General features: G+C 37.8%; 1 non-coding gene and 1 pseudogene across 1 annotated transcript; both read right to left on the bottom strand.

The window, feature by feature from the left end:
• Positions 1–34,666: 34,666 nt before the first annotated feature.
• LOC124514027 (40S ribosomal protein S24-like) lies at positions 34,667–35,060 on the bottom strand (annotated as a pseudogene).
• Positions 35,061–55,141: 20,081 nt separating this feature from the next.
• On the bottom strand, positions 55,142–55,268 carry LOC124514095 (U6atac minor spliceosomal RNA). Its single transcript, XR_006962586.1, has one exon. It is a non-coding gene; the product is annotated as a U6atac minor spliceosomal RNA (small nuclear RNA).
• Between the last annotated feature and the right edge of the window lie 16,821 nt (positions 55,269–72,089).

Genomic DNA, 72,089 nt, shown 5'->3' with positions numbered 1-72,089 from the left:
TCAAACTTTTATTCAATTCATTATTGAAGGAACCAGAGAAGTAATAGGCCTAGCTCCAGAAGGATTTGAGAAAACTTGGACTTGTAGAATTATTGAGGACAGACATATTGAAATACACTTGCTGGCTTAGATGCAAAAATTGTTACTATCCTATTTCTGGGAATAAAGCTATAACCTTTGGTACTATATTCTCTGTCGGCTGGGGGAAAAACCCACATCATTTCACTTTTTCAGTGCTCTACAGTTTCAGGCACCATGGAACATCTGGGCCGTGGTGATCAGATAGAGGTGCATTTACTGAGAGAGGGCTGACTTCCAATGGACTCAATAGGAAATACTCTAATGTAATATTAAAAGGTCCTACAATTATATTTTTTTGCTTTGTTTTTAAGTTTGGGATCTTCCCCCCACCCCCCCCAGAAGCAGACAATAAACAATTTCTGTGGAATGGTATGGAAAGAATAGAGGCAGTTCTCAAATACAGTGTAACACGACATCCAAAATCTGAAACACTAAATCACGAGGAATGGGGAAGTGCCCACTATTAACAATTGGAAGGATTTGCAGATCTAGTTCTAATTATATCACACTCGTCGGCATTGTTCATTTTAATTTTTTTTTTTACCATTTATTTCTTTGAGAGACAGACTGAGACAGAGCTGGGATGGGGGAGGGGCACAGAGAGGGGGACACAGAATCCGAAGCAGGCTCCAGACTCTGAGCTGTCGACACAGAGCCCGATGCGGGGCTCGGACTCAGGGACAGGGAGATCATGACCTGAGCGGAAGTTGAAACATTTGACTGACTGAGCCACCCAGGCACGCCTCGTCTGCATTCTAATATTCATTCTTTTGTGGAAGAGAGTACTTGAATGGGAATCTCTGGGAGGAAAAGCCAGCATTGATTGTAATAGCTCTGCCAATGATTCTGATGTGCAGCCAGGATTATGAAGTCCTGATGGAGAGGGCACCTTCCGTGGCTCAGTGGATAAAGCGTCAGACTCTTGGTTTCAGCTCTTGGTCATGATCTCACAGTTCATGAATTGGAGCCCTGCGTTGGGCTCCTAGCTAACAGTGTGGAGCCTGCTTGGGATTCTCTCTCTCCCTCTCTCTGCCCCTCCCCGCACGTGCACACACACACACACACACGCATGCATTCTCTCTCTCTCTCTCTCTCTCTCTCTCTCTCTCTCTCTCTCAAAATAAATAAACTTAAAAAAAAGCTTAACAAAAATAAAGAAGTCCTGAACTAGAATGAACTCTTAGGTAGAAGCTAGATATGAGCAGTTGAAAGGAACACCCAGAGGCAGACCCCGAAGTCCTTGAGAGGGGAACGATGGAGACAGGAGCTGGAGGCAAGGACAGTGATAACTAGGTTACACGTTAGAAGCCAGTGTGGCACAGCGTTGTGACCTTGTGGCTTCCAAGACCCTGCGGCTGACAGACCAAGAGTCACAGGTGCAGCGCATGTGTTCTCCTCTTCCACCTCTGCCCCAGAGTAACCCCTGGACTCCTTATAATGCATTTGCATTTTAGTCATAGCCCCCCACATGGGGAGGGGCTGCCATGACAGTTCCAGTACAAACTTTGTAGGGTCCAAACCTTCCCCTTCCTGACTGGTGGGAGGAGTCCCCCAATGATTGGAATGGTCTCCATTAGAGACCACCCTATCCGTGATGCAAGACTGTTCACATAAAAGGAAAGGATCCCGGTAGCCTCAGAGCAATGGAGAGTGTATCGTTGCTTTACTAAACCGTCCTGTGCTCGCCAGTCTCCTTCTGGCTGTCGCGATTCATGCAGATCCTCGCCTAAATCTCCTCACGGGGAGTCCGAGAACCGAGGCCTCCATCCGCACAATGCAGACTCTGGCAGGGTGGCCGTCCCCGAGTCCGCTCAGTCTGAAGCGAGACTGGCCAACAAAAAGTACCACCCAAAGCGTAATGTTCTTAGGTAGCTTATCTATTGCATATTTACTGCCTCCTTCTTTTCTTTGTTTTATTTATATATTGAGAGAGCGAGAGTGTGTGCTACCAGGGGAGGAGCAGAGAGAGGGACGGAGAGAATCCCAAACAGGCCCCACACCCAGCGTGGAGCCCCATGCGGGACTCAAACTCACGAACGGTGAGATCATGACCTGGGCCAAAATCAAGAGTTGGACACTTCACCAACGGAGCCATGCTGGCACCCCTGTTGCCTCATTCTGAAATAAGAATTTGTGATCAAAATTAGCCAGGTAGTGAAGGAAACTCTTCAGACTTTAAGAGTGAAACCAACATAAATGAACAGGAGGGAAATGTCCCCACAAAAGCAGAAGCTTTCAAGCATGGGTCTTTTAAAACAATTGAATTAGACACTTCAGTATCGTAGGCAATATGTTAAGAAAAAAAAAAAAACGCTACAGGAATCTGAACCTACCGTGTCCCACCACGTGAAAGTTTTTCTTCATGTGGAATTCATACATTTCTTGTTCCGGAGCCGAACGTGGCCCAAGCTGTTGCTCGCTTTAAATCCACGGCACCACATCCATGCAGGTCCTCGCCGTGACACAGTCCACTCACCCCTCGCTCTCGCCTCACGTCCCCAGACCCCCTTCGCCCCCACGCTCGTCTAACAACACTGCTGCCTCTTTCACCGAGGAGACAGAAGGGATCCAAACTGAGTTTCCTCATATGCTTCCCACGTCTACCACCTCCTGGCGTGTTTACCCCTGTGCCCCACCTTCTTGCCAGCTGTGAATTTCTCATGTTCCCATCTGGGGGGCAACAGCACCATCACTGTGTACCAACTCAAGTGCACGTCTCGACACACGACTCAATACACATCGCCAGCACGTCTCCCCTTTCTCACTTGCATCCATTTTCATTCTCTAGGGGAGAATTCCTGGTCAGTCAATATGTTCTTGTTTCTCCCGTTGTTCAACACACACACACACACACACACACACACACACACACACCTTCCCTTAACCCCTACAACCCCCTTAAGCTACTGCTTCATTTCTCTCCTCCACTTCAGTTATTTATTCCTTGAGATCTTTTTTTAAGTCATCTCTACATCCAATGTGGGACTCAAATTTATAATCCTGAGATCAAGAGTCATATGCTGTACCGTCTGAGCCAGTCAGACGCCGCCTCTCTCCTCCACTTTAGATCTCTTTGAAAGAGTTATCAACACTTCCTCCCTACTTCTCCTCCTATTCTTCCTTGAGCTTCCTCTATTCAGGCATTTGTTACCATCACTGCACTGAAACAGTGCCTGTCGAAGTCACTAGTGGGTACCACAATGCTAAGTTCAGTGGTTCGTTGTCAGGTTTCATTTTATGTGACACAATTACCCCTTCCTCCATGAATCACTTTGTTCACTTGACATCAGGGGTACAGCCTCCGACCTCATCGTTTACCTCTTCTTCTTTACTGATTTCTCCTCATTTATCTTACTAATAAACAAAGGAGAGCCTCTACACTCAAACCATTGGTCATTTTCTCTTCTCCATTTACCCTCACTCCTTGATGGTCTCAACTCTAAGGTTTTATATGTTATCTGAAAATTCCCATTTTTTCTATGCCATAGAAATGACTCCCGGTACGCCTGGGTGGCTCAATCTATTAAGCGTCCAACTTCAGCTCAGGTCATGATCTCACCGTCTGTGGGTTCGAGCCCCATGTCAGGCTCTGTGCTGACAGCTCGGAGCCTGGAGCCTGCTTCTGATTCTGTGTCTCCCTCTCTCTCTGCCCCTCCCCTGTACACGCTCTGTCTCTCTCTCTCTCTCTCTCTCTCTCTCTCTCAAAAGTAAATAAACATTAAAAAAAAAAATGACTCCTAAAAATACCTCTAGTCTGATCTTCCTTCAGAACTCCAAACACTTATTTTTAATAATTCACTAGACTTTTCTACTAGGATTTATTTTTTAACCATAACAAAAACTCAGGTTTAATATTTCTAATATATCAAACAGTATTAGGATGACCATATATCCTGGTTTATGACCTGTGATTATTTTTAGTGCTCCTTTTCACTATCAAAAATGTTCCTAAAAAAAAAGATATTCCTGTTTGGATGTTAAGTATATGGTTACCTAAAGGAACACAGCTCTGTGTTTAAGAGTACTAAATGGATGTCCTACTCTCAAGATAATTCAGTTTGCCATGATATTCCTTTTTTCTTTCTCACACAAAGAAAAAGAATCTTTAGTTTGTTTCATGACATTTAAGACCACTTTTATAATCCTGCTATATTTAAATGATTGTAATTACCTGATGAGTTGTATTAATATAAAGTTGTAATTTACTTTTTGATAGGGTGTTATTTCTTCTGACTCTGCAAGGATTTACAGTTTTCCTTCCTCTGCTGTAAAAATAGGAACTAGCAGATTGTTGTTCAATTGATTTTGAGAAGTTGGACTTTTAAAGAGCTTATACAGGAAAAGTTGAACATGCACAATGTGATGATTTGATATATGTAGATTTGGCAAAATAATTACCATAATAAGGTTAGTTAGCACAAATATCACCTCACCTAATTACTTCTTGTGGTGGTGGTGGTGAGAACCTTTAAAATCTACCCTCAGCAACTTTCAAGTGTACAATACACACTATTATTAACTACAGTTGGCCCTTGAACAACACAGGGGTTAGGGGTGCTGACCCCCTGCACAGTTGAAAATCCACACTTAACTTTTGACTTCTCCAAAACTTAACGACGGATAGCCTGCTGTGGACCAGAAGCCTTACTAATGACATAGGTGATTCACACATATTTTGTATATGGAGTATATACTGTATTATTGTAATGAAGTAAGCTAGAGAGAAGAAAACTTAAGAAAGTCATGAAGAGAAAACACATGTACAGTACCGTACTGTATTTGCTGTTAAAAATCCACCTGTAAGTGGACCCACACAGTTCAAACCTGTGTTGTTCAAGGGTCAACAATCGCCATCCTGTACATTAGATCCCCAGAGTTTATTCGTCTGAAAACTGGAAGTTTCTACCCTCTGACAAACATCTCATCTCGCCCCTCTTGCAGCCACTGGCAGGCACCAATCTCCTCACTGTTTCTACTGAGTTCGGCTTGTTTAGACTCTACATATAAAGAAGATCATACAGTATTTTTCTTTCTCTGGCTGGCTTATTTCACATAGCATAATGTCTCAAAGTTAATATAAAACCCCTGAAAATGCCAAATAGGAAGATGAGTAAAGATAGGAGCAGGAAATACGGATTTTTAAATTATATTTATTTATCTATTTATTTATTCATTTATTTTTTTTAATTGTCTATTTTTGAGAGAGAGAGAGAGACAGAACGTGAGCAGGGGAGAGGCAGAGAGAGAGGGAGACACAGAATCCGAAGCAGGCTCCAGGCTCTGAGCTGTCAACACAGAGCCTGGCGCGGGGCTCAAACCCACAAACGGTGAGATCATGACCTGAGCCGAAGTCCGGCGCTCAACCGACTGAGCTACCCAGGTGCTGCAATACAGATTTTTTTTTAAGTGCAAACAATATTATAACAATATGTTCCACCTTTCTTGTAAAGGCCTATTAATGGTGAGTTAAAAGTTTAATCATCCATAAAATTAAATACTACAAATCCACTTCAACAAGCACGTAGATTTCTATATACTGCACTTACATGGAAATATGTTCATGATGTAGCGATAGCTAAGAAAATCAGTGGCAGAACAATATGTGAATTATGAATTTATTTTAATAAATGTTAAGTGCGTATTCCTTTGTACATCATATTATGCTGTTCTGGGATGTCTTCTATGATGGTGTGAAATAGCAGGACTCTTTTGATGGAAGCACTTTGGGGCTAGATTGGGTTTTGTGCCCTTGGTAATCAGGCTTTGGGCCTACCATTTTGCTAGGAAGGCGATTTATCAATTTTTATTTATTTGAAATTTATACCCCCCCCCCAATTCTTCATAAAGAACTTGCGGAAGCTTATAATCAAGACATTTAAAGCAACTAAATAGTTTTTTAAATAAACAGTAAGGAAGAAAGGTCAGAATAATATATAAGTAAGAAATACAAAGTTGCACCTATTTTTACCCTTGATTATTCAATTTATCTCTAGGCTTTCTGAAGGCCAAGACAGAAAAGGAAATAAATTTTTAAAATGGGAACAAAATTTCCTGGAGAGCTTGTCTGCCCTAGTGGAATTGAAAGCCTCAATTGTAATAATGGGAAGAAAAATGCTTTATACAATGTAAAGTGCCATATAAGTTTAGGGGATTGATTTGACTGAGTCCGGAAATTCCTAACTCATCTTTCTTTGGGAAACTACTAAATGGGCCTTCCTTTGGCTATGAATTACCTTTTATGAACTTAATAGAGTAGTGAAAATCTTTCTAGAGTCTCTTGGGCTCATTCTTTTAGCTATTCACCATATTGCCTTTGCAGAAGGGCTCTTTTAATCAGTAGATGTATGTCCAATTTTATCAGGGGCTAATTTGCACATTAACTAACAATTTCTTAAGAAAGACGCCAGTTATTTGCATAGCCATTTAAATGCATCTAATCTGCGGGTGAAGTTTGTCAAGTTTAAAATTTAGTGATTATCCTTAAATCGTTGTTCTTGACACTTAAAATTCTTGCACCACACGGTGAATATCATCTGCTCGTGACTTCATTTGTGGTTGGCGTGCTTAGATACGTTGGAATCACTTGAGACTATCGATTATGAAATTCAATCAGTAGAAGAGGCAAGCCAGTTAGATCTTGACTTGATTATCAGTCATTTTCTTCTTTCAACATGAGGCTCCCAAGAGGTGTTCTACAGTATTGGAAGAATCGTATTAAGCGATGATTGAAGCAGTTAAGAGCTCTTCTTTAAACTGTGTACAAACTCCTTAGAGAAGTTTGCCTGAAGAGCATAGTTTCTAGGGAAAGCCTGGCAGTTTAGACTCCCTGTTCTCTCAAGAATCTGTGCAGGACCTTGAGCAAGGACATTAGTAATTCTGTGACTTAGTTTCCTTCTATACAAAACTGAGACCAGGATGGTTCCTACCTCAAAAGGTTGTTGTAGTATTCAATCAAGGTTAGCTAGTGGTAAGAGTACCACCACATAGGTCAGAACACCAGAGATCATGTTCCAGAAACTTTTTCTCTCTTAGGCCAGGTGGTTAGCAAATTCTAGTTTATCAGCTTTGTGTCAGAACAGTTTCTTCAAAAGAAGGTCACCAAAGAAACTGGTACCTGGAGTTGCTTTGCAGAATCCTACTGCAGAAAGAAAGAGAAGAGTTAGAGAGGTTTCTTAGAGATAGCCAGGGGTAAAATAAAAGCTTTTCAGTCCACAGGGCAGAAATAGGACTTAAAGTGGGAGAAAAGGCACAGGTTAAAAGCCAGGCAGAGATAGAGAAGGGGAAAATATGAGAATTATGGGATTGCCTTCACTATTACTTAAGAAGTGTTAAGCCTTCTACTATTACTTGGTACACGCAGGGCCTGAATGGGTTAGACTGGCTTAAAAGTATAGGGACCAGTCTATTTGTTCTGGTGGATGTCTCCCAAACTTCTGTTTAATGGAAAAACAAAATGGTAACTCAGAGTGTTAGGAAAGGCAAAGTCTATTTCAGGATCAGGAAGGGGCGACTGGGTGGCTCAGTCGGTGGAGCATCTGACTCCTGATTTCAGCTCAGGTCATGATCCCAGGGTCATGAGATAAAGCCCCATGTTGGGCTCTGCATTGAGCATGGAGACTGTTTGAGATTCTCTCTGTCTCCCTCTCTATCCCTCTCCCCTGCACTCTCTCTGTCTCTAAAATAAAAAAAAGGGGGGGTGGAGGGGGGATCAGGAAATCTTAGCATGCTTTTAAGAGAAAGAAAAGCAGCCAATGGCCAGAGACTGAAAATACCAGAACTGATAATTGATAAAGTAAGTTTCTAGAAGGGGCAAGAATAGATTCCATGTCACCAATGGGGAGATTAGTCGCAGAATGGAAGAGGAGCTGCTCTTGCTTTGAGATAGTCAAGAAAAATAATAAAAATGAGTGAACATATGGGGAGATTGTGAATTAAAGTAAGAAAATGAAGGAGCTTGCTCTGGATAGCGTCCCTCTAAGTAAAGTGGCAATGTCAGTTCCTTCTAGTAGCCTGGCAGGAGAGTGGAGAGGTTTAGAACAACAGCTGTGGAGAAGGTGGTACAAAGTCAACGTAAAATAAGAAATAGGATGAGGAATTGCTGAGCATCAGGAAAGACCTAGTTGAAATTAAATCACAAGTCAAATGTGGATGCAGTCAAGCTTCCAATGGAATTAATGTTTTCCTCCAACTTAATATTTGCAGTGGTTTGCACTTATTTGCAGTTTTTCATCTGGCTCATATAGAAATAAAAGTTGAATAAATTGCTGTAGGAGTTTAAACTCCCAAGGAGAGGATGAAGAAAAATTGAGAGGAAAAATAGAGAGTTCATGGGGGGGGGAGGGGAATTTAAGAATAAAAGTTAAGAAAGGAATTAAAAATCTTAATGACCTTTTTTTTTTGGTTTTCACTGATTATTTTATATTGCACTACTTTAGAAACTTAATTAGAATGCTTAAAAGGAAGAATTGAAAAAGGAATTAGCTGTTCAGATAGTTTATGTGCTGAGGTATAACTTTTCCTTTAAAAAGGCAAATGATTGAGATAGGCCATCTGGTTAAACTTATTTTTTTTTTTTATCAATTAAAGTAAGACTTAGTAAGTCGAATAATTGAGCCAACCTTAACAACAAATAATCATATATGAGAAAATGCCTGTGACCAGATTTTGGATAATGGGATTATTTAAACTAAAATAGATGCTTTGGAAATACATCAAACTAGTTTTGCTGAATTCTTTCAAAACTACATATAGGGCAACAATCTTTCCAAAAGTTTTTGTTGATTCTGTGTCCAGCTCTATTCTAATGGCTTCCAGTGACACAAAGGTATTATCAGACCTAAACTCTGCTGTTATGAGTTCACAATATAATTGGGAAGACAAAACTAATATGTAGGAAACGATCATGACCAACTGATATATGATTTTTTTGACTTATGATATATTATTTATTTATTAACAATAAATGTGGTAGATATTAAAGAATGACTTATATACTCACAATACTTAAAATTTAACAAACCTTGAGTTCCAATTCAAGATAGCAACATAAGAAGACTGTGAACTCACCTCCTCCACAGAACACACCAAATTACACCTATTAATAGGACAATTCCTCCTAAGGAAGAACTGAGGGCTGACTGAACAGCTGCTGAACAATCAAAGAGAGAATGGCAAGAGAACATGACATATGGAGATACCCCATGGTTTAAAACAGTAGCATATACAAGCACAGCTCCAGCCAGCCAGTAAAAGTCACCAAGTACACAAAGTCTGCATAGGGGACAACATACACAGGACCACTCCTTCAACTTTAGAAGCAGCCATTTTGCCTAATCCATAGAAACAAACGCAGAAAGTCAAGCAAACTGGGGAGACAGAGAAATATACTCTAAAAGAAAAAAAATAAGAAAAAAGCCTCGGTAAAAAAATTAAATGAAATCAAGATAGGCAACATGCTGATAAAGAATTTAAAGTAATGATCATAAACACACTCACCAGGCTGGAGAAAAGAATGGAAGAACACTGTGAGCCCTTCAACAAAGACATGAAAAATATTAAAAAGAATCAATCAGAGCTGAAGAATACAATACCTGAAATTTAAAAAACACACTAGAGGGAATCAACAGCAGATTAGAGGATAAAGAAGAATGTATCAGCAATCTAGAAGACAGGGTAATGGAAAGCACACAAGCTGAACAGCACAGTGTGAAAATAATTTTTTTTAATGAAGATAAGGGCACCTGCCGGCTCAGTCAGTGCACCATGCAGCTCTTCATCTGGGGGCCATGAGTTCGAGCCCCACATTGGGTATAAAGATTACTTAAATAAATAAACCTTAAGAAATGGGGATAGATTAAGGGATCTCCTCAACAACATCAAGCAAACATTTACTTTATAGGGGTCCCAGAAGAAGAAAAGGAGTGAAAGGTGTAGAAAACTTATTTGAAGAAATAATAACTGAAAACTGACCTAAGGAGGAAAATAGACAGCCAAGTTCAAGAAGCACAGAGAGTTCCAAACAAGATGAACCCAAGGAGTCCCACACCACAGCGTATAATAATTAAAATGTCAAAGTTTAAAGATAAAGAGAGAATCTTAAAAGCAGCAAAAGAGAAAAGTTACCTACAAGGGAAAACCAATAAAGCTATCAGTTGATTTTTAAGCAGAAAAATCATCAAATTTTGCTAGTCAGAAGGGAGGGGCATGATATATTCAAAGTACTGAAATGAAAAAAAAAAAAAAAAAACTACAGCCAAGAATACTCTACCAGCCAAGATTTTCATTCATATTTGAAGGAGAGATCAATAGTTTCCCAGACAAACAAAAGATAAAGGAGTTTATCACCACTAAAGCAGCCTTGCAAGAAATCTTAAAGGGACTTCTTTAAGTGGAAAAGAAATGACCATAATTGACATAAGAAAAATATGAATAAAAAGATGTAAAGTATGACAACATGTACATAAAATGTGGAAAAGAGAGTAAAAGAAATTTTTTAATGTGTTTGAACTTAAATGACCACCAAATTAATATGGACTGCTATTTACTTGGTATGTTATAAATGAGCCTCATGATAACCACAAACCCCAAATCTATGATAAACACACAAAAAATAAAGAAAGCCAACAAAACACTGTAGATACTCATTGATCACTAAGAAAGAGAACAAGAGAAGAAGAATAAAGGAATAAGAACTACAAAATAACCAGAAAACAAATTTTTAAAAAGACAATAAGTACATACCTATTAGTAATTACTTTAAATTTAAATGTCCTAAATGATCCAATCAAAAGACATAGAGTGGAAGAATGGATAAGAAAACCAAGACCCATCTTGGAGCACCTGGGTGGCTCAGTCGGTTAAGCACCCAACTCTTGATTTCGGCTCAAGTCATGATCTCATGGCTTCATGAGTTCAAGCCCCATGTCGGGTTCTGTGCTGAGAGTGCAGAGCCTGCTTGGGATTCTCTCTCTCCCTCTTTCTCTGCCCCCCACCCCAGCTCGTGCACTCTCTCTCTCAAAATAAATGAAAATAAACTAAAAAAAGAAAGAAAAACAAGACCCATCGATATGCTTCCTATAAGTGACACCTCACCTCAGACCTAAACGACACATATGACTGAAAGTGAAGGAATGGAAAAACATTCACCATGCAAATGGAAGCGAGAAAAGGGAAAAGCTGTGGTAGGAATGCTTCCATCAGATAAAATAGACTTTAAAACAAAGAATGCAAAAAGAGACAAAGAAGGGCATTACATAATGATAAAGGGATTAATCCAACAAGAGAATATAACAACTGAAAATATCTATGCACCCAAAACTGGACCACCTAAATACATAAAGCCAATACTAACAGACATAAAGAGAGAAACTGATGGCAATATAATAATAGTGGACTTTAGCACTCCACTCACATCAATGGATAGATTATCCAGGCAGAAAACCAATAAGGAAATAATGTCTTTGAATGACACATTGGACTAGGTGGACATAACAGATACATACAGAACATTCCATCCCCAAACAGCAGAATACACATTCTTTTTAAGTGCATATGGAAACATTCTCTAGAATAGATCACGTATTAGGCCATAAAACAAGCCTCAATAAATTGGAGAAGATTGAAGTCATACCATGCATCTTTTCCAAATACAGTATGAAACTAGAAATAAATGACAAGAAAAAAATGGGAAAAACACAGACATGTGGAGACTAAACGTGATGGTAAACAACCAATGAGTCATTGAAGCAATCAAAGAAAAAATAAAAAATTACATGGAGACAAGTGAAAACAAGAACACAATAGTCCAAGATCTCTAGGACACAGCAAAAGCAGTTTTTTAGAGGGAAGTATAGAGCAATACAGGCCTATATCAAGAAACAAGAAAAAAATCAAATAATCTAACCTTACACTTAAAGGAACTACAAAAAGGAGAACAAACAAAACACAAGGTGAGAAGAAAGGAAATGATGAGATCAAACTAGAAATAAATGACATAGAGATTTAAAAAAGCAAGCAAACAAACCAAAGCCTGGGGTGCAAGGGAGCACCAGGGGTGGGAGCTGACAGAAAAAAAAAAAAGAGGAAAAAAAATCAAAGAAACCAAAAGCTGGTTTATTGAAAAGATTAAAAAAAAATGGACAAACCCTTTGCCAGGACTCATCAGGAAAAAAGGGGTAGGAATCCAAATAAGTAAAATCAGAAATGAGAGAGGGGCACCTGGGTAGCTCAGTTGGTTAAGTATCTGCCTCTTGATTTCAGCTCAGGTCATGATCTCACAGTTCATGAGTTCAAGCCCCACATCCTGCTCCATGCTGACAATATGGATCCTGCTTGGGATTCTCTCTCTCCCTCTCTCTCTGCCCCTCCCCCACTCATTCTCTCTCTCTCTCTCTCTCTCTCTCTCTCTCTCTCTCTCTCTCTCTCTGCCTCCCTACACCTCCGAAAATAAATAAACTTAAAAAAAGAAATGAGTAAGAACCAATACCACACAGACACAAAGGATTGTAAGAGAATATTATGAAAAATTATATGCCAACAAAGTGGTCAGTCTTAAAGAAACGTATACATTCATAGAAACATACGATCTTCCAAAATGGAACCAGGAAGAAATAGAAAAGCAGAATAGACCAATTACAAGTAACAAAATTGAATCAGTAATCAAAAAACTACAAAAAAAGATACAAGTCCAGGACCAGATGAATTCACCAGACATTTAAAGAAGAGGTAATGGGACGACTAGGTGGCTCAGTCAGTTGAGCATCCAACTTCAGCTTTGGTCATGATCTCGTGGCTCAAGCCCCATATTGGGCTCTCTGCTGTCAGCATGGAGCCTACTTTTGGGTCCTCTGTCCCCCTCTCTCTCTGCACCTCATCTGCTCATGCTCTCTGTCTCGAAAATAAACATTAAAAAAACCCCACAAAATCTTCTATATGACTGCCATCTTGAGATAATTGCTATTGGTGTTAATGCATTGCTCTCTTTTAATGTACTTTTTAATGTTTATTTATTTTTGAGAAAGAGTGCATGCATGCAAGTGGGGGAGGGGCAGAGAGAGGGGGAGAGAGACACACACACACACACAATCTGAAGCAGTCTCCAGGCTCCGAGCTGTCAGCACAGAGCCCAACATGGGGCTCGAACCCACAAACCGTTAGATCATGACCTGAGCCAAAATCAGACACTCAACCAAGTGAGCTACCCAGGTGCCCCAATGTATTTTTTAAAATACAGTTATAGGGGCGCCTGGGTGGCTCAGTCGGTTAAGCGTCCGACTTTGGCTCAGGTCATGATATCACGGTTCATCAGTTCGAGCCCCGCATCAAGCTCTGTGCTGACAGCTCGGAGCCTGGAGCCTGCTTCAGATTCTGTGTCTCTTTCTCTCTCTGTCCCTCCCCTGCTCATGCTCTGTCTCTTTCTGTCTTTAAAAAATAAATAAATAAAATAATAAAATAAAATACAGTTTTATATATATATATATATATATATACACACACACACACAATTAAAAAAATGAAATCTTGCCATTTGCAATGATGTCACTGGAGCTAGAGAGTATTATGTAAGCAAAATAAGTCAGAGAAAGACAAATACCTTATGATTTCACCCATTTATGTAATTTAAGAAACAAAACAGATGAACACAGGGGAAAAAAGGGAGGCAAACCATAAAACGGACTCTTAACTATAGATAACAAACTGTGGGTTGGTGGAGGGGAACTGGCTAGGGGGATGGGTTAAATTGGTGATGGGTATTAAGGAGGGCACTTGTGATGAGCACCGGGTGTTGTATGTAAGTGATGAATAGCTAAAGTCTACACCTGAAACTAATATTACACTGTATGTTAACTAACTGGAATTTAAATAAAAACTTGAAAGAAAAAAATCATATGATCATTTCAGGAACAACATTTGACAAAATTCAACATCTATTTATGACCAAAACTTTAAACAAAATGGAGTTAGAGGGAACATATTTCAATATAACTAAGACCATATGTGAAAAACCCACAGCTAACATCATCCTCAATGGTGAAAAACTGAGAGCTTTCCCTCTAAGGCCAGGAACAAGACAAGGATGTTCACTCACACCACTTGTATTCAACATAGTACTAGAAGTCCTAGCCACAGCAATCAGACAAGAAAAAAAAGTAAGAGGCATCCATACTGGTAAAGAAGAAGTTAAACTGTCACTATTCTCAGATGTGACACTATACATAGAAAATCCTAAAGATTCCATCAAAAAACTACTAGAAGTAATAAATTCAGTAAAATGGCAGGATGCAAAATTAATACCCACAAATCTGCAGTGTTTCTATACATTAACAACAAAGTTACAGAGAAATTTAAAAAAACAACAACAACACCATTTGCAATTGCACAAAAAAAGAATAAAATACTTAGGAATAAACTTAACCAAAAAGGTGAAAGACCTGTACTCTGAAAACTATAAAAGTCTGATGAAAGAAATTAAAGATGATACAAGCAAATGGAAAAATATCTCATGCTCATGGATTGGAAGAATTAATGTTATCAAATGTCCATATTACCCAAAACAATCTAGTGGTTCAATGCCATTCCTATGAAAATACCAACAGTATTTTCACAGAACTAGAACAAATAATACTAAACCGTGTATTGAAACCACAGAAGATCCCATATAGCCAAAGCAATCCTGAGAAAGAAGAACAGATTAGAGGTACCACAATTCCATATTTCAAAATATACTACAAACCTATAGTAATCGTAACAATATGGTATTGGCTCAAAAACTGACACGTAGATCAATGGAACAGGATAGAGACCCCAGAAATAAAGCCATATATATGTTTATTTATTTTTGAGAGAGAGAACACGTGCATGGGTTGGGGAGGGCCAGAGAACTGACTGAGCCACCCAGGCACCTGACATCATCCATAGCAACATTTTCCTAGGTATGTCTCCTAGGACAAGGGAAACAAAAACAAAAATAAGTTATTCGGACTACATCAAAATCAAAAGCTTTTGCATAGGAAAGGAAACAATACACGAAACTAAAAGACAGCCCAGTGAATGGGAGAAGATATTTGCAAATTATTTATCCAGTAAGGGGTTAATATCCAAAAAACATAAAAACTCATACAACTCAACACCAAAAAGCAAATAATCCAATTAAAAAATGGGCAGAGGACCTGAATAGACATTTTTCCAAAGAAGACATACAAATGGCCAACAAACATGAAAAGATGCTCAACGTCACTTATTAGGGAAAATGCAAACCAAAACTACAGTGAGATATCGACCCATGCCTGTTAAAATGGCTAAAATCAAGAAGCGAAGAAACAAGTGTTGGCAAGGATGTAAAGAAAAAGGAATGCTCATGCACTGTTGGTGGGAGTTTAAATTGATACAGCCACTGTGGAAAACAGGATGGAGATTCCTCAAAAAATTAAAAAGAGCAATACCATATGCTAGAATAATTCCACTATTGGGTATTTATCCAGGAAAAAACCCCCACTAACTAACTTGAAAAGATATAAGGACTCCATGTTTATTGAAGCACTATTTATAATAATAGCCAAGACATGGAAGCGACCTTCATCCATCAATAGACAAATGGATAAGGAAAAGTGGTATATATACACAATGGAATATTGCACAACCATAAAAAGGATGAGATCATGCCATGGATGAATCTAGAGGGTATTATGCTAAGTTAAATAAATCAAACTGAGAAAGACAACTACCATTTGATTCCACTCATACATGGAATTTAAAAAAATGAGGGAGGGGGTGCCTAGGTTGGTCAGTCATTAAGCATCTGACTTTAGCTCAGGTCATGATCTCACTGTCCATGAGTTTGAGTCCCACATTGGGTGAATATAAGTCCTGCTTCAGGTGAACATGAGCCACTTTGGATGAGCCCCACTTTCTCTTTCTCTCCCTCTCTCTGTCTTCTCTGCTCCTCCTGGGATTCCCTCTCTCTTTCTCTCTGCCACTCACTCACTTGAACCCTCTCTCTCTGTCTAAAAAAAAAAAGAGTGGGCAAACAAAAATCAGAATCAGAACTATAAATACAGATAACAAACTGATGGTTGTCAGAGGAGAAGAGGATGGGGAGTTTGGCAATATGAGTGAAAGAGGAGAGGGAGATACAGGCCTTTGGATCTGGAATGAGCAAGTCACAAATAAAAAGCAGAGCATAAAGAATACTGTCAATAGTATTGTGATAGTGATATAATAAGACAGATGTTAGCTATACTTGTGGGGAACCCAGCATAATGTATGAACTTGTCAAATCACTAACTTGTACACCTGAAGCTAGTGTAGCATTGTGTATCAACTGTACTCAAGTAAGTAAGAAAGTTAGTAAGTAACTAAGTAAATAAATAAATAGGTGTTAATTCTCGCAACACCATTGGTTATTCAACTGGGAAGGATGCCAATTTCTAAGTGGCTCAAATTCTTTAATGCTATTTTGGACTTACATATTTTTGTTAATGTAAGAGAGCATGTGAACTCATAATAAAGGTCAATTTTCTGAAATAAATGTAAAAAGCTAACAAATCTCTTTTATATAACTGTCTCATTTCTCACAACAATCCTTAGAGGTAGTAATCCAGTTACTTTTGCTGAGCAATAAATTATCTCACATCTTACTGGCATTAAACAACCATTTTATAATGCTCAGGAATTCTGTGGGTCAGAATTGGACAGGGCTTGGCTGGCTATTTCTCATGCCTCATGGGGTTTTGTATGCAGTTGCTATCACATGTTGTCTGGTACTTCAGTCTTATCAAGGCTCTGTTGGGTTGGATGTCCAAGATGGCTCACTTGTATGGCTTGCAGTTTGATGTTGGCTATTGTTTGGGGTCTCATCTGGGAGGGTCTGGCAGTTAGAAAGACTACATGTGACTTCTGCATGTGGCTTGTCCTTCTTCACAATATAGTGGCCTCAGAGTAGTCAAAATTCTAATGTGGAAGCCCAGGGCTGAAGTTCAAGTAAAGCAACAGAGAAGGTTGAATCTGCATGGCCTTTTTTGACTTAGCTTTGGGTATCACACAGTACCCCTTTGGCTGTGCTCTTTGTTGAAGCAGTCACAAGCCTGCCCACGTTTAGGGGAGGGAGATAGACCATATCTCTTAAAGAGAAGAGTGTCAAAAAAATTTTGGGCCACTTAAAAAAAATAACAGCCTGAGGTAGTTTTTACTACCTCGACTCACAGATGGGGAAAATAATGTTCAAGAAGATCAATTATCTTTCTTTTGAACATTTTATTTTATTCTTGAGAGACAAAGAGATCATGAGCATGGGAGGGGCGGAGGAGGTGGGAGACCCAGAACCCAAAGCAGGGTCCAGGCTCTGAGCTGTCTGAAGTCAGCACAGAGCCTGATGTGGGGCTTGAACCCGCAAACCACGAGATTGTGACCTGAGCCAAAGTCGGTCACCCAACTGACTGAACCACCTAGGCGTCCCAAAAGGGTTAAATAACTTGCCTAGTGTCTCACAGCAGTAAATGTCAAATCCTAGACTCGAAGCTAGATTTTTTTTTATACTAAATCCATTATTTTTTCCATTACATTACTCTTTATTCTAAGAAGTCAGTGTTGGCAGTAGTGATAAGAAAAGGTTTTCTGAAGGAAATGGGGCTTTGCGTGTGACCTTAATAGATGAGGCCTATCTGATCAGCTAGGAGAAAGAATGCAAGGACTTTCAGAAGAGAAGACAGTGGGAATATGACAGTTCAACCACAAAACACCTAATATAAGTTATCACATTCCTTGTAAATCTACTCTTTCCAGTGTATTTACTTGCACAAGGGAGAAACTAGAAGTCTTACCTCTGTTCTCTCTTTATTTCCCACATCATGTCAACATCATGTCTTGGTAATTTCAACCTCTTAATAGTTATAAAACATGTCCTTGACTCTCTATCTCTTCCCTAATGGTCCTATAATATCTTTCATCTAGACCAGGGTTTAGCAAAGCATGGCCTATGGCCAAATCTGGCCCACCATCTGGTTTTCTATGTCTGTCAAGCTAAGGATAGTTTCTACACTTTCAGGTGGTTGAAAATATTAACAGAAGAATAGTATTTTTTGACAAATGAAGATTATATAAAATTCAAATGTAAGTGTCCATAAAGTTTTATTAGAACATAGTCATGCTCATTCATTTACATGTTATTTACAGTTGCTTTCCCCCTACATGGGCAGAATTGAGTAGCTGCAAAAGAAATTGTATGACCTGAAATGCCTAAAATATTTATTATCTGGCCCTTTACAGACATAGTTTGTCCTCTCTTACTCTAGACTACTCTAAGAGTATCCTAAATAGTTTACCTGACTGTGGTCTTCTCCTCTGGACCAATCTCTACACTGCAGTCTTAGTGATTTATATATAATAAAGTCACTCCTGTGCATTAAAGACTTCAATACCTTGACATTGCCTAAAGAATAAAGGATGAAATAGAACAGCTTTAGGAGAGCATATGAGGCCTTCCTTGATATCATGCCTGCTTACTGTTTCAGCCTTCTTTTTAGCTACATCCTTTCTTAAAATGTTACTTAGTATTAGTGAACAGCTGACATTTCCTACACATTCTATGAAGTTTCATGCCGTCACTCATGGAATTACTTCATCCTAGAGCACCTTTCCTTCTTCAGGTTAGTTCCTATTAGCCACTCAAGACTTAGTTCAAATCTTATCTCTTGGGGAAAGGCATTTCTAAACTGTATTGTCACCCCATACACATATAAGAAAGTGATTTCAGTTGCTGTAAATGTATTCAATAATTAAAGGCCTGAACAAATTCTCTAATGGACAGTATTAGGTAAATGCAAAGGAAATTTTGAGAGAATATATGGTAAGTCTTCTTAACACATACATAAAGAATAGAAGACAGAGGAGAGTGGGAAGATCCATCCAAGTTATCTAGCCTGGGGAACTAGAATGATAATGATACCTTAACAATGAAGGAACTTTCTATCCATCAGCCATAACACTGTGCCCAGAAAAAGAGGACTTCCCATATTGGCTGAATTCTTTTGATGAGCAAATGGTTGGAAAGGAAAAACCATTTTTAAGGATCAGATGAAATTCATTTTGGACATATCGAGAGGGTGTGAAAATGCGATATCCAAGAAGATATGTCTCATTGGTATCTAAAATCGTAAGTCTAAATCATGAATAGGAGGCTAAGAATACAAGCACAGTGGGGTCAGGAACTGTATTTGTCTGATCCAGAGCTGTTATTTTCAGTGCTTGGTACAAGAGTGGCACTTACTAGGCCAGTGGGTCCCAACTCCAGGAAGGGATGAGAAACACCTATGGAAGTTTTCTGTTTGTTCTGTTTCAACACAGTTGTCTAAGTCCCACAACAGACTGTGTTAAAATTTCAATGGTGAGGCTCAGGAATTTTTATTTCTTAAAAACTCCACAGCTGGGAGCCTGGGTGGCTCAGTCAGTTAAGCCTCCGACTCTTGATTTCAGCTCAGGTCATGATCTCAGGTTTCATGAGTTTGAGCCCCGCATTGGGCTCTGCTTGGGATTCTCTCTCTGCCCCTCCCCCACTTACACTTTTTTCTCTCTCTCTCAAACAAAAATAAATTTAAAAATTCTCTCCCTCTCCCTTTGCCTCTCTCTCTGTTTCTCAAAAAAAAAAAAAAAACAAAAAACAAAAAACAGAAAACAAAAAACTCCATAGATAATTATAATGCACAAAGCACAAAGAATCATTGTGGTAGGTGCTCAGTAAATATTTGTTGACTGAATAAATGATTAAATTCATTCATTCTTTTTGACTCTAGAATGAGAAAAGAGGAAAAGATACCTTTTTGATGTAACTATTAATGTGAGAAAGCGGATCTAGATGAAAAGAATGACAGAGACTGTGAAACGGGAATGAAAGAAAGAGAATAGAGAAGTTTTTAATAGAAGCCTCTTTCCTTATTTTTTATTTTTAGGAGAAAAGATGATAAAATAAAAGTTGGCTGTATTGCCCTCTCTTTTGACGCATAGCAGGCCAGGCCGTAAGGTGCCATTGCTATAGACTCCATTTAAAGTGCTCACCTTCTGTTCATGGGCCCATTTTAATCTATTCTTGAAAATCAGGCATTCAGCATAAAACACTACCCAGGAAACTCTTTCCCAATATTTTTTACTTAACATTTTATTTTTAATACTAAATTACTTTAAATAAATATGGATACCTTGATATTCAATTCCTAAATATGCCACCCTATGCTTCTTAAAAGTAAGAAAATTATATTATGGAGTCAGTTAATACTATAACACCCAAAACATTAATATAAACACTTTTCTAGTATCTAATAATTAGTCTGTCTTCAAATTTACCAATTTTTGCCAAAAGAAAGTTCTTTATAGCCAGGATCCTATTCAAGACTGCATATTTCACTGCATTCTGTGTTTTGTAGTCCCTTTTAATACAAGGCCAACCCCTTTTAAATGACATCAAATACTTGAAGGGATTAGGCTCTCACTGTGCATCCAACTCCTGAATTTTTTTGATTGTTTCCTTGAGGTGTTATTTCCTGTTTAACATCCTTGTTGTGGCAAAATTTATACACATTTAAGGGAACATTTTAAAGTGCACAATTTAATGAGTTTTGCCGTAAGTATATATCCATAAAGCATCAACACAATCAAGATAATGAAGGTATTCATTATCCTTCAGTCATTACTCATGTCCCTTTATTATCCTCTCTCTTACACATCTCTGACCCGGCCTGGTTTCCAAGCAATCGCTGATCAACGTGCTTTCTGTCACCATTGAGTAGTTTGCATTTGGTAGAGTTTTATAAATATTGAATCGTGTATTATATGCCATTTTTTGGTATAGCTCTCATCCAGCAGAATTACTGAGGGTCCATCCGTGTTGTGTACAACCGTAGTTCATTGCTTTTCATTGATGAGTAGTATAACAATGCATGGATACATCACAACATGTTTATTGGCTTGCTGATACAGAGTTGGGGTTTTTTCCCCAATTTTTGACTATCAAAGATAAAGCTGCTACGAACCTTCTTGTATGGCCTGTGAACACATGTTTTTAGTTTTCTTGGGTAGCTAGCAAGAAAAAAAGTTTGGGGTCATATGCTAGTTATGTGTTTAACGTTTTAGAAAACCGCTAACCTGTTTTGCAAAGAGGCTGTACCATGTTACATTGTTACCAGTAGTGGATGAGAGTGACCTTGACTCCACATCCTCTACCAACACCTGTGGTTCATGTGGTCAGTTGCAGTGCCCATGACCTGAGCCAAAATCAACAGTCCCATTGAGCTGCCCTGGTGCCACCCCCACCAGTCTTTTCCAATTTCACACATTCTAGTGGGCGTGTAAGAGTATCTCAATGTGTTTTTTTTCCCATTGTGTTTTTGTTTTACATGTCCCTAATGACAAATGATGTTGAATATACCTTTTCACATGCTTATTTAGTACGCGTATATTTTCTTTACTGAAGTATCTGTTCAGATGTTTTGCCCATTTTAATTGGGTTGTTCATATTCTAATAATTATTTGTGGAGTGGGATGTAAGTATTTTGTTGATAAATTTTTTTACACATCTTTTCTCCCATTGGGGGGCTTGCCTTTTAGTTTTCACAGGGTCTTGTGAAGATTAAAAGTATTTCTTATGTTATGAATTTCTAACATACTGATTTTTTAATAAAAGTTTATGTTTTGTGTTGTATTTAAGAAATCTTTGGCACATACAAATTTACTCTGATTTTCTCTTATATTTTCTACTGGATATTTTATTGTGTTAGGTTTTACTGACAGATATATAAATCATTTTGAGTTAGTTTTAGTACTTGATATGACGTAAGGATTGAGGTTCTTGTACTTTTCATATGGTCAATCAAATTATCCCGGCATCAAACAATATTTTTGGAAAATATTAACCTTTCCCAACTAAATTATCTTGGCATCTTTGTTGGAAATCAATTGACTATGTATGTGTGGGTCTACTGCTATACTCTCTATCTCTTTTTCCTTAAGAGTAGGCTCTACACCCAACATGGGGCTTGAACTCATGACCCTGAGACCAAGAGTCACATGCTCCACTGAATGAGTCAGCCAGATGCCCCTATACTCTCTTCTGTTTCATTTATCTACATGTCAATCTTAATGCCAATATTTCATTGCCTTATTAACGTAGCTTTATAATAGATATTACAATCAAGTAATGTGAGTTCTTTACATTTTTTCTTCCTTTTCAGAATTAATTTGGCTATTCTAGGTCCAGTGACTTTCCATAAAAATTCCAGAATTAGCTACCCAATTATGAAAACACACTTTAAGTTTAGATTTTGGTTGGGATTGTGTTAAATCTGCAGGTTGATTTGGGGATAACTGACATCCTAACATCGCTGAGTCATTTCATGAACACAGTCTATGTCTCCATTTATTTAGGTCTTTGTTTAAAAAAATTTTTTTTAATGTTTATTTATTTTTGAGATAGAACACAAGTGGGGGAGGGGCAGAGAGAGGGGGAGGCACAGAATCCGAAGCAGGCTCCAGGCTCTGAGCTGTCAGCACAGAGCCCGATGCAGGGCTCGGACCCACAAACTGTGAGATCATGACCTGATCTGAAGACAGATGCTTAACCGACTGAGCCACCCAGGTGCTCCTGCATTTATTTAGGTCTTACTTATTTCATCATAGTTTTGCAGTTTTCAGTGTTCAGGCCCTGCATATATCTTTTGTCAAATTCATCCCCAAGTATATAATATTTTTTGCCATTGTTCATGGTCTATTTTTTACTTTCAATTTTTGTTCATTCTTTTTTTTTTTTAATTTTTTTTAACGTTTATTTATTTTTGAGACAGAGAGAGACAGAGCATGAACAGGGGAGGGGCAGAGAGAGAGGGAGACACAGAATCGGAAACAGGCTCCAGGCTCTGAGCTGTCAGCACAGAGCCCGATGCGGGGCTCGAACTCACGGACCGTGAGATCATGACCTGAGCTGAAGTCGGACGCTCAACCGACCAAGCCACCCAGGCGCCCCTGATTGTTCATTCTTAGTACATAGAAATGCAATTGATTTTTGTATATTGGCCATTCATTCTGCAACCATGCTAAATTTATTTTTTTAGTAGCTTTGTTTTGAATATTTGTTGGGATTTACTATAAAGATGATCATGTTATCTGAAAATAAAGACGGTTTTACTTCTTCCTTTCTAGTCAATATGCCTTTTATTTCTTTTTCTAGCCTGATTTCTCAGCCAGTACTCCAGTACAACATTGAACAGAACTGGTAAGAGTAGATATTCATGTGTTTTATTTTTGTTTTTGTTTTTGTTTTTGTTTTTGTTTTTTTCTGATCGTACAGTTAAGTGTATCAGTCAGGTATTGCCAGAGAAACAGAACCAACAGGATGTGTATGAGTGTGTGTGTGTGTGTGTGTGTGTGTGTGTGTGTAGAGACAGAAAGAGAAAGAGAGATCTTGATTGATAGACAGATACACACATAGACATCTACATCTATAAAATAGATTTATTTTAAGAAATTATCTCATGTAATTGTAGGAGCAGACAAGTCCAAAATCTGCAGGGCAGGTCAGCAAGCTAAAATTTCTAGCAGAAATTGTTTCAGCTTGAGTTTGAAGGGAGTAGGGAGACAGAATTCCTCTTCCTTGGGGGACCTTAGCCTTTTTTTTAATCTTGAGGCTTTCAACTGTTTGGATGAAGTCCACCCACAATTGGGATGTAGTCTGCTCTTCTCAAAGTCTACTGATTTAAATGCTAATCTTATCTACCTTTACAACAACATACAGACTGGTGTTTGACTAAACAACTGGGCCCCATAGACTAGCCAAGTGGACGCATAAAATTAAGCTTTCAGTCTTTGGTCCTTAAATACAATATTAACTGTAGGTTTTTCATAGACACTGTTTATCTGGTTGAGGACGTTCTTCTAGTTCCTTCACGTTTGCTTAGAGTTTGTTCCAAGAATGTATGTTTGATTTTTTTATGTGGTTTTTACAAATCTTTTTATATAGTCATATGGTTTTTCTTCTTTAGTCTGTAAATATGGCGATTTACATAAACTGATTTATAAATATTATTAAGCAAAGTTACATAAACTGATTTATAAATATTATTAAGCAAACCTCATAATCCTGGGATAAACCCTGTTTGTTTATGATGTATTATCTTTTTTATATATTGATGGATTCTACTTGCTAAAACTTGTCAAGTATTTTTCTGTCTATGTTCCTAAGTGATATTTATCTTTACGTTTTTTTTCTTTTAATATCCTTTTTTCTGGTTTTGGTGACAGGTTAATGTTGGCATCTTTGGGCGCCTGGGTGGCTCAGTTGGTTAAGCATCAGACTTCAGCTCAGGTCATGATCTTGCGGTTTGTGGGTTCAAGCCCTGAGTCAGGCTGTGTGCTGACCGATCAGATTCGGTTCTTGATTTCAGCTCAGGTTGTGATCTCGTGGTTTATGGGATTGAGCCCCACGTTGGACTCTGTGCTGGCAGTGCAGAGCCTACTTGGGGTTCTCTCTTGCCCTCTCTTTCTCTCTCTCTCTGCCCTTCCCCCACTGTCTCACTCAAAGTAAATAAATAAACATTAAAAAAAAACGTCGGGAGTATTCTCTTTAACTGGCATTTTTTTCTTTTTAGAATTGGCATTATTTCTTCTTTAAATATATGGTAGAGTTCCCCAGTGAAGCCATTAGTGTGGGGTGTTTTATTTATTTCCATGTTTTTAAGCCCAGCAATTAGTTTTATAACTATTATTCTAAATTCTTGTTCAGTTACATTGCTTAAGTTGGTTTTGATCAATTCATTAGCTGTCGCTACTTCCTGGAATTTCTTTTGAGGAGAATTCTTCTGTTTTGTCATTTTGGCTAGTTTTCTGTCCCTTATGCATTTTAAAAGCTTGTTGTATGCTCTGCACCTGCGAGCACTGCTATATTAAAGGAGGGTCATACACTGTCCAGGGCCTGGCCCTTCAGGAGGTGTTTTTTCGGAGATTGTTACTTGCTCTCTGTTGTTGGGACTTTGGTTATTTTGTTACCGTACTCGTAATGATATTTTGGACCCTCCACCAGGTGTGCTTTGATTTGTTCCTTGGAATAGCCCTATCTTTTCTCCAGCTTTCCCATTTTCTTCCTGGTAGATTCAGTCTCTTTTCCTCCCAGGCTCTGGTGTTCAAAGTCCTTTGGCTTCCGCACTCTTTGTTTGAAAGTCGCAGGAAGTATGGATCCCCCTACTTCTCTGCCATGTTGGCCCCCCATTCTCCTATTTCCATCTCTTTAAAAATACTTATTTTTTAAAGCAGTTTTAGGTTTATAACAAAATTGACGGGGAGGTACAGAGATTTCCCATATATGCCCTGCCCACACAAATTCATAGCCTCTCCCATTATAAACATCACTCACCAAAATGATTTTATTTTTTACCAAGGATGAGCCTACATTGGCAGTGTACTATTCTGTGAGATATTATAATTCTGAATACACAGAATTAAACGTTTGTCAACACTCATAAAACTTTAAAGAACTGTGAGTAAACTTTAGTGTATATACATTTTGAAAGTCATTAGGAGGTTGGAAGATCCCCAGATGAAATGCATAATGTGACAAAATAATCTAACTATGTTGCAAATATATGAAGCAACTTCACTCAAGGTGGGTGGTTGGAAGAAGAAGCTAAGTAACTTTGGAAATTAGTGGATTCTGTAAGACTAAAGGCAAAAAGAACTATATGTAAGAATTGTACTCAATTCGATAAAGTCAGTCCCTGTGCTGACACATGTAGCAATTTACATGTATACTGGAATTATACCTTAAGTAAATGGTTGATGATGGGAACCAGATTTCTCAATGTTGGAGTGAAAAGCTTACAGGTAAGCAAAGGGGGAACACTAGAATGATCCATGTGATAAAAGATTAGAGTTAGAAACCTCAGTATGAAACACGTTTAGTTTAATATAGATACAGATGGTTACATACAGAAATGTTTATAGATAGGTGTATATACATAGATTAGTATACCCAGTCATCTTGTTTTGTCAGCTGAATGTCCTAGAAGCAATGACACCTCGGTAGCAATGAACACATCCAGTACCTAGATTTTGGTTTCTAATACTATTCTCAAAAAAAAAAAAAAAAAAAGTGTTCCTTAGAGAAATGACTAATTCTAGGACTAGTGCAGGGAATATACCAGATGAACCTGGAGCATGTTATCATGGCAGAAGTAAAGAACACGTGAAACAAACAAATAAGCAACAACAACAAAACCCAGTAAATTATGGGGGTTGTCAGAGGGACACAGGAACCAACTGAAATAGCCAAAGTTGGAACAGATTGAGAAACTAAATGAGTCTATACTCACATAAATAAATGGTTGAATAAATAAATTTGGTGGAGTATAAGCAAATCTCTCATGCAGAAAATTTCTAAATAATTTATGTAAATGATCTACCCTTAAGGATTTGGCCATAACTCTACACTCCTTAAGTGTGAGTTGTTCATAGAGACTTTCTTCTGAACACTGCATCACGTAAAGGAAGAAAACAGGGGAGTCATTTTATAATGGAGCAAATCCACAAACACTACCTTAGCCAAGTTATTGAGGTTAGCATAAATATTAATAAGTCACGTTGTTAGCAAGTAACCATGATGTAATGTGATGAGAATGGCGTTTTACATCTGTGATCAAACTCCTCAAATCTTAGTTTAATCCTGAGGAAAAAAGTCTGACAAATGCCCACTGAAGAACATTTTACAAAGCACCTAACCGGTACTCCTGAAAACGGTAAAGATCATCAAAAGCAAAGAAAGTCTAAGAAGTTGTCACAACCAAGAGAGGCCTATCTAAGCATGACCAGTAAATGAAATGTGGAATCCTGAGTGGGATTCTAGAGGAGAAAAAGGACATTGGGGAATACTGAGGAAATCGAAGTATAAACTTTAGTTATTAATAATGTCTCAATATCGGTTCATTAATTTTGATGAATATACCATACTAATGCAAATTCAGCAATCCCACTTCTGGGTACTATGCTAAGTGAAATAAGTCAGTCACAAAAATAGATGTACCACATGAGGCCACTTATATGAGGTATCCACAGTAGTCAAACTAATAGAAACGGAAAAAAGAATGGTGATTGCCAAGGACGGGAAGGAGAGGGGAAATGGGGAGTTGTTGTTCAATGAGTACAGAGTTTTAGGCATGCAAGATGAAAAAGTTTTAGAGATCTCTTGTACAATAATATATATATAGTTAACAATACTGAAATGTTCACTCACAAATTAAGAAGGTGGGGCGCCTGGGTGGCTCAGTCGGTTAAGGGTCCAACTTTGCCTCTGGTCATGGTCTCGCGGTTCATGAGTTCAAGGCCTGCATCAGGCTCTCTGCTGTCAGTGCAGAGCCCGCTTAGGATCCTCCTGTCCCCCCTCTGTGTGTCCCTCCCCTGCTTGTACTCTCTCTCACTCTGTCTTGAAAATAAATAAAATATTTAAAAAGTTAAGAAGGTAATTTATATGTTTTTTATCACCATAAAGCAAATATGGCTTGATTCACTTTAACTTAAAAATGAATACATGTGCGATTATTTTATGGGAGAAAGGGATGATGTGTTTTCAAGGTAAATAAAGAATAGGTAATCGTAAATCGGTCATTCAGTATTTATTGATTATTTCACGTGGGCCGTATGTCCGATTAGGTTCTAGGTATACATGATAAAAGGCCCAGTACCTACCCTGAAAAAATGCTGTGCACTGAGGAAGACAGTCAGGAAACAGTAATAGTATCATGTGGCAAGTGCTGTGATGAACATTTTCAGGTGCAATATGATACAGTAGAATGCCAGGCAGCGGGGACGGCGTGTGTGAAGGCACAGAGGCATGAAATACTATATTGATCAGGTGACAGCTGAAATAATATGTGTCAAGGAGAGTGTACAGAACAAGTCTAGAGATATGCAGGAAAGGGGCAAGTATGGGAAACTGAAAAAGATTGGTAGTTTTTTCCATAAGGGTGACTTTTGAGCATACTAGCTAGCAATTCAGATGACCTCGTTTAAGAAACACTGAGGTAAAGATATTGACATGCGGGACACATCTAAGACCTCGTAGTTATCTATCTCAGTAACCATGTAAATAGAATTAATGTGCCACCAAGCATAGAGTCGTAATAAGAACGTTTAATTTTACCTCTGTGATTGTGGATGGAGCTTAAGATATTCGTTGAATATGAATGGGACTAAGAAATGAGCACAGAGGCACAAGGGGAATTTTTTATAAGAGAAATGGAAGTGTGTTGGATGACAACAAGCCAGTGGTGATTCGTACTAGTTATGAGTGAGTATTCTGGAAAGGAAAAGCAGAAAAAAAGATGACAAAGTGAAATCAAAGTAGAAAAAGGCTATGACGATCAAAGATGAAGACAGAACAATTACAACTGAAATTAAGATAGACAATGATTTTAACATACGCTGAGGCAAGGTCAGGAGAAGGGACAACAGGGACTCTAAGAGCTGAGAAAATATTAATGGAAATGTAAAGATGGACGTCATGGATGGATACATTCATTCTTTGTGCAGAAATATGTAATTCACAGAGCAAGAGAACTGCCAGATGTCATAAAAAGATAAACTTGCTAAGCTGAGAAGAAATAGATAAGGCAATCAATATTATACCACAACAGATAACCAGAAGGTGAAACAACCGTGTTCGAAAAATTGTTCTGTGATATGTGTTTAAGAGCAGCATTACCTCTTTCACTGAGGTGTTGAGTTGAAATAGTGTGAGTATGATTACGTATACTCTATTATAATCATTATTTTGAACTTGATCAATACAGTCTGTCATCGAGGGCCGAGCGTGTGTCAGTGTGTTTGAGTCAAACATATCAACAAATCGTTTGGAACATCCTTGATCAAGATCTTCAGCCTGAAGTTAAAAATAATCTTAAGCAAAGAGGATGTCAATTGTTCGGTGTTGTGTAGAAAGTAAATACAGAATATGAGTGTTCAAATTTATTTGAACTGACAGAATACTATAAATAGTAGATTTAGTTACATTGCAAAACGTGTTTGGTGTTATTGACTCTTCTCTAAAGATCAGTTTTTACCTTAAATTTAAGATTAAACTCAGAGTGAAATGTTACTTATAAATCATTATACAATAACTTTGGTGCGTGGCTAGCCTTTTAAGGGCATATGATTGAAGTATAAGTGGATTTCTTACTGCTTAACAGTGCTATGTAGGAAAATACAATTATTAAACAGATTTATAATAAAATATAAAAAAGGGTTATGTGTTTTTATGCGATCAACAATTTTGGTCCTTCATGTCACAAAGGAGGGGTGCGTGGGTTGATTTCAGCTCAGTCATGATCCCAGAGTCGTGTGATTGAGCCCTGCGTCAGCACGGAGCCTGCTTGAGATTGTCTCTGTCTCTCCCTCTGCTCCTCTCCCCAATTTGCACTCTCTCTCTCTCTCTCTCTCTGTGTCTCAAATTTAAAAAAAAAGACACTCAAAGAGAGAAAATATATTATAAACGTATAAATATATATATATACATATATATATCGTATGACATATGTCATCGTTCCCCTTTTAAGTGAATGGCATGAAAAGAATATAAGTATACATTATATTTTATGTATCCATTATTTTTGATAAGTGGTTTTCATTGAAATCTTCTGGACATCACCTTGTGGATGTACCGAGCTCCACGGGGCTGAATCGTTCGGTTCGGTATGCATCAATCATATTGGTAAAGCCTATGCTGCAGAAACAGACAAACCCCTGTCGGTTAAGTCCATCTCAGTGACTTAACACAATAGTTTATTTCTTGCTCCCTCTACGGCCTAATTCTAGTTAGGTAGCTCTCCTCCATCACTGCCCAGTGCCGCGTCTAGGGCCGCCCTGACAAGGAAAGAGAAGTCTGGTTTTAACTGCCTCAGCCTGGAAATGTCACATTCACTTTTGCTCACATTCCATTAGGCTAGAATTACTTCTGTGGCGCCAAACTAAATGTAAAGAGGCTGGAAATTGTAGTGGAGCTTATGGAATATTTGGTAAGCACCACTCCTCTCCAGCTTCCAAGATGTTATATTCAATTTGTGGACACTAGACAGACCCCCATTAAACTCAGTTTGCATGTCAAGGCTGATGACGTCACACATCCACCACGAGCATGTGAAGACATTTATTATTCACATGTTGAGGCCTTTGGAGACAGCAGGGCAGGGTCCCAAGCGGGTCTGAAAATGGCTTGGGTGCCTTGAGAGAGAGTGGGAGTGAGTGGCCCTGACTTTCGTCGTGGCAAGAGGGGGACTAGCGTGCTTTCTCACCAGCTTGCCCGGATCTGGGGCAGAAAGGAAGCAGGAGGTGGGGATTGAAAGCTGTCAGCAGTCAAACAACATAAATGGAGTGAGGCTCTTTATTACACAAAGGAATGAATTATTTCCTCATTTCTCCCCATTATTAATTTTAATCCACTTCTAAAAGTGTTCTTGAGCACATTTCATGTACTATGCTTAGGTACTCTCAGCATATTTATCATTTGGATAAATCCTCTCCACTCAAGTAATTCATATTTCATTTTTTCAGTTTCTGCCTTCTCTTATCCTTCTCAGCAAGAGCCACCAGTGGTCTCTACATACGAGATGACTTTCTAATCCGATCTCCACCGGGACACAGAGTGTATATCAAAGACCTCAGGGGCACCTGGGTGGTGCGGTCGGTTAAGCGTCCGACTCTTGGTTTTGGCTCAGGTCATGATCTCACGGTTCATGAGTTCAAGCCCCATGTCGGGCTCTGCGTTGACAGTGTGGAGCCTGCTTGGGATTTTCTCTCTCTCCCTCTCTCCCTCTCTCTCTCTCTCAGAATAAATAAACTTTAAAAAAAAGAAACTTCAGTTCCCTATTTTGAGGAATCACGATTAGTCATATATTCCACTTTTGCTTTGTCAGGAAGAACACTTGGTATCCACGTGTTCATCGAATTACAGAATTTCTCCACTTCCTACTTGGAGGAATATTTCGATCCTACTTTCGAAATATTTTATAGTTTGGGTCCCATTTTTCAGTGTCTAATGCTACTATCCTTTCATCTGTTGCCTAGACCCAAACAACAACGTCGTGTCTCATCTTGCTGAATTCACTCTGGGTCCTCGTCCAGTCCTTTCTCTATCTGACCAACCCCACTAGCCTCATTTCATTTTACTATCTTCCCCAAGCCGTGCTGACCTTTTTCTAGTTCTCAAAAACTCGGTACTCCCTCCCTCCTCGGGGCATATGGTCATGTTATTCTCTCTGACTAGAATGTTCTTTTTTCCCCCCTTCCCTTCACTTGACAAACTCTTCCTCATCTTTTAGTCTTAGCTCAAACATCATTTCTTGAAGAGAGTCATCCCTGAACTCCTTATTGCTCTGGTCTGTACTCCCTATAATCTCTCGGTTAATCCCTCTACTTTTTCTTCATGGCACTTGCATTGTTTTGTAGCTGTCTCTTTGCTTGTCTCCTTCTCTTCTATACTGTGAGCTACCAGATGCAGGGAGTTTAGGGCTTTAGCTGTTTTGCTTACCTTGTATCCTTAGCACCCAGACAGCATTATAGGATATATAATAATAGTACGTCAGTCCCCTTCAGGGACTAGCTCCATGCTCTAAACATTGGCATGCCTTACATTTGAATTCCTAATGGCCATCTCAAAGTCACGGACAGAGTAAGTACACCATGAAAGTTTGCTTAGAAGCCTCGCATACTACGTCTGGGACTTTGGTCTTTGTCCTAGAGAATTATCAAAGCATCAATATATTGTCATTGAAGAGCAGGGTGGGCAAGCATGCGCTTTTGAAAAACGACTCTGGTAGCAGTTGGGATGGGGGTGACCAGTCAAATTAGCACAGAATTACTGACAGGCTGAATCGGAGCGCTACCATGAGAATGTGAGAAGAGAGGGCACGATTGGGTTTTAGAAGCAGAATCGGTTCCAAATCATCTTGGAGACCATGTAGATGGCGATAAAATAACTTAAGAGTTTTTAACGTGAGTAACTAGGATGATGATATTCCTAGACATTAGGGGAGAGATTATGTCACTAGACAAATTCTCATGAAGCTTCTTCTTTGACTATCTTGCTAGGTATATATAAACACTAATTCATCTTCTTTTTATAATTGGTATGGTCAATGTTTCTTTCTAGTGCTTTAATGATGTTGGGGAATATTTTGTTGCAGCACAAAACCCCATGAACTGAAATATAGCCCAGAGATGTACCATGCCGGGAAAAGGGCAAGCTGTGTTTCTGACTAGGCCAAAATAGACAAAATGGTGGTTTTTCCTAAGTTTTTTTTTAAAAACCACTATTAATTTATGTGTACCGCTAGAATGAGAACAGTGCAATTGTTATTAGATTTTAGACGCTTAATGCTCCTTTCATGGTAATTGTTAAAGAGGTTCTGATATTAAGAAAAAAGTATGATTTATGAAAACCACTTATGAAAAGAATCATAAGCCATTTTAAGGGAAACAAGTCAGTTATATGAAATGAAATTAAAAAGAAGCACTCAATGTGGACTTACAGAGGAAGATGTTAGATTGACCACATTAAGATCATAGTAATTTTATTTTATTTTATTTTATTTTATTTTGTTTTATTTTGTTTTGTTTTATTTTATTTTATTTTATTTTATTTTATTTTATTTTATTTTATTTTATTTTATTTTATTTTATTATTTTTTTTAGTGTTTATTTTATTTTTGAGAGACCGAGAGAGACAGCATAAGCGGGAGAGGGCAGAGAGAGAGAGAGAGAGAGAGGGAGACCCAGAATATGAGGCAGGCTCCAGGCTCTGAGCTGTCAGCCCAGAGCCCGACGCGGGGCTCAAACTCACAGACCGCGAGATCATGACCTGAGCCGAAGTCGGACGCTCAACCGACTGAGCCACCCAGGTGCCCCAGGAATTTTAAAAATACAAACGCAAATGCCCAAGAACAAGGACACCAACACAGGGAATATCAGCAGGCAGGCATTTTCAACACATTTTGGAGAGACAGAAAGCAGGTGGCGGAGAGGTGATGCATAGAAGAAAATCTACATGCCTGAGCGTTAACTTCCATCCCCACCCCCATCTGTAAAAGTTTCATCATTGATGGAGCCAGTTTTTAAAACCAGGCCATGTATTTCCAGAGGTCATAGTCTTATCCACACATACTGTGTTCCAGTATGTTTGCACTGTTTTATTTACTGAGGATATTTATTTGGACCTCTTCTTCTAGTCTCTGTTCCATATCTCTAAGAGATAGTAATTGTACCTTTCTTATAGTGTTTTTGTGAAGAATGAATGAGTTAATATGTGTGAAATATTTAACACAGGGTCTGGCATATAAAAGATGGTATATGATGAGTTTTTTGGGGGGGGGGATCTTAAAAGATTTATTTTTCTTAATTTTTTTAGGAAATCTCTATACCCAACATGGGGTGTGAACTCACAACCCCAAGACCAGGAGTTGTATGTTCTGCTGACTGAGCCAGCCAGGTGCCCCTAATTTTTAAATTGTTATTAGTGAAGTATAGTTGACCTACAATGTTATGTTACTTTCAGTTGTACAACATGGTGTTCTGAAAATTCTGTACATTACACAGTGCTCACCACGATAAGTGTTGTCACCATCTGTCACCATACGTTATGGCGATACTGACTATGTTCCCTATGCTATACTTTCATCTCCATGACTTATTTATTTCATAAGTGGAAGTTTGTACCTCTCCATCCTCTTCACCTATTTTGCCTATTTCCCACCTACCTCCCCTCATTGTTTACAACTGTATACAAGGTATAGAAGCAAGCTAAGTGTCCATCAATAGATGAATGGATAAAGAAAAGATAGTATGTAGATATAATGAAATATTACTCATCCACAAAAATAATAAGGTCTTGCCATTTGCAACAACATGGATGGACCCAGAGGGTATTATGCTAGGTAAAATAAGTCAGACAAAGACAAATACCATATGCCTTCACTTATATGAGGAATCTAAAAAAAGTAAAACAAATGAACAAAGAAATAAACAAAAGAAGAAGCAGCTGCATCAATACAGAGCACTTTTTTATTAAGTGCTTTCATAAAACAAGAAGTTGCTATTAAAAGGAACAGCATGAAGGAAAGATCTTGAAAATGTGGTAGCAAATCTCAAAAATCAAATTCAACAGAAGAATTGGAGGTAATTCTAAGGATTCTCCCAGAAGTTAATACAAATACATGAAGACATGAGAAATAGCAAAGGAAACATAAGAATCGGTCCAGTTAGTCCAATATCCAAGTATTAGGAGTTCCATGAAGAGACAACATAAAAAATGGAAAGACAGAAATTATCCAAAACATTTTCTTAACTGCTCGGGCTTAAGTCTCCAGATTGAGAGGGCCATTTGAACAACCAGCAAATGAAAGAAAGACCCATGAGAAGCTTCATGGTGAAAGTTTTTTTTTTTTTCCAAACAACCAGACACATGGAAGTTCTTAGTTTATTAATCCTGTCATGAGAAATCTGCACAATCACCACCCAGTCACTGCAGAATCTTTACTCCTTCTGTTGTCCAGTCTCCAGCTCACTGCTAGATACTTCACTTCTTTTTGCCAGCACCAAAATTGGCTTTTGAAGTTCTCAGCTTTCTTCATTCTGTTCTTGTGTTCCTTTCACTGTTTTCTTGATGTCTTTTTCTTCTCATACAGGCCATGTCTTGCAAGTCTATGTTTGGGTTCGTTTTTCTTTCTATAATCCAAGGAATCATAAATCCTGCCAAAACCAGTTGACTTATCACCTCCAAAATGGGTTCTGAATCCAAACACAAAGACGACATCTGGTGTGGTCTTGTACATTTTGGTTAGTTTTTCCCGAATTTCTGTCTTAGGTGTCGTTGCCTTTCTGGGGTGAAGAACATCAATGACCATCTGTTTCCGCCGAAGTAGTCAGTTGGTCATGAACTTCCTGGTCCAGATAGTTACTGTGTCATTCATGATGGCGGCTGAGCCTCAAGCAGCCAGGGAGGAAGAGAGCTCATGGTGAAATTTGACTACACGGGGACAAATTAAGAGAGGACAGTAAAGGTCACATCACAAAGGAGAGGCATCAGATGTCATTAGATTTCTCCCAAGCAACACCAGATGCTAATGAAGATGTGAATGCCTTCAAAGTTCTGAGGGAAAATGAAAATGAACTTAGATTTCTGTACTCATCCAAACTAACATTCAAGTATGAGAGCCTATAAAGTTTCAGAAATTTGAGGACTCATGCATTCATCTCTCCTGCGCCCTTTCTTAGGATGGTGCTAGAAAAATGTGCTCTATGTGCACTCCGATGTTTATAGCAGTGCTGTCAACAATAGGCAGATTATGGAAAGAGCCCAAATGTCCATCGACTGATGAATGGATAAAGAAGATGTGGTATACACACACACACACACTCACAGGTTATCTCCCCCACCCCACCCCACCCCCCAATCCTAAGAATTTGCTGTAACATCTCTTGTGGAGAAATGAAGCGTTTCTAATGGCAGAAAATTACACAAGTGCTATTGTGAATGATATTACAAACCAGTGATTTCGGTGGAGGATACTGTGTCCATGTTACTTGCGAGGACCATGAAATACCTGGGAGTGTGGAAAGGGAAGCTAGTCCTACCACTATGACAGGTTCACACATCCACCCTGAATCCCTTAAGAAGCAATTGCCCAAAAGTCTATCGACTGATGAATGGATAAAGAAGAGGTGGTATGTATGTATGTGTGTGTGTGTGTGTGTGTGTGTGTCTGTGTGTACATATATATACACACACACACATATATATGCACATATATATAACATGTATATATGTATATATATAATGTGTATATGTATATATATATAATGTGTATATATATATGTATATGTATATATAATGGAATATTACTCAGCAATGAAAAAGAATGAAATCTTGCCATTTGCAACATGGATGGAACTACAGTGTGTTAAGCTAAGTGAAATAAGTCAATCAGAGGAAGAAATATCATATGATTTTACTCATATGTGGAATTTAAGAAGAAAACACATGGACATAGGGGAAGGAAAGGAAAAAGAAGATAAAAACAGGAAGGCAAACCATAAGAGACTCTTCAATACAGAGGACACACTGAATGTTGCTGGAGGGGAGGTTGGTGGGGGGATGGACTAGATGGATGATGGGCATTAAAGAGGGCGCTTGTTGGGATGAGTACTGGGTATTATATGTAAATGATAAATCACCAAATTCTACTGAAACCATTATCCCTCTATATATTAACTAACTTGGATTTAAATAAAAATTAAAAAACAAAACAAAAATGTGCTCTGGTATGCCAAGAAAGTCTAGCAAAAAGAATACATGGAGTTCAAGCAATAGTGGACACAGAATAAAATATCAGGGAAGAGAAGCCCAGAACAACCACTGTGCAGCAGACCTGCAGAGCAACCAGGGCAAACTCAAGAAAATGCTAGCGGATTCCAGGAATCTGGCCAGATGCAGCTAATGGATGCACTGACGGTACGATAGAAAAACTCAGAAGTTTCCAGCAGCAGCACATATGGCACATCAAAATGCTAGACCTACCCTGGAGAAGATGGCCCTACTAGGAAGGGTCTGCATTATTCAGGAGCACCTAATATGCTAACTTGGAAATAAAACACAGATGCTCATGACATTTCACAGTTAGGGACTCTCCCATTGGACATCTAGCAGAAAGGACCCAAACCTTACACAATTGTAAGTACAGTTTGGGAAATTAACTGCTTTTGTGTTCTTCAGTTCTGGCTTTAAATAATAAAACATACGTGACTGTTAAAGAAAAACAGAGAAGGAAACACCAACTGGTTTTTGGTGGATAAGAAACTTAGTTTTAAGTACGTTATTTGAAGTTACAAAGGTGACTTAAAAGAGAGGGACTTAGAAAGTATTGACAAGTATTGGAAGGGAAGGTAGAGGATATAATGTGCTGTGTATCAAAAGAGGAAGTCGATTAATGTTTAAAGTTGATACATCAATAAATAGCAGTTTAAGCTATAATTTGAGATTTGGAGATAACCACCAAAAAACTTTTTAAGGAAAGGTTTAAATTAATTGCTTCTGGAGTAGAGAGCTGTGAGTGGCAAAATCTTGGGAAGGAGACTCTTGCTCTTTATTTTTTCAAAGCTTTTTTTGTAGGGGCACCCAGGGGGCTCAGTTGTTTGAGTGTCCAACTTCAGCTCAGGTCGTGATCTCATAGCTCATGAGTTCAAGCCCCGCATCAGGCTATCTGCTGTCAGCACAGAGCCTGCTTCAGATCCTCTGTCTCCCTCTCTCTGCCTTTCTCTCTCTCTCTCTCTCTCTCTCTCTCTCTCAAAAGTAAACATTAAAAAAATAAAAGAAAGCTTTTTTGTACTATTTGATTTATTTTTTTTACCCTGGCATGTATTACTTTAATGAAAATAAAAGTACTTATTATACTCTCAGATTACAAATGTATGGGCATATTTGTTGTTTAAATTTGAAAACTACAGGGGAGCCTGGGTGGCTCAGTCGCTTAAGTGTCCGACTTTGGGTCAGGTCATGATCTTGCGGTCTGCGTGTTAGAGCCCCAAGTCGGGCTCTGTGCTGATAGCTCAGAGCCTGGAACCTGCTTCACATTCTACGTCTCCCTCTCTTTCTGCCCCTGCCCCTGCCCCGCTCATGCTCTGTCTCTGTCTCTCAAAAACGAATAAATGTTTAAAAAAATTTTTTTAATTAGAAAAAAAACAAAAACAAAACCATTAACACATAGATTTATTAAGAATTGAATTGTGTCTCCTCGAAATCCATATGTTGAATTCTTAGCCTCCAGTACCTAAGAATGTGACCTTATTTACAGATAGTATCTTTACAGAGGTACTTAGGTTAAATTAGGGTCATGAGGGTGGGTCCTAATAGAATATGATTGATGCAGTTATAAAAAGAGAAAATTTGGACCCAGAGACCCACATCCAGGAAAGATATGTGAAGATGTAGGGAGTAGACAACCACCTATAAGAAAGAGGTCTGGGGGCGCCTGGGTGGCGCAGTCGGTTAAGCGTCCGACTTCAGCCAGGTCACGATCTCGCGGTCCATGAGTTCGAGCCCCGCGTCGGGCTCTGGGCTGATGGCTCGGAGCCTGGAGCCTGTTTCCGATTCTGTGTCTCCCTCTCTCTCTGCCCCTCCCCCATTCATGCTCTGTCTCTCTCTGTCCCAAAAATAAATAAACGTTGAAAAGAAAGAGGTCTGGAACAGATTCTCCCTCGCGGTCCTCACAAGGAACCATCCCTGCCCACACCTGGGTCTTATGCTTCTAGACTCCAGAATGGAGACAATAAAGTTCTGTTTTTTGAAGCCACCCTCTCTATGCTCTTTTGTTATGGCCACTTGTGCTAAGACAAAAGCTGCAATGGAAAGGTTTCTATTTTGTTATTATGGATTATTTTTTTAAATTTATTTATTTATTTTGAGAAACAGAGAGGGAGAAAAAAACGGGGAAAGGGCAGAGAGAGAGGGGAGAGAGAATCCCAAGCAGGCTTTGAGCTGTCAGTGCAGAGCCCGGTGCGGGGCTTGAATTCACAAAACTGTGAGATCATGACCTGAGCCGAAATCAAGAGTCAGTCGTTTAACCGACTGAGCCACCCGGGTGCCCCATGGATTATTTTTTATTATGAAATCTTAGGAGTGTAATTGATATGTGTATTAACGTTTTTAGGGCTTTTAAACAAAGTAAGTTGCCAGCTTTCCCTCTAAAGATTACCTATTTATACTTCCACCAGAAACACATGCCTTCAGGCCTCCACTGCTGATTTAAATTTGCCATTCTGTGTAGATTTGAGAGGAAATTGGTGTGGTAAATGACTGAGTTTCCATCTTGGCCGGAATCTCCAAGAAATAACTGTATTTTAATGTTTTATTAGGTAATCACTTAATCACTGTCTCCAATCAACACCCCCCCACAAAATGCGTTTATTTAAAACATCTTCAGAAAATGCTAGGAAAATCTGAGCAAATGAGGAAGACACCCATCACAAGTTGATACAGAAGCCATATTAGATGACCACACAAGTTTAGATGTTAAGCCAGATTAGTTATAATTGTGACTAGGATTCATCACATCCTATGGTTTCATTCTAGGGAAATCAGAGACATCATATAGTATACAATCTAGAAGAAACATGGCTAAATTTCCCTGGCTTGTAAAATTAGTGCCTCATTCAACTTGAACCTATTCCAATTATCAACTATCTTCCTAATGGGGGATGGTTTCAATAGAAGAAGTAGACTGTTCCCAAGCTCTTCCCAAACCATTAGAAGCATATCTAGTAAGCAGTAAAGCAGCTGACAATTCCAACTTTGTCTTGTACAAAAATAAGACTATTAAAAGTAATAGCGGAAGGCAGTACTGATATATCAAATTACATTTTTTTAAAGTATTTAAATTTGATTACTAATAGTATAAATATCACTCTTGTTTGTTCTTCCTACAGAAATTAATTATGGATGTAGGATTACATTAGGGTTTTTTTTTGTTTTAAGTTTATTTGTTTTAAGAGAGAGGAAGAGAAAGCATGTGAGTGGTGGAGGGGTGGAGCGACAGAGAATCCCAAGAAGGCTTCATGCTGTCAGCACAGAGTCCAATGCTTCAGGGCTGGATCTTACGAACTGCAAGATCATGACCTGAGCTGAAATCAAGATTTGGATGCTTAACCAACTGAGCCACCCAGACACTCCAACATTAGGTTTTCATTTAATACAGATCCACTACAAGCTAGAAAAATCACTTTATCTGGCCTTCAAGCATTTCTAATAAATAGCAGTTTCAGCTCTTTGCAGGTTACACCAGATTTGAACTTGTATTCCCGAATTGTAAAATCTAGATCTTAATTAGCTCGAAATTTGAGATTCAGTTTCCTAGTCTACGTCTGTACCTTGAGTACATTTCAATATACTTCATATATGTAGAGTGTAAGTCGTTCAGATATTAGGTTTTAAGGTTTTCAGACTTGGATTAAAAACCGAGCTCTGTCACCTACTGGCCTTATGACCTTGGACGAGTTTCATAAACACTATTTGGCTCAGTATCTCATTTTTTAAATAAAAATAATAATAACAGGAACTACTTTTTAGGGTTGTGGATTAACATATAGATAGATAGATAGATAGATATAAAGTTCTTAGAATAGTGCTTGGAACATTATTCAACTGTAGCTATCATCATCATTATTATTATCATTATCAATATCTAGGGGTTTTTTTTAAAGCTACAAAGCAAAACTCAATCATTTTGACCTTGCAAGCCACCTTTGAAAGTGTATAATTCTTCATTGTAAAGATAATTGTACCACTTGCAACATTGTGCTCACTGTAAATGCAAGCATCTGGGGTTTCATTATTCTCTCCCTTCTGCAGTGATCCCAGTTGGGGATTGGATATCTTGGGAAAACAGTGTCTCTTGGGATGTTAATATGTGTTCGTGGGAGTGGAGGAAAGGTTCTGTGCTCAGATAAGTTTTGGAATGCTGAGGAAACAAAATTAAAAGAATATTTTTATCACAGGCTCTAAAAAGATACGCTATATGTAGTGTTTCCAAATGCATCTGGAACCACACTAGGAAATGCTACCATGGGTAGTAAATGGATCCCAACCATTGAGAGTCTCAGGCTATGTTTTTAATGTTACTATTTATATCCCTGAATACTTTTAATTGTATTTTAGTACCAGTTGATTAAGAAAATACTTGACAGAAAGATACCATTATTCAAGTAATATGGTTAAATTTATTTATATTTTCCTCAAAATATCTATGTCTACATTAAACATAGTGCCATCAATTTTGTGTGTGTGTGATCATGTGATTCATTCATTTTACAAACTCATTTCTTAGAATTCTCATAAGTTTTAAGGTTTCTGCCAATAACTTCATGGTCCAAGGGTGAGAACTAATGTTTCTCAATCCTCACTCTACACTGGGACTCATCTGGGAAGCTTTAAAAAATACAATTTAGATGCCTAGATATTGCTCAATAGATATTGGCATCTGTGTGGTCTCTGGGGGCCTGGGCATTACTGTCTTTACAGCTCTGCAGGTCATTTCATTGTGCAAGTCATAGCACAACATTGCTGGTTCTAGGTGTTAGTGAAGTGAGTCAGATCAGGGACCTATTTCATACCATGATCAACATATAGGATGTCACAGACCTAATATAAATTTTAAAAGTTTCTACAGTATATGGTCATAACTGAATAGCTTCTGCTGTAGGAGACGGAATGAGGCTCAGGGGTAAAATTTTTAGCATTGGTAACCAAAATATGTACCTTGAGAATTCAAAGATCTGCTATATCCTAGAATATATTTGCCTGTTATCCTATGTGAACCACAACATCCATAGTCCATAGTCATCTTTTGTGTTGTCTTACAGATGTATCACAAAGGGCACTTTGCTCTTCATTCCACATCGCCTGGCTCCACTTTCTCCAGATATTCACAAACATATCCTAGTTGCCTTTATACGATGAATATTCTTTAATACTTATCTTGACATTTTTGTGTTATTTGGTCATGTTAGTCGATCTTTTTTTAAACATTTATTAGGGTATAATTGACATACAATTAACTGCACATATTTCAAATGTATCAGATAAGTTGGACTTCTGTCTACATCTGTGAAGCCATACTGGCCAACTCTTTCCTTCCTTGCTTTCTTGACACAGCTCTCTTCATTTTCGTCCTGCCTCTTAGCCACTTCTTTTTAATTTTACTTCATGGTATCGTTTCCTTCCCTTGTACCTTAAATATCGGTGTTCTCTAGGGATGATGCGTTCACTTCAGACATATATTTAAGCAATTACAGTATATATGTTAAAATACTGTATTCGTGTACAAGGGCCGCCGTAACGAAGTGGCACAGTCTAGGCTACTTAAACAAGAGACATTTATTTTCTCACAGTTCTTGAGCCTGGAAGTCCAGATCAAGATACTGACAGGGTCGTTTCCTTCTACAGCCACTCTCCTTGGCTGGCAGATGGCCACCTTCTCACTGAGTCCTCACATGTTCACTCCATGGTCTCTGTGTTGTCTGTGTCCTAATCTTCTCTCCTTATAAGCACATCAGTCATGTTGGATCAGATCCCACCTATATGACCTCATTTTAACTGAATTACCTCCTTGAAGGCCCTATATCCAAGTACAGTCACATTCTGAGGTACCGGGGACTGGAATTTCAACGTATGAAATGTACAGGGACAAAATTCAGCTCACAACATGCACTATGATAGGAATGTGAATGCATATTGTTAGAAGAAAAATGCACATTTCCAGATTCGGTCAATGATAAATGGAGTCCTGGAAAATGAAAAGGAATCAACTAAAGAATAACAAGAGGGAGTAGGGGGGAGATAGAAAGGTAATATTAGGTAGAAGGAATAGCATATACATTGGCACTTTTGGAATGCTGTAAGTGATACCTTATATCTAGAACATAAAGTTCAAGAGGATATGTGGCCTTTGATAAGCAGTTAGATATATACATGTCTGGAGACATTTTTCTTTTCGAAGTCCCCTTCCCATTCCTTATACTTCCAGATTGATCTCAACTACTCCAGTTGTTTCAACTGTACTAATAATATCTACTTCTCTAAATCTATCTCAAACCTGTCTATTGAACTCCAGACCCTTCAGTCAACTGTCTTTGAGAGGTCACTTTTTAGATATCCCCCAGGCACCTCAAACTGAAAATTGAAATGTCAAAAAGGTCTTTCTCTCTCTTCAAATTTGTTGCTTCTTGAGAATTCATTGTCTTATCAAATAATACTGCTTTTTTAGGTATTGAGTTTTTCATTTTAATTGCAGTATCATTGACATACAGTATTTTATTAGTTTCAGGTGTATAATATAGTGATTCAATAATTCCATACATTATAGAGTGCTCATCACAACAAGTGAAGTCCTTAATCCTCATCGCCTATGTCACCCATCCCCCTGCCCACTCCCCCCTGGTAACCATTGTTTGTTCTTTATACTTAAGAGTCCAATTCTCGGTTTGTCTGTCTCTCTCTCTCTGTCTTTTTCCTTTGATCATTTGTTTTGTTTCTTAAATTCCACATATGAGTGAAATCGGATGGTATTTGTCTTTCTCTGACTGACTTATTTCACTTAGCATTATATTCTTTAGCTCCATCTGTGTCATTGGAAATGGCAAGATTTCTTGCTTTTTTATGGCTGAGTAATATTCCTCTATCTATCTATCTATCTATCTCACATCTTCTTTATCCATTCATCTATTGATAGACACTTGGGCTGCTTCCATATCTTGGCTATTATAAATAATGCTTCTATAATCATAAGGGTGCATGTATCCCTTTGAATTAGTGTTTTTGTGTTCTTTGCATAAATCCCTAATACCCAGTAGTGTGATTGTTGCATCATAGGGTAGTTCAATTTTTAACTTCTTGAGGAACCTCTATACTATTTTCTACAGTGGTTTCACTAGTTTGCATTCCCACCAATAGTTCATGAGGGTTCCTTTTTCTCTGCATCCTCACCAACACAACACCTGATGTTTCTTGTATTGTTGATTTTAGCCATCCTGACAGGTGTGAGGTGATATCTCATTGTGGTTTTGATTTGCATTTCCCTGATGATGAGTGATGTTGAGCATCTATTGGCCATCTGGATGTCTTCTTTGGAGAAATGTTTGTTCAAACTTGCTGGTTTTTAGTTGGATTATTTGTTTTGGGGATGTTGAGTGTAAGTTCTTTATATATTTTGGATACTAACCCTTTATTGGATATATCCTTTGCAAATATCTTCTCCCGTTCGGTAGGTTGCCTTTTAAGTTTTTGGTTTTTTTTCCTTGATGTGCGGAAGCCTTTTATTTTGATGTAGTCTCAATAGCTTATGTTTGCTTTTATTTACCTTGCCTCAGGAGACTTGTCTAGAAAAATGTTGCTACAGCAGATGTCAGAGAAATTACTGCCTGTCCTCTCTTCCTGGATTTTTATGGTCTCACATTTGGGTCTTTAATCCATTTTGAGTTTATTTTTGTTTATGGTGTGAGAAAGTGGTCCGGTTAAACGATACTCTTATTTACTGAATAACTAAAACCAGAAACTCAGATATAATCCTGACTACTTATTCTTACCCATTCATTTCTAGTAGTCATTCAATGCTTTGGATGCTACATATGCTTTTAAATTCATCTTCACTTCACCATCCCCACTTAACTGCTGATCCTCATGGATCTTTGCCATTAGGCAAATTACTTGACCAGCAGGTCCAGTGGGGATCTGATTATCCTTGATTGAGATTATACATTCCACCAAGGCACATAGATAAACAGTTCTAGACTCTAAATGAGCATATGATATATGACAATAATATTAAAATTCAATTATTGATGACTACCATTTATGGAATATTCATGATGTGACAGATATTGCATTAGGTACTTTACAAACTCACAAAAAATTGTGTAAATTGAATAGTATATCTCTTTTGAAAAAGAATGAATTCAAGCCTATAAATGTTCACCACAACAAGACATCTATCATACTTAATTATCACTATGTGTAAAGTATTTCTAATGACAAAAAATTTCTTACCAATGGAAAAATGACAACAAAAGTGTGTCTCATTTTAATACTACGATATATTATTGTAATTCTAGAAAAACAATAATTCTTTTCTGACCTGGCCATGATTTTTCTATCTACACTATAGAAAATCGCATTCTTAAATTTAGCCAATGAGGCACTATGAAGAAGATAATTTATAAGATGGATAATTTCATAATAAATATATCAGCTTAAGTGCCTTAAAATTGGAAATTAGTTTTCCCATGGTGTAGGAATCTAAATGGATTATAATATACATAGATGAGGAATAGCAGGCATCTCCAACTTTACTGAGAATAGTTTCCCCTTAAATTACTCTTGCAAAAGTCAATAATAGAAGCTATTTGCTGCCAGAAATATATTTAGAGAAACTGCCATTTATTATAATTAAAGTGATTTATTTGCTTGCTAGTTTATTTGGCTGAGGATTTTCTTGAAATTGAGGACAAACTGGAAATGTAATTTACCGATATATACAGTATTACAGCATATTTCATACTCTGAGGCTTTTTAAAGTGTTTTTCAAATATCAGTGGTAAAAATACCCTGTTTACGCTAGATATTGAAAATGTGGGTTATTTAAAGCAGAGCTGGGTGTCAGAATTCATGCTAAAGCCAGTTATAACTGGTTCAGGGATGGTCCTGGCAATTTAATAATCACCACTCATCACGAAAGAATCAATGAAGAACTAAATTCCATGGGACATTAAGGATTTTTCTATGTTGGCCACTTATCAACTTGAAGAAGGAAATTCAGAGATAGTTGTTGCACTGTGTGTGCTTCATGAGCATAGAAATCAAGTATTGTGGGTTTTTTTCTGATGGATACATCAAGTTTCTATGAACGCTGAGTTTGAAACCGGGTGATGCCACTTGTTAGCTTTATGAGCTTAGGGAAATGATTTGCCTCTCTCAGACTGAAGCTCGGTCTTCTCACCTATGAAATGGGGATAATCATAAACTTCCTCTCAACTTTGCTGTGAGAAAAAGATGACTTAACGTATATAGATTGCTTAGCAGAGCACTTGACATATTTTAGTTGTTCCATATTTGGTCCTTCCTAATGTAGTCACTGGTATTTATCTGTTCATCAGCGGCCTTCTTCTTCCTTACTAACAGAACCCCAACTTTAGTCAGGTGCCACACCCCCAGCCTCAGAGGATGAATTGTGATTGGCCTAGGCCAATGTTCCTCAACGGAGACATCACTAGCATTTTGAACGAGGTCTTTCTTACATTTCCTCCTTTTCAAATTTTGTATTGCAAGGGTCCCCCAAGTATAAGAAAATGGTAGCAGTGAATTTTATGAGGAAGGAAGAGAATCTGTGAGAATGTGGCACGAGGTGGGAATGTACAAGCTCAGCGAAATTGTCAAAAAATAACAAAACTTATTTATATTCCAAGGGAGATGGAAAGGACCCTTGTATATCTCAGCCTGGGCTAACGATAGAAAAAGCTTCCCCTGTAAATTTGTAATCATGGACCTGCCCGCATATTAACTTTGAATTTGAATGTTTAATATCCATTTTATCTGGGAACTGCCAAGCTGACAAATTGACATGAAAAACTCATACAAGTCCAGTGATGCTTCCAGGCAGAAGCAAATGCAAAACTTCTCTGGAGGGACACACATTCACACCAAGACTTGCAGGATGTAGCTGCTAAAAAGAGGAAGAGTCAGAAGTCACAACAAAAAGAAAAATTAGACTCATAATAACCTCAAGTAATACATTTATCAGAAGTATGCATGTTGAAAATGGCATACATGAAAGAGGTTATCAGCACATTTCAAAACCATGCATATGAGGAAAAGAAACCCGTTTTCATTTTGACAGGAAAAAATGCCAATAGCACTTTTAAAAATAATTTTACTGTGATATGTATAGAAGATCTTGTAACTCAATAGACTTTTTAAAGAGGTACTGTTTTTAAAATGGAAGATAGTTTTGAAGAAATTATCTAGAATAAAGCACCGAAGGTTAAAGAGGTTATGGTTATGGAGTGGAGATTTAAATATTCAAAAGGGGCGCCTGGGTGGCTCAGTCGGTTAAGCGTCCGACTTCGGCTCAGGCTCAGGTCACAATCTCGCGGTCCGTGAGTTCGAGCCCCGCGTGGGGCTCTGGGCTGATGGCTCGGAGCCTGGAGCCTGCTTCCGATTCTGTGTCTCCCTCTCTCTCTGCCCCTCCCCCGTTCATGCTCTGTCTCTCTGTCTCAAAAATAAATAAATGTTAAAAAAAATATTCAAAAGAAGAAGAATGTTTGACATGTTTCGTAGGGTTTCAAATACTGTGACTATTTGAGGATATCATATTTGAAAACTTCTACAATTGAAAAACATTGATTCTCAGTTTCAAGAAATACATCAAGTTCCATGCAGTATTAAATAAAAATAAATCCACACCTAGACACACGGAAATAAAATTAGGAGAAAACTGTTGATCTAGAGTTTTATACATATATAATCATTCAAGAGTGGGCCAAATTAAATACTTTTGCAGATAATGACTGAGAATTTTTCATTACCAGACTACCATTACAATAGTAAGAGATGAACTTCATGAAAGAGAAAACTGAAGCTTGAAAGCCCTGAGACAGTAGAAGTCATGGTCAAAAAGAAATTGTTTATCGTTTTTGTTAATCTAGAGAAGCATTGACTTAGCAAAAGCATTAATAGTGAAAATTACCAACACATTACATAAAAATAATATGTCAGATGTAAGGGTGACTTAAAGATTCTATTGATTTAAGTTGGTTTGGGTTGGAAATAACCAGTTACTTTACTAAAAGAGCCTTAAACAATTGGAAATCATTATTATTTTGTCTATCATGAAGTCCAGAGATGGATAGTCCATGAGTTGTAACAGCAGCCCAATTATGCAATTGAGGACATAAGCTGTCTTCCTCATTGTGCTATTTCTTCTATAGTACATGTCTGCTCTTTTCCCCCACGGTCCGAATAACTCAAGTACGATGTTCTCACACAAGCACATTCTCACGCAGAAAGAAAGAAAGCAGTGAACACTATCTTCTCTTATGTTTCTGTCTTTTTATCAGGTCAGGACATCCTTTCCAGTAGCTTGAGAGCAGACTTTTATTTATAGCCCATTGGCCACAACCAATCATTGGCAAAGAGAATGTTATTTTCCTGTCTCACTTAGACTAATCATGATTATCACCTTGTGATAGACTCGCCATCCTTGAACTTATTTTGCTCAATATTTGAATAAAACCCTGGCTCTTTTAGAAAGAAAGAAGAGGAAAGAATGCATCCCTGTAGTTTAGGCAACCAAAATAGCCTGCCTAAGTATTCTAAGGTCCTTATAGTCTTCCAGAGGAGGAGAGAGGTGTTGGCTAACTTTAGACTTTAGATTAATTAGACATACTAAAAATTTAAGGATACATGCTATGGATATAAACAAAACATATAACTTCCAACCCATGGGAGAATAAAAAGAAATTTTAAAAAAAGCAGTTCAATCCAGTAGAAAGCAGTTAAAGAGGTACATAGAGCACTAGGCACAGTTTTATAGACAGGAAAGAGTTTTGTGCCCTAGCTCTATCAGTGACTGGTTGTTTACTGGACAGTTACTTCTCTATGGTACTTGGTTTTCCTAAATGTAAAGTTAAGTGGTTGTTCTGAATGACTTGTAAGGTCCTTTGCCGTTCTAACAGTCAGCGAAACAAATACGTGGTTTTTGGAAGTGGTATTCATTAGTTTGTAGGCACTAGAGAATATCATCCCCCTTCTTTCAACTACACATCTACTTGCAGCATATCTTCATCAGTACGTGTGCACTAGAAAATTCTAGGAGCATCCAGGAACAGAAAACATTGTTTTAGACTTGCTTAATTGAAACTCCACAAATGTCATGCCTTCATAAATAAAATTACTCTCTCCCCTTCCCATCTTCCAAATTATTTCTTGTTGCAAAACAAAGTCACATTACTAATTCTTCCATTATTGCATATCTTGGAATTTAAATTAATTAAAGGAATGACCCCAAAGAAAATCCTGAAATCCTCAAAGGTTGTCTAGTTTCTCCAAATTTCACCTCTTTGCATTTTGTCTTTGTTCCATGTTGGTAAAAATCTATTTTAGCATCACCCTAAGCTCTCCTGCACCTCCTTAAACCTTTCTTTGGATAGAGCATTGTTTTCCTTCCAAAGCACTTCTCCATTGCATGTACACAAAGAATAAAAGTATAAGTTGTCAACAAAGCAGGCAATTAAAAAAGACCTGCTAACTATCAAGAGAAGATTTTACAAAGCAAGAAATAAAGCAGAAAATGCAGGTGTCAAAATGATTGACAGGCCTTTACCTGAGAATTGACTGTACCCTAAATATGTACAGAAAAGGTGCTACACGATGGTAGAAAGGCATTGGAATCTTATTAAAATAACCCAAGAAAAATGTGTTTATGCAGTGCTTGAGATATAAACTACAATGGTTAGAAAAACAGAATTCAGAGGCACCTAGGTGGCTCAGTTGGTTGAGCATCTGACTTCGGCTCAGGTCATGATCTCACGTTTGTGAGTTCAAGCCTTGCATCAGACTATGTGCTGACAGCTCAGAGCCTGGAGACTGTTTCAGATTGTGGGTCTCCCTCTCTTTATGCCCCTCCCCTGCTTGTGCTCTGTCTCTCTTTCAAAAATCAACAAACATTAAAAAACAAAACAAACAAACAAACAAAAAAAAACAAAGACAGAAGTTCAGAGTCCCCTGAGTGGTTAAGCGTCTGACTTCAGCTCAGGTCATGATCTCGTGGTTCATGAGTTCAAGCCCCATATCGTGCTCTGTGCTCACAGCTTGGAGCCTGGATCCTATTTCAGATTCTGTGTCTCCCTCTCTATCTCTGCCCCTCGCTGCTCACGCTCTCTCTCTCTCTCTTTCTCTCAAAAATACAATAAAACATTAAAAAAAAAAAGAAATTCTGATTAGACCAATAACAAGTAAGGAGATTGAATCAGTAATCAAAAACATCCCCCCAAAAAAGATTCCAGGACCAGATGGCTGCATGATTAATTTTACCAAATATTTAAAGAAGAATTAGGGGCACCTGGGTGGTTCAGTCAGTTAAGCATCTGACTTCAGCTCAGACCATGATCTTGGGGCTTGTGGATTCAAGCCCCACATTGGGCTCCATGCTGACAGTGTGGAGCCTGCTTGGGATTCTCTCTCTCCCTCTTTGCCCCTCCTTCACTCACACTTTCTTTCTCTCTCAAAAATAAATAAATAAACTTACAACAAAAAGAATTAATGCCAGTCCTTCTCAAACTCTTCTGAAAATCTGAAGGAAGAGAACACTTCTAAGCTCATGTTACAAGGCCAGCATTACCCTGATACCAAAGCCAAAGCCAGATACAAGAAAAGAAACCTACAGGCCATTACTCCTGATGAATATAGATGCCAAATCCTCAAGAAAATACTAGCAAATTGAATTTATCAACACATTAAAAGGATCTTATACACTGATTAAGTAGGATCTATTCCTGGGATACAAGGATGGTTCAACAATAGGCAAATGAATAAATGTGACACATCACGTTAATAGAATGAAACATAAAAATCACATGGTCATCTCAATAGATGCAGAAGAAGTATTTGACAAAATTCAATGTCCTTTCATGATAAAAATCCTCGACAAAATAGGTACAGAAGGATGTACCTCAACGTAATGAAAGACATATATGCCAGTCCCACAGCTAACATCGTACTTAATGGGGAAAGATTGAAAGCTTTTCCTCCAAGATCAGGAAAACAGTGCCCACTGTCACCAGTTCTATCCAACATAGGACTGGGAACCCTAGCCAGAGCAATTAGTCAAGAAAAAGAAATAAAGGACATCCAAATAGGAAAGAAGGATTTCTCATATAAGTGAAATTGCAGATGATATGGTTTTATATGAAGAAAACACTAAAGATTCCATGAAAAAATTGTTGGAGCTAATAAATGAATTCAGTAAATTTGCAGGATACAGAACAACATACCAAAATCAGTTATGTTTCTAGACACTGACAATGAACTATCTGAAAAAGAAATTAAGAGAACCACCCTACTTACATTATGATCAAAAATAATAAAATACTTAGCAATAAATTTGACTAAGAAAGTGAAAGATCTATGTACTCTGAGAACTAGAAAACACTGATGAAAGAAATTAAAGAAAACAAAAAAAAGATATTCTGTGTTCATGGATTAAAAGAATTCATATTGCTAAAATATTTATACTATTTTAGCAATCTATAGATTCAATTCATTCCCTATCAAAATTCCAATGGCATTCTTCATGGAAATAGAAAACAGTCCTAACACTTATAGGGAATTTAAATGGAACCTGAATGGCCAAAAGCATTTTTGAGAAAAAAAAGAACAAAGCTAGAGCCATCACACTTCTGGTTTAAAACTATATTATAAAGCTATAGTAATCCAAACAGTGTGGTACTGCTATAAAAACAGACATAAACAACAATGGAATAAAGGGTCCAGAAATAAACCTACACATGATATGGTCAACTAATCTTTGACAAAGATGCCCAGAGTACACAATGTGGAAAAGGTAGTCTCTTCAATCAATGGTGTTGGGAAAACTGGTATCCATGTGTAAAAGAATGAAATTGGATCCTTATCTTACATCAAATTAACTCAAAATGAATTAAAGGCTTAAATGTGATACCTGAAGTTGTAAAACTCCTAGAAGAAAACATAAGGGAAAATCTTCTGGAAAATCTGTCTTGGCAATGATTTTTTTTGGAAACAACACCAAAGGCACGGGCAATAAAGCAAAATTAAACAAGTGGGATATATAGAACCCAAAAGCTTCTGTACAGAAAAGGAAACAATCAACAAAATGAAAAGCAAAGCAATGGAATGGGAGAAAATATTTTCAAAGCACATATCCAATAAGATGTTAATATCCAAAATATGTAAGGAATTCCTACAACTTACTAGCAAAAAATAAATAATCCAATGTAAAAATGGGCAAAAGGGTGAATAAACATTTCCTCATGGAAGACAGGCAAATGACCAACAGGCATATGAAAAGGTGCTCAACAACACGAATCATCAGGGAAATGCAGATCAAAACCACAATGCAATATCACCTCACACTAGTTAGAATGGCTATTATCAAAAAGACAAGAGATGGGGTGCTGGGTGGCTCAGTTCCATTAAGCGTCTGACTCTTGATTTCCACTCACGTCATGATCTCACAGTTTGTGAGATCAAGCCCTGTGTTGGGCTCTGCACTGACAGTGCAGAACCTGCTTGAGATTCTCTCTCTGCCCCTCTCCCACTTGCTCTCTCTCTCTCTTTCTCTCTCTCTCTCTCTCAAAATAAATAAATAAACATTTAAAGGAAAAAGACCACAGATAACAAGTATTAGTGAGGATGTGGATAGAAGGAATCTTTGTGTACTATTGGTAGGAATGTAAATTATTCCAGCCATTATGGAACACAGTAGTGAAGTTCCATAAAAAACTTAAAATAGAACCTCCATATGTCCTAGTAATCTCACTTCCAGATATAATCAGTAGTCTTAAATTTACATATTCAAAGGAAATGAAATTAGTATCTCAAAGGCAAATCTGCACTGCCATGTTCATTTCAGCATTATTCATAATAGCCAAGATATGGCAACAATGTCAGTGCCCATCAGTGGATGAATAAAGAAAATACAGTCTGTGTATTTACAATGGAATATTATTCAGCTTTGAACAAAAGGAGATCCTGCCATTCAGTACAACGTGGATGAACCCCGAAGATATTATACTAAGTGAAATAAGCCAGACACAGAAAGACAAATAATGATCTCATTTATATGTGAAATTTTAGAAAGTCAAACTCACAGAACCAGAGAACAGATTGGTGATTACCAGGGGCTAAGGGTGTGGCAAAAATGGGGAGATGTTGGTCAAAGGGTACAACCTTTCAGTTATAAGATCAATAACTTCTGAGGATCTAATGTATAGCATGGTGACTATGGTAGAAATTTGGCAAATTTTGGCAAACATTGTAACTCTGTGAGGTGATGGATATGTTAATTAGCTTTATTGTGGTAATTATTTCACAATGTATATGTATGTTAAATCATCACATTGTATACCTTAAATATATACAATTTTTATATTTCAGTTATACTGCAGTGAAGCTGGGAAAACTTAAATAACATGCTTATACTAAGCTAATTTATACTAAAACTAGATATTTTTAATGCTAAATGTTTTATACTATTTTTAAGTGTTTACATTACATGTTATAAGCATCACATATGTCTATATTCTATTTAATCACCTTACTTCACTCACTGAAATCATTTATAATTCTTTAAATTCCACTTTTAGCAAGTCATGTAAATAGAATTTGAACATGAGAAAATTAAAATATTGAAAAGCACCTAATTGTTTTTATTTTATTTTATTTTTCAGGGAACAGAATAGTTTTATTTTATTTATTTTGTATCTTTTTTTATGAATTTCTTTTTTATTCAAGTATAAATAACAGACAATGTTATATTAGTTTCAGGTATACAGTATAAAGATTTAACAATTCAAAAACATTTCTCAATGTTCATCAAGATAAGTGTTCTCTTAATCCCCTTTGTCTATTTCACCCATCCCCCAGCCACCTCCACTCTGGCAACCACTAGTTTGTTTCTATATTTAAGAGTGTAGGGGCACCCGGGTGGCTCAGTCAATTAAGCATCCGACTTCAGCTCAGGTCATGATCTTGCGGTTTGTGAGTTCGAGTCCCACACTGGGCTCTGTGCTGACAGCTCACAGCCTGGAGCCTGTTTCGGATTCTGTGTGTGTGTCTCTCTCTCCCCCCGTCCCCAGCTCACACTCTGTCTCTGTCACTCTCAAAAATAAATAAATGTTAAAAAAAAAAAAAGAGCGTGGGTTGTTAGTCTTTTTTTCTTTGCTTGTTTGTTTTGTTTTTTTCAGTTCCATGTATAAGTGAAATCATATGGTATTTGTCTTTCTCTGACTTTTTTTCACTGAGGATTATACCCTCTGGGTTCATCTATGTTGTTACAAATGGCAAGATTTCATTCCTTTTCAATGGCCAAGTAATAGTCCCTCTTCCTTACCCATTCATCTGTGGATAGACATTTAGGTTGCTTCTGTATCTCGGCTATTGTATGTAATACTGCAGTAAACCTAGGGGTCCAGACATATTTTTGAGTTAGTGTTTTAATTTTCTTTGGGTAAATTCTCAGCAGTAGAATTACTGTATCATATGGTAATTCTATTTTTAATTTTTGAGGGACCTTACTGTTTTCTACAATGGCTACACCAACTGATTTTCTGTCTGGATGATCTATCCATCGACATAAGTGGGGTGTTAAAGTGCCCTACTTTTATTGTATTACTATCAATTTCCTCCTTTATGTTTGTTAATTATGTATTTAGGTTCTCCCATGTTGGCTGCATAAATATTTGTAATTGTTATATCCTCTTGTTGAATTGTTCCCTTCATCATTATATAGTATCCTTCTTTGTCTCTTTCTGTTTCTTTAAAGTTATTTATTTTGAGAGGGAGAGCACGTGCACATAAGCAGGAGAAGAGGAGAGAGAGAGGGAGAGAGAGAATCCCAAGCAGGCTCTGCACTGTCAGTGCAGAGCCCATCACAGGGCTTGATCCCACAAACTGTGAAATCCTGACCTGAGCCAAGATCAAGAGTTGGATGTTTAATTGACTGAGCCACTCAGGTGCCCTCTTCTTTGCCTCTTGTTACAATCTTTGTTTTAAGGTCTCTTTTGTCCAATATAAGCATGGCTACCTCAGCTTTTTTTTTGCACTTCCATTTGCATGGTAAATGTTTTCCCATCCCTTTATTTTCAATGTACATGTGTCTTTAGGTCTGAAGTGCGTCTCCTGTAGGCACCATATAGACACATCTTGCTTTTTTATCCATTCAATCACCCTATCTCTTTTGATTAGAGCATTTAGTCCATTTACATTCAAAGTAGTTATTGACAGATATATATTTATTGCCATTTTGTTACTTGTTTTTCAGTTGTTTTAGTAGTTCTTTATTCCTTTCTTCTCTTGCTTACTTCCCTTGTGGTTTGATGGCCTTCTTGGTGATATGCTTGGATTCCTTTCTCTATTTTTTGCGTATCTATTACAATTTTTTTTAATGTTTACTTATTTTTGAGAGAGAGGGAGAGACAGAGCGTGAAGAGGGGAGGAGCAGAGAGATAGGAAGACAGAATCAGAAGCAGGCTCCAGGCTCCGAGCTGTCAGCAAAGAGCCCGACCCGGGGCTCGAACCCACAGACCGCGAGATCATGCCTGAGCCGCAGTCAGACGCCCAACTGACTGAGCCACCCAGGCACCCCTCTATTACAAGTTTTTGATTTGTGGTTACCATTAGGCTCATATATAACATCTTATGCATATAGCAGTCTATATTAAGTAGATGGTCACTTAAGTTTGAACCCATTGTAAAAAGTGATGGTTAGATGCCACTGAAGTAGATGGAAATGGCTTAACCGTATGCATGTTGTCTAGCCTGAGGGCCTCTTCCATTCTTGTCTAGGGGAGTGCTAACCTTCTCTCCTTTCATACAACACTGAAACCATATTTTTAAATAGGATTGTTTATTTGCAGAATCTGACCTCATTTCCATATATCACACTAATACTCAGTTACATTGCATGAAGGGTATAATGGTAAATAAGGTAAAAAATATGGCAAGCACTTGTGATGTGACTTGATTTATGATTTATAATAATTGTGGTAATATCAATAATAATAATACCAATCATGTTGTAAGAGAAATTGGAAACCATCCCTCTTCTAATGGTGGGAAACTCTGAATAAAAAAGATGATATTGAGGGGCGCCTGGGTGGCTCAGTTGGTTAAGCATCTGGCTTCGGCTCAGGTCATGATCTCACAGTTTGTGAGTTCAAGCCCCACATCAAGCTCTCTGCTGTCAGCATGGAGCTCACTTTGGATCCTCTGTCTCCCTGTCTTTCTGCCCCTCCCTCAGTTGCTCTTTCACTTTCTCTCTCTCTCTCTCTCTCTCTCTCTCAAACATAAATAAACATATATAGATTTTTTTTTAAAAAAAGATGATATTGAGATTTGCACTTGTGATAGCCAGGCAACACCCTTGTGTATCTCATAAGATTGGCTTGTGCAGCCAATAAAATATGGTAGAACTAATGGCATGTCACTTCTGAAATGATGTTATGAAAGACATTGTAGCGGTCTCTCTCTCTCTCTCTCTCTGTCTATCTCTTTCTCTCTCACATTACTTACTCTGGGGGAAGTCCTATGCCATAAAGTAAACAACTGTATGAGAAGGTCTGTCTCTTGAGGAACCAAAGAATCTTCCCCAAATCCAGGTCTGTGGACTTAGAAGTGAATTCTCCAAGCTCAATCAAGTCTTCAGATGATTGTCGCCCTGGTGGGCTTCTTGTCTGCAACCTCCTGAGAGACCTGAGCCAGAACCTCTCAGCTAAGCTGCTCCCAGATTATTGACACTCAGAAACTTCATGACATGATCATCTGCTAATTTAGGGATAATTTGTTACACAGCAATAGGTAACTAATACAGGATTTGGTAACTGGAAGTGCGGCAATGCTGTAACACACACCTAAAACACATGAGTGGCTTTGGGAAAATAATAGTGTTTTCCAGGGTTCTGTTTTCAGTTCAAATGTTCTTACTCTACACGCTCTTTTCTTCGTGATCTCATCTACCCTCACGGATTTAACTCTAATCTATGTATGGCTGACTCCAAAACCTGTATTTCCAGTGTAGATACTTCGTCTGAATTCCATGCTCCTCTTGCCAACTTCCTACCTAGCATTTCTACACAAACTTCCAATAAGCACCTATAGCTAAGCATGGCATTTATGGAACTTATCATCTCTGCTTCCCAGGTCAGCTCCTTGTCCTATATACTTTGTCTCAGATTGGGACACATTCTCCTCAGTCACCCATTCTAGAAACCTAGTTTTTTTTTTTTTTTTCACGTTCCACATTTAAACTCTCATCCCGCTGATTTAAACTCTTAAGTATTTCCTAGATTTGCACACTTTGCACATCCCTTCTAAATAAGTCTTGCCTACTTTCTTCTCTCATCTGAATGATTGCAACTGTCACCTAACTGGATGTACTAGCTCCAAGCTTGCTCCTATAAAATCCATTTTCCACCCAATAGCCGGTATTATGTTTCTAAATTGCATATATGATCATCTTATCCTTTGCTTAAACCCTTTCAGGGGATATTTATGTCCCTCTGGATAAAGTCCAAATCCCTCACTGTGTTTGAAACGGTTCCTGTGGTCTTACCCTTAACTATATTCCCAGATTAACTTATTGCTTACCTATCTCTCAGTGCACACTTGAACAAAAGTGGCTTTTATATTTTTTCAAGCACAGGACTTTTTTGCCATTATGCTTTTGTATATATTTCCTCTACTTAAAATGTCATTGCCTTAACTTTCAGTGTAGTTTACTCCCCTTCTTTTAGGAATAAGGTATAATAATGTCCTCTGGGTAACTACAGTGCATTTCTTTTCCAGAATGGTTTCTGTAGCCCTCCCTGACCCTCTCATAGTCCCTGGAGCACATCTTATCATAATAAAATTTTTCTTTTATTAAAATTGTCTGTTTTCATGAATAGCTCCATAACAAGGCTATACTCCTTAAGGATAGGGCTTATGTCTTAATTATCTTTTATTCCAAAGGCCTAATACTGTGACTGGCACAATATAATTTTGTTTCTTGAATAATACCATCAGGAGTTGACAACTGGTTAGAGGTTATAAGCTGAGGGAAATGCTAGACAAGGGTAAAAGATGATTCAAGATGAAATTGGAATCAGTGATTCTCAAACTTTATTATTGATAAAAATCAACTGGTAAACTTGTTAAAATGCAGATTGCCTAACCTCACCCCTACATATTTCGAATTCCTTAAATCTAAGATAAGTCTCAGGAATCTGCATTTTTAGCAAACACCCAAGTCACTCTGATGCTGAGGTTTTCTGCCCAACTATTTGGGAAACATTGGTTTAAAAAATGAGATTTGAGGGGTGTGTGTGTGGCTCAGTTGGTTGAGTGTCCATCTCTGGATTTTGGCTCAGGTCATGGTCTCAGGGTCGTGCAATCGAGCCCCAGGTCTGGCTCTGTGCTAAGCATAGAGCCTGCTTAAGATTCTCTTTCTTTCTCTTTCTCCCTCTGCCCCTCTCCCCCAGTCATGTGCTAGCTTGCTCTCTCTCTCACTCACTCTGTCTCTCAAAATAAATAGATCTTAACAAAAACAGAAAATGAATTTTTAAAGGAATTTAATGTCTCCATAGTTTTATCACATATATCCATTTTTCTTATCTATTGTTTTAGGTTTTGTGGCATCTAAATAAACTTTATTGCATTTAAACACCATTCTGTCATTTCAAATATTGCATACAAAATTAAACCCCACCTTCTACTAGGAGTTCCAAAACCAAGTAAGTTTCAACTCTTCTAAATGACTAATATGGGTCTGCAGTTCACAAATAAGTCACAAAGAAAGGGCTGTCATAAACACATGTTGGGGAAATCAAATCCAGACGGTCTATAGTAATTCATGTTTGAATATTAGCCTCGTTGCTATGCTACCAACATTACTTAAAGTAAGGAGACTAAATGCCGTTCAAAGAAGGTCTAATCACACATGGATTTTTTTCAAGCTTAAGTAACCTGTTTCTTGCTGAGATTTTAGGAAATCTAAAAATCATCAAATACACAGAGACAAGGTCTTCAACAACAGCTATTTTAGAGTAATAATTTAGTTGAGAATAAACTCAATTAGAAAGATCCATGTACTCAAGTGCCTGTCCAGTTGAACTCATGTCAATTTTATTTGTATATGAGCAAAGTTCATTTCTAAGATGTGTGTGGGGGGGGTATTACTTCTATGCCTTTTGAAAATAGCATGGCCCCAATGTTATTGAATGGAAATGGAATAAAATATATATTCCATATTATGCTCAATAGATATTTAGAAGAAATCATTTCTGCTGAGGAGCAATTATATTCAGATGCATGGAAATTAATAAGTTAAGCTGTATGTATTTGCAGTCAAATTATTAAACAATCTCTTAACAACAAGAACATTAAGTGACACAGCTAGTTATTTTCAATATTGGAAAGCATAATATTGATAGAAATTTTCATTGTAATCCTCAGAACTAGACACTGAACAAACAAAAAACTGGTTATTTGCTTTGGGATACCTTGTCTGAAATTAGGATACATTGTTATCACACACTTGTCCTTTAGTTAAGACTTCAAGTACTGAAACATCAGGTTTCTTTTATGCTGACCTAGTTAACAAAAGAAGGGACTAGAATATTATTCCACTAAAAATTCAGAATCTTAAATAGAATCAAAGTCGCTTTTATTTCAAAGAAAACAATTGTGATATATAGACTGATGGATTGAAGACCATGAAAATAAAGGTAAATAAATCTATCATAAATAAATCCAATAACCAAATACAAACACAAAAAGAAAATGGAGAAAAAACTAGATCTCCCAAAAGTCTGAGAAATAAAAATTGTAGGTGAATGAAAGCTTAGAAAGTATCCATGAAAATGATTATTTTCTAGGAACTATCAATTACCAAATTGATTATGTAAAGATAGAAAATCTGAAAAGACCAAAAACATGAAAGACATTTTTTAAGTGTAAAAATAAATTAGTTCCTAAAAGACTGAGTTAAGAAAGATTTGCCTATGAGTCATTTCATTTCTTCAAAGAATATTTTCCTATGTTATTAATGTGTTTCAGAGCATAAAGAAAGAAGGAGATTAACCCAATAAATCCTATAGAACTAGTATAACCCTGTTTAAAATTTTTTAAATTTTTTATATTTATTTATTTTTGAGACAGAGAGAGATACAGCATGAACAGGGGAGGGGCAGAGAGAGAGGGAGACACAGAATCCGAAGCAGGCTCCAGGCTCCGAGCCATCAGCACAGAGCCCGACGCGGGGCTCGAACTCACGGACCGTGAGATCGTGACCTGAGCCGAAATCAGATGCTTAGCCGATTGAGCCACCCAGGCACCCCAACCCTGATAAAAATTTTAAGAAACATAGAAAAGATCATTTAAATTATAGCTGGATCTTATTTATGCTCACGCAAAATAGAGATGCATGAATACAATATAAAATACTGGCAACTGGATTTAGCAGTATACTGAAAATATTATATATTGTCCTTGGATTATTTATTCAGATTGTAGAAATTGTTCAGCATTTGGAAAAACCAATCATATAATTCATAATATCAATAACAGATGAAAAATAACATCAATATAATTGATACTGAAAAGAAACCAGGTTGAGGAAATTTTCTAGTTTGTTTAGTATTTTTATCATAAATCCCAGAGCTAACATACTTATTGGTGAAAGACTAAAAATTTTCCCTCAGGAAATAAGACAAGGATGTCTACTTTTCTCCAACTCTACATTGTACTGGAGACTTTAGCCAGGGAAATTCAGCCATAAAATGAAATAAAGCTATCTAGTTTGCAAAGGAGGAAATAAGAAAACTATCTCTGAAGATAAGATGATCTCGTACATAGAAAACCCTAAGTAACACACACACACACACACACACACACACACACACACACACAGAGAGAGAGAGAGAGAGAGAGTCTTAGAGCTAATAAGCAAGTTCAACAAGGTTGCAGGATATAACAGCAAGATACAAAAATCAGTGTTACTTCTACACACTTTCAATGAATGATCAGAAGAAGAAATTAAGGAAAGAAGTACATTTTGAAAGACATCAAAAAGAATCCAAAGAAGTACAACACTTGTACACTGAAAATTACAAAATGTTGTGGAAAGAAATTGAATAAGATCTAAATGAATGAACAGACTTCTTATATCCATGGAGGCAAACACTTAATGTTGACAGAATGGCAACGCTCAAATTGATCTACAGATGCAATGCCATCTCTACTAAAATTCGAGCACCCTTTTTTGCAGAAATTGACGAACGATTCCTAAAATTTATATGGAAATTGATGGGACCCTGAATAGCCAAAATAATCTTGAAAAAGAATAACATAGTTGATGGACTCACAGTTTTCACTTTCAAAAACTTCCAGAAACCTGCAGTAATAGAAACAGTGTGGTACTGGAGTCACAGTAGACATATAGATCAATTGGATGGAATTGAGAGTACAGAAATAAACCATCACATTTACAGTCAAATGCTTTTCAATAGAGTGTCAAGACCTTTCAGTAAGGAAACGTGTCTTTTCAACAAATGATGCTGGGACAATTAGATATCTACATTTACACTGTATACAAAAATCAATTCAGAACGAATAGAAGACCTACATATGAAAGCTAAAACTATAAACCTGTTAAAAGAAAACATAGGTGTACATTTTCATCACCTTGGGTTAGTTAGACAAATATTTCTTAGGTAACACATTAGAAGGACAAGACATAAATGGAAAGAAAACATAAATTAGATTTCAGCAAAACTAAAAACTTTTTGCTTCAAAGGACATCATCATCAGTAAAATGAAAAGACCACTCTCAGAATTGTAGAAAATATTTGCAAATTCTAAATCTGATACGGGATTTTTATCCAGAATATATGACCAACTGTTACAACTCAAAAAGAAAAGGATAAATACGCTGCTTTTAAAAATTAGAAAAGGCTCTAAACAGATATTTCTCCAAAGGAGATCTAGAAATGTGTAATAAATGAAAAGATGTGCAACATTACTAGTCATTAGGGAAATGCAAATCAACGCCACAATGAGATAGCACTCCACATCTCCTAAGATGGAGATATGCAAACAGACAGATAATAACAAGTATTGTCAAGCTTGTGGACAAATGGGAGCTCACATACACTGGTTGTGGGGATGCAATATGGTGAAACTGTGATGGAAAACAGTTTGGTTGTTCCTCCGTAAGTTAAATATGGAATCAGTGTATGAATCAGCAATTCCACTCCAAGGTATATGCCCAAGGAATTGGAAACCTGTGTTCAAGCAAAAACTTAAACAAGAATGTTCAGAGTAACATTATTCATGTATCAAAAAAAAAGGAAACAACTCAAATGTTTATGAACTGATGCATGGTAAACAAAAAGTGGCATATCTATATAATGGAATATTATTTGGCAATAAAAAGGAATAACAATGAAGGAATGATAGAACATGGACAAACTTTGGAAACACAATGCTAAGTGAAAGAAGTCAGACCCAAAAAGTTCACATTTATCCATATAGTATCCATTTATATGAAATTTCCATAATAGGCACATCCACAGTGAGAAAAAGCAGATTAATGGTTGCTGGAGTTTGGAAGGAGGTGGGAATGGAAAATGACTGCTAATGGGTACAGGGTCTCTTTGGGGGGGATGATAAACATGTTCTAAAATTGATCATGGTGATGATTGCACAACTGTAAATATACGAAAAACCATTGAACTGTAGACTTTAAATGGGTAAATCATATGGTATGTAAGTTATATTTTAATAAAGCTGGTAAAAATAACATATATAGACATCTTTTCATATCATCAGATCTCTTTTAAAACATAACTTAATGGCTTCTTAGTGTCTCTGTTATATAAAAATATAGCATTTATTTAACTACTTTCCTGTTGAATATTTTAAGTTTTGATTTTTTCATTATTATAATGAGTGTTTCACTGAGCATTGCAGTAGTTAGAAACTTGCATACGTCCTTTCTTATTTCCCTAGGATGAATTCCTAGAAGAAGAATTGTTAGTCTAGATACTATACACATTTTTGACTTTGGGTAGACATTGACAAATCACTTTCCACAGTGGTTATCTCACTTATCATGGCCACGTGTTGTTACGTGAAAATGCCAAGTTCCATGCACCATACCCAATGCTGGATATTTTGTTCTACTACCACTTTTTAGTTCCCTCTTCCTTGTCCTCCTTCTCATCTCCATTCTTCTTCACATTAAAACGTATGTTACTTTCATGTACTCTTTTTAGTATTAATTGTTGAATCAGTGATGACTTTTAGGAACTTCACCAGTGACATGCTCTAGGACTTAATCTTAACATATTTCCTTTTTATCATGATATTCAGAACACTGATCAAGTCATAAAAGACTGACTTATCATATATTCAGATGGCATGCAGCTAAGAGGAACAACAGCTGTGTGTCGCACATTCTCAATTTGTTTGCTACTTTAGTCCTCATAACATCTCTACATGGCGGCATCATTATCACTTAAAAATGAAAAACTTGATACTCGGAGAGGTAAAATCACTTAATAGGGTGGCATAGTTTTATATTTTGGATACTAACCCTTTATCAGATATGTCAATTGCAAATATCTTCTCCCGTTCCGTAGGTTGCCTTTTAGTTTTGTTGATTGTTTCCTTTGCTGTGTGGAAGCTTTTTATTTTGATGAGGTCCCCATAGTTTAGTGTTGCTTTTGTTTCCCTTGCCTCAGGAGACATATCTTGTAAGAAGTTGCTGCAGCCAATGTCAAAGAGGTTACTGCCCGTGTTCTCTAGGATTTTAATGGTGTCATGTCTCACATTTAGGTTTTGGATTTACTTTTGTGTATGGCATAAGAAAGTCATCTGATTTCATTCTTCTGCATGTTGCTGTCCAGTTTTCCCAACACCATTTGTCCGATACTCTTTCCTGCTTTGTTGAAGATTAACTGACTATATAGTTATGGGTTCATTTCTTGGTTTTCTATTCTGTTCCATTGAACTATGTGTCTGTTTTTTTGTGCGAGTACCATACTGTTTTGATCACTACAGCTTTGTAATGTAACTTGAAGTCCGGAAGTGTGATGCCTCCAGCTTTGCTTTTCTTTTTCGAGATTGCTTTGGCTATTCAGGGTCTTTTGTGGTTCCATACAAATTTTAGGATTGTTTGTTCTAGCTCTGTGAAAAATGCTGTTGGCATTTTGTGTAGATTGCTTTGGGTAGTATAAACATTTTTACAATATTTGTTCTTCTGATTCATGAGCATGGAGTGTCTTTCCATTTCTTTGTGTTGTCTTCCATGTCTTTCATCAGCGTTTTATAATATTCAGAGCACAGGTCTTTCACCTCTTTGTTTAGGTTTATTCCTTGGTATCTTATTGTTTTTGGTGCAGTTGTAAATGGGTTGATTCTTTAATTTCTATTTCTGCTGCTTCATTATTCATGTATAGAAATGCAACATATTTCTATACATTGATTTTTATATCCTGTGACTTCACTGAATTTGTGTATCAGTTCTAGCAGGTTTTTGGTGGACTGTTTTGGGTTTTCTGTATAGAGTATCCTGTCATCTGCAAATAGTGAAAGTTTCACTTTTTCTTTGCTGAATGGATGCCTTTTATTTCTTTTTGTTGTCTGATTGCTAAGGCTAAGACTTTCAGTACTTTATACTATGAGAATGGACATCACTAATTTGTTTCTGACTATAGAGGAAAAGCTCTCAGTTTTTCCCCTTTGAGGATGATATTAGCTGTGAGTTTTTCATATATGGCCTTTATTATATTGAGGTATGTTCCCTGTAAACCTACTTTGTTGAGGGTTTTTTTTTTATCATGAATGGATATTATACTTTGTCAAATGCTTTTTCTGCATTGATTGAAATGATCATATGGTTCTTATCCTTTCTTTTATTAATGTGATGTATCATGTTGATTGATTTGTGAATATTGAAACCACCCTTGCAGCCCAGGAATAAATCACTCTTGATCATAGTGAATGATTCTTTTAATGTACTGTTGGATTCAGCTTGCTAGTATTTTCTTGAGAATTTTTGCATCCATGTTCATCAGGGATATTGGCCAGTAATTTTCTTTTTTAGTGGAGTCTTTATAGGGTGATATAGCTTTAATTGGTAGAACAAGGGCTTGAAACTCAGGTATTTTTGGTACATGGTTCCAAATGTACATGGTTCTAAAGCATGTACATTTTCTAGTACACTGCATTTGTTTTTTAGTTCAGCAATCATTCATTGACAACCTACTATGCTCCAGGTATGCTAGTGATGACAGATGTAGTGATACATAAAAATGATATGGTCACTACTCTAGTGGAAGTTATAGTTTTATGGAAACGCACAGCAATAACTAGTCAACAAGAAAAATGCATGGTAAATTTAGATAATGATATGTGATATGAAGAAAATAGAATAAGTTAATACTAGAGAGTAACTGGAGAAGAACATTAGATAACGGGTCGTGATATACCTCTCTGAGGAGATTTGAGCTGACACTTGAAAAATAAGAACAAGTTAACTATCTGAAGAGCGTGAGGAGGGATGTTCCAGGAAGAGGAAGTAATTGCAAGTACAAAAGCTTTGACACAGGAACAAACAGGATAATCTAGAAAGAGAGCTAAGGGATTGTAGACATTTGCAATTTGTTTTGGCAACACAGTGTCTTAAACACCCCCCCCTTTTTCTTTTGAGAAGTGTTCTCTTTATGAATTTTAGTGGGACGCAAAGTGTGCCTCTTTGTTCAAGAGATTAAATACTAAGTATTTACCTTTCTGGCCTTTCTTGCAAAGCGTTCTCCACCAATCAGACACAATTGTTTGAAATTTTGACTCAGGAAGTAGTGTCACAAGAGGGAGAGGAAGGGAATCTTTTTCTCTTTGGCAGTCATAATGGAAATTTCTTTGTGAGATCATTTCTGAAGATGATTTAGATTGTTGTTTCTGGAAACATAGCCTGGAGCCTGTTTCTCCAACCTTCCTCCCACCACTAGTGTTTTTAAAATTCATTTTAATAAGGTCCTTTTATTATTAAGTATTCAACATAAGCCTCTGTTGCTTCTAATTTAGAGCCCTAAATTATATAGCTGGTATTACTGAAGCATAATGGGAATGGTTTCAGGAGATTGTGGTTGAAAAAATAATGGCCTCAGAAAGATGTACATGTCCTAATTCTCAGAACCTGCAAATGTGTTACCTTACCTGACAAAAGGACTATTCCCATATGATTAAGAATGTTGAGATAAGAAGACTATCATGGATTATTCTGGTGGTGCAAAGTAATCACATTAGTCCTTATAGAAGGGAAATAAGAGAGTCAGTGTAGGAAGAAGGAGATGTGAGGATGGAAAGAGGTCAGAGTGATGTGGGGCCATGAGCCAAGGAATGCAGATGAACTCTAGAAACTAGGAAAAAGGCAAGGAATAGATTCTCTCCTCAAGCCTCCAGACGGAATGGAGCCCTGCTAACCTATTTTATTTTTTTTTTAATTTTGAGAGAGAGAGAGAGAGAGAGAGAGAGAGAGAGAACCCCAAGCAGGCTCCACGCTCAGTGCAGAGCCCAATGTGGGGCTCCATCCAACAACCCTGGGATCACAACCCAAGCTGAAATCACCCAGGTGCCCCCTTGCTAACCTATTTTAGACTTCTGACCTTGAGAACTGTAAGAAAATACATGCGTGTCATTTTAAGTCGCCAAGTTTGTGGTAAGTTGTTGCAACAGCTACAGGAAACTAATGCAAAGAAGTCAGAAAGGAAAGCACAGCTTGTATCATGTATGGCCTTGTAGGTCACAGTCAAGAGTTTAGATGTTAAGTATGATGTGAAACTATCGGAGAATTTTAAGCACGAAAGCCATATTATTGGATATATGACTTTAACATACTATAAAAACATAACTTTTGCTCCTGTATGGAGAAATTTACTGGAATAGGGCAAGGCCAGGGTGGATGAGGATGCTACAGTCTGCATTAGAGATGGTGGTAGCTTGGGCTTGTATCTTGGTGACGGAGATGGAAATATTGAGTTGAGAGGGAAAAGATAAATACCTAAAATGTAAAAGGGAAATTGATGCTAAGCTCTCAGGAAAGACAGATTGCATCCAAGTATTGGCAGAGGGATTAGCTTTAGTTGAGAGAAACAGCTACTTTATTTTAACAGTAAGAGAGAAGGAAGGGAGGATGTGTGTGCATGTGTATGCTTAATATTGAGCACGCCCATCTGACGGTATTTTACTTTCTGAATATGAGGATGCCATCTTCTCAAAGGGAATACAATTAGCATAAAATATTTTCTTCTCGCCATAGACCAAGATACAAAATATTATACTTAGATTAAGTAACATCCATCTTGGGTTTAACCTGTCATTGATTATTAAGAGTTGACTATATAGTTCAAATCCTGGGCTGAGGTTATAGAAGCCAATTAAATTTGGAACACGATGAATGATTTCCTGACTCCCAACACGAAGAGGCAAACAAATAAAACATGCCATTTGTGCTTAGTGGATACCACCAGGAATATAATATACCAACTGAAAATAAGTCTAATCCTGTTGAACTATGTGCTGTTCCAACTGTGTAGGCTTCTATGGTTATTTCTCAGAACTACAACATTAGAAGGATATCAACAAACTATAGTGCATTCAGAATAGGACAAGTAAGTGATAAAGTAGCTAGAAACCATTTCATGAGACACAGTTGGAGAAAGAAGGGATGATTCACTAATACTAATTTTTATATATTTGAAAGGCTGGTATGTGAAAGAGTAAAAAATCACATTGTTACAACACTGCCTAACGCAAAGAGTTCTTTTGGTAATTAAATGCATATATTTATACATGCATATTATTACTTCTACTATTTTTAATATACCCTTATTGTTCTAGAGGGCAGAACCTGAACCAATAATGTTAGAACAAATCAAATATCAGCCAAGTATGAACATGAGTATTCTTGAATATCAGTGACAGGTGTATAAACATAGGCCATCCTGCCTGGTTAGATAGGGAGATCACCGCCATTGAAAGAGACCAGGCAGAGGGCAGCAGCCTGACTGCTGGGATCGTTCAGAGGACCTTGTCATTTTGAATGGAAAGTTAGGTGAAGATGATCACAGGCATCACATGTACAACTCTGAGAATCTAAGATGTTTATGCTTTAGTTTTTCCTGAGAGTCATTGGATAAAGAACAAAAGAAACCTTTTTGTGCCATTGAGATAGCCATTAATTCTGTCCACCAAATACGTTGGGTTTTTCTTCTGAGCGCATGGGAGAATCATGATTGGGTGGGCTGTGTGACCAGCTCTGTCTGATGAGTGTGAACAGAGGTGACTGTGTCACCCCCACCCTTCCCTCTGGCACAGTGACAAGCTGTGTTACAAGACGGCTGTTCTTGACAACTTGGGAGACTGAGTAAGTGCAGTAACAGAGCCCCCGCTGTGGAACAGTGAGGGTTACCTCATCTGAGTGTAAAATAAACTTGTCTTAAGTCACTGGGACTTAGGGGTTGTTTGTCACCGCAGCATAACCTAGTCTACCTTGATGGGCGTGACCATATTGATTTGCCTAAGCTCTGCTCTAACAGATCAGTCGGCAGACCCTAAGAGGAAATTGAAATAATTAACATTTTTTACACATCTGGCACAAACAACACTTCCACTCTTTTTTTTCCAACTCTGTAGTTCTCCCCCTCCTGCTCCCCCCTGCTCCAGCCCCAGATGAGAGATACAAGCACAAGAATTAGTACAGCACGGAAGAAAACAGCATGGAAATTCCTAAAAAATAAAACTAGCACATGATCCAGCAATCACACTTCTGGGTATATATCCAAAGGAATTAAAAGGACCTCATAGAGATATCTGTACTCTCAGAGATAAGAGTACTTGGTTTGTTGTTGTTGTTGTTGTTGTTGTTGTTGTTGTTGTTGTTTAACTGATTTTACAAATGCTGTCCTCATCTGTTACTGCCCCACTGTCTCTTTTGGCTCTCACCTTGCCAGATAACACAACTTGTGTCCCAAATTGTGCGTTTCTCTTGTCTACCTGGGGAGTTCTTGGAGGGTAAACCTATCTACTACCAACTCTGCCATTAAATTGCTTTATTACCTTGAAATTCTCATATTTTCCTTGCTTGGTCTGGATTTCCTAATCTTTAAAAAAAAAAAAAAGAAAAGGCAAAGGAGGGAGTAGATTAGGTGATATTGTCACTTGTTAAAAATTGGATTCAGTTATACTTTTCCTCGGGAGCTAGGTTGGTGCTGTTACTTTTGAGGAACAAATTTTTAAAGGAAGCAATGATTGTTTTATAAACTAAAGATACCGAAAAGAAAACCAAAGGAAGTAGTTAAGACCTAAGCGTCCTTGAAGATGTGTAGGTGAAGCCTAATGATAAGTTCAGAAGAAAAGTAGATGCTGTAGGATTGTATTTACTTCTCAGGAAACAGCAGGAACCATGCAGCATATACAAAATGCCAGCCAACAACTGTTATTAATAAGGCTTTCACTGTAAGTTTTCATATTTCTTTATAAAGGAAAGGTTAAGGATTAATCAGATATTATGCCTGTGGAATTATCTAGTGGAAGATATCAGCTCTAATACTATCAAAGTGTGAAGAAATGCCTCACAATATTATGATACCAGGAGAACAAGAACCACTTCCAGAAGCTTTAACTTTTCTGTGTCAATGTCTCTTGCTTCTTCTCCATTATTTCCATGCAGAGGCCTCGTAGAGTAGGCAAGTACCAGGTTGTCCAAAGGTCTTCCTTTTCTAAACTAGTGTTGCTCAGCTGTCTAAACCTAAACAAGAAAATTTACCTCATTGAGTTTTAATATCCTTATTTATAAAATGAGGATAATATTAACCTACCATACTTGTGAGAATGTTTGTATATATGTATATATAAAATACACACAATCACACACTGAAAAGGAACAGAATTTACCATCCCAAAATATGTCTCTTTGGCATAAGGATTATTTTAGGCTATTTTTAAGAAACAGCAGACACAGGAGAAGCTCTGAAAACTGAACGAAAGTGACCCTTTTGTGAGGGATATTTACATTTATATGGGAAATTTCTATTTGTAAGGGTGTCTCCCTTTCTATACCAGGAAAAGAAGGAAGACTTAATCTCTAGAAACTCCTAACAATGGAGGAAAAAAGAGACTCTTATCAGTGGAGAAGGCAAGGACTTAATCTACACGTTACACCTATTTACTGTGCTTTTCCTGACAGCCTCCTATAACTGACTGCCCCCTACCCCTCAACATCATATATTATCTTTAGTGAGAGACAGTATTTAAGGTGGTGGCTTGGGCCATTGGCGGGGGGGGGGGGGGTGTGCAGGTGGTTACTAAGTTTTCATGGAGATATGTAGGCTATATAAACGTTATTAAACTTCTGTTTCTTTTTCTCCTATGAATCTGTCATTTACATGGGGTGTCTCAGTCCCAGAACCTTAGAAAGGTAGAAGGAGAATTATTATTCGTCTCTCACAATACACACACAAATACATACATACATATATATACATATTATAATATACATTATAAAATTGTAAACCTAACATGTAGGATTGTAAAATTCTACCTAACATGTACATAAACAGGTACATAAAACAGGTACATAAAATTGTACCTAACATGATGGCTGATGTAGTAAACAAGGCTGTAGATGATTTTGGTGTGCTGATCCATATCTCCATATTGCCTCACCTAGGAGTTCTTCGTGGCTGCCGAATCTCTCTACTTTTGTGCCATAGTGATAGCTGAGGATGAGCGGAATCTAGAATAAAGAGTAGAGAAGAGAAGGAGAAGATGAGTACCAGTTGCAGCCCCAAGATCTACTACAGTGACAATGATTGTAATTTGTTCACTAACGTCTCATTTCTCAGTTTCCCCTAAGGAAGACAGAACCATGGGAATCATGGAAAATGCTCCTAAAACATGCTTGGAGAAATGGATCTGTTTGGTGCATGGGGTGGACTGTAGGGGGAGGGGGTCCTGAACACGTGCCTCTCAGATCTTATACTTTAGAGAGCATGATACACTGATGGCTTCAAGCCATTGTCCTTCTGGACCCAGCACTGCATGGCCACCAGGGTCTTACTACCCCATGGGCTTCACCCAGCCGATGATGGAGGTACTAAGGGAGGTCCGTTGTGGAAGGACATGGAACTCCTACAATGGGAAACTTTGGCTTGATGTTTCTCCATTCACCTGGCCAAATCACCCTTGGACTTTCTATGTAATCCAAGCCTTTTTCTACCCTTTCTACCCTCTTTCAAGTCACCTTGTTTCTTTCTCCTTCTAGAGGTATCAGACCTGGCTCACAGTCTGAAGGCTCTCCTCACCTCCTGCTTCCTCCCTAAGTAAACCTTCTGTGTACCTAATCGTGTCTTGGGATTCGGTTCTCAGCACGCCCAGATGCCACGGGGATGACTATAAATACAGGAAGATGAATAACCTTAGGGACAGCTGTTGAACAATGGCGGTAGAAGTAAGAAGACAAAGACTATCTTCTCATATTTTGACACATACAGCAGTCACACTCCAGGGGTGACCCAGAGACTCCTAGGGTTGCCCGTGAAACTTCCAGGCAGTCTGAGGTAAAAACTATTTTTTTACTGTGCTGAAATTTGTACTGATAGTATAAAATCAATGGTGAATTAGTTGCTGGTGCCTTAGCACAGATCAAGGAAGTACCATCAACTGGTACAGGTGGTCATTGTACATTTCACTGCCATGCGCTCTCAGGTTTCTTTAAAACCAAGTTTCATCTAAGAAAGTTCTTGGGGCACCCGGGTGGCTCAGTCAGGGGAGCTTCTGACTCTTGATTTTGGCTCAGGCAAATGGTTCGTGGGTTTGAGCCCCACATCGGGCTCCACAGTGACAGCACGGAGCCTGCTTGGGATTCTCTCCCTCTCTCTCTGGCCCTCCCCCACTTTCACCCCCCCCACACACACTCTCTCTCTCTCTCAAATAAAAACATTAATAAAAAAAAGTTACTCATTAGACAGTAAAGGTTATTCATTTAATTAATTCTCTACCCTTGAACATATGTTTTTACTATGCTATGTGACAGAATGGGAAGTACACATGAAGCACTTCGGAAAACACTGAAGTCAGATCGTGATCTTGAGAAGAACCATTTGTGAAATATTTTGAGTTATAAACTAAACTGCCTACTATATTTCAAGGAACACCACTTTTAACCTGAAAGAATGAATGAGAGGAAAAAAAAAAACTGTAGTCATTCAGATGTAGTTATTTTACAGACATTTCCCCAAAAGTAAATGAAATGAACCTACCACTTTGAGGAAAACAAATGACAGTAATTGCTCCCAATGTTAATATTCGATATTTGAAATCAAAATTAGACTTTTGGAATTTTTGTATCCACCACCATGAGTTTCGTAGCTTCCCAGTACTTAAAGCCTTTTCTGGGGCGCCTGGGTGGCTCAGTCATTTAAGCATCTGACTCTTGATTGATTTCGGGTCAGGTCATGATCTCACATTTCATGAGTTTGAGCCCCGTGTAGGGCTCTGTGCTGACAGTGTGGAGCCTGCTTGGGATTCTCTCTCTCCCTCTCTCCCTGCTCCTCTTCTCTGCTCACTTTCTCTCTCTCACTCTCTCTCTCTCTCTTTCTAA

Source organism: Lynx rufus, unplaced genomic scaffold, assembly GCF_022079265.1.
Source record: "Lynx rufus isolate CCGP_SWC_20201006 ecotype Redwood Valley unplaced genomic scaffold, mLynRuf1.p SCAF_19, whole genome shotgun sequence".
Lineage (NCBI taxonomy): Eukaryota > Metazoa > Chordata > Mammalia > Carnivora > Felidae > Lynx > Lynx rufus.
This window is presented reverse-complemented; position numbering and strand designations above follow the sequence as displayed.